The 60,948-nt window shown below is 44.4% G+C and overlaps 1 protein-coding gene across 9 annotated transcripts; it reads right to left on the bottom strand.

Moving 5' to 3' along the window:
• Positions 1-4,470: 4,470 nt before the first annotated feature.
• ZBP1 (Z-DNA binding protein 1) lies at positions 4,471-53,860 on the bottom strand. Of its 9 annotated transcripts, none has more exons than XM_033914340.1 (8): positions 53,774-53,834; positions 32,752-32,811; positions 30,189-30,374; positions 23,843-23,923; positions 16,808-16,996; positions 14,177-14,347; positions 7,152-7,374; positions 4,471-4,838 (listed from the first exon to the last, which is right to left on the bottom strand). In XM_033914340.1, the coding sequence occupies exons 2-8, from the start codon at positions 32,804-32,806 to the stop codon at positions 4,616-4,618; spliced, it is 1,128 nt and encodes a 375-aa protein (XP_033770231.1). In that variant the 5' UTR covers positions 32,807-32,811; positions 53,774-53,834; the 3' UTR covers positions 4,471-4,615. The 9 variants fall into 9 exon arrangements, with proteins under 9 accessions (XP_033770231.1, XP_033770227.1, XP_033770228.1 ...); XM_033914336.1 differs by lacking the exon at positions 53,774-53,834 and adding an exon at positions 47,937-47,989; XM_033914337.1 differs by lacking the exon at positions 53,774-53,834 and adding an exon at positions 47,937-47,989 and having other exon boundaries at positions 4,471-4,833; positions 7,156-7,374.
• Between the last annotated feature and the right edge of the window lie 7,088 nt (positions 53,861-60,948).

The raw sequence follows: 60,948 nt of genomic DNA, 5'->3' as shown, positions 1-60,948 counted from the left end.
ATAGTAGGGTTTTGGGGGGACAGCAGTTGATAAGTACCAGAATAAAAACCTTCTGTATCCTGCTTCATGTGAGAACATTCAGCTTCTGTTTGGCACCAGTGCTTGAGAACTGAGAATATCTCTATCATAAACCACACAGGTTTTGTTTTGTATTCTTCACCAGTATTGTCTTGCTTTGACTCCCTGAGAGTAATGATCTTGTACACAGACTATATTTTATTGATCCTTTCAGCTGCTGCTGGTTTCAACTCTGATTCTTCCCAATAGTTGAGTTCTGTATCTTTATACACTTGAAGCTCTACTGAGACAAGTTTGTTTTGAAATTCATGATGAGCAATTCTGTCTGCATGCACAGTGTTCCTTTTTCTTTAAAAAAAATTTTTTGCAGCATTTCAGGCCTTCTGCAAATGAGGGGCTTCCATCCCAAGAGGACTTGTCTGCATCTTCTTTATAACTAGAAGAGCTTTGCCTCAGGCATTCTGGAAGGTAACAGGGCATTTGCTCAGTACCCTTCCCTGTTTAATGCTGTGGAGTTTTAGAAGGTGCTTAAGGCAGTTTTCAGAACTCTTAGAAATCAAGCACACTGGGCCTGATTCTATAAGTTGTGCCTGCGGATGCCTAACTGAATTCTGCGTCAAATGTAATTGTTTTTAATTGGCATGGTAATTAACCCTGTCATTAAAAACTAATTAAAAAAATTAAAACAATTTAAGTTTCAAGTGAAATACAATGTGGTGCCTACCTAAAAAGTAGGAGCACAGAACAAGCATGACTTAAGCATCACTAGGAGTCTTTGTTAGGTGTCAGTAATTTAGGCCAGGAAAATATTGGCCTAATGTACTGGCACCCAGCAATGCCTAAGTCTCCTTAGATGGCACTAGGTGTGATTCTATAAAGGACACCTAACTTCTAGGTGCCGCTTGGCCTGGTTGTCAATCAACTGCCCAGCACCATTTATAGAATCAGGCCCAGTGAGTCTCTGCCCTAGCGAGCTCAACTTCTTAAGTGGAAAGGGGCACTTTTACTAAGCAATGCTAGCAAATGAGTGTGTGCTTACGCAGGTCTTAGGCGGATTGTGAAAAATTGCAAGCAGACCTTAGGAAATTGGAAGACTGGACATCTAAGTGGCAGATGAAATTTAATGTGGACAAATGAAAAAAGTGATGCACACTAGGAAGAATAACCTGAATCACAGTTACCAGATGCTAGGGTCCACCTTGGGGGTTAGAGCCCAGTAAAAGGATCTGGGTGTCAACATAGACAATACAATGAAACCTTCCACTCAATGTGCAGCCACGGCCAAAAAAGAAAACAGGATGTTAGGAATTATTAAAAAAGATGGTTAACAAGTCTAAGAATGTTATAATGCCCCTGTATCGCTCCATGGTGCGACCTCATCTGGAGTATTGCATTCAATTCTGGTCTCCTTATCTCAAGAAAGATATAGTGGCGCTAGAAAAGGTTCAAAGAAGAGTGCCCAAGATGTTAAAGGGGATGGAACTTCTCTCGTATGAGGAAAGACTAAAACAGTTAGGACTCTTCAGCTTGGAAAAAAGATGGCTGAGGGGAAATATAAGTGTACAAAATCTTGAGTGGAGTGGAATGGGTACAAGTGAATTGATTTTTCACTCCATCACAAATTACAAAGACTAGGGGGACACTCGATGAAGTTACAGGGAAATACTTTTTAAAACCAACAGGAGGACATTTTTTTCACTGAGAGAATAGTTAAGCTCTGGAATGCGTGACCAGAGGTTGTGGTAACGAGCGGATAGCGTAGCTGGTTTTAAGAGAGGTTTGGACAATTTCCTGGAAGAAAAGCCCATAGTCTGTTATTGAGAAAGACATGGGGGAAGCCACTGCTTGCCTTGGATCGGTAGCATGGAATATTGCTACTCCTTGGGTTTTGGCCAGGTACTAGTGACCTGGATTGGCCACCATGAGAACAAGCTACTGGGCTTGATGGACCATTGATCTGACCCAGTAAGGCTATTCTTATGTAGGTCGTTCCCATATGCTAAGCCCATTGCTAGTATGACTGTAAAATTTGGCCTTTAGCTCAAGATCAGAAAAAGATATAATAGAGACTGCTAGCTCATGACAGTTTAAACAAAAACTTCCTGCGAGAGCTCTTACTGCCTCCTGTTTAGGGGGCACTAAGGGCTCCCACATTACTACTATGCTAACTGGTTAGTGCATCCATAATATCAGCATACTAGCTGATTAACACATCAAGTTTCAAGTTTATTAAAAATTTGATTGAACGCAAATCAGAATTTCTAAGCGTTTTATAATTTATAATAATAATAATAAAGGGGAGACAAACTTAACAAATTACATTACATTAGTGATTTCTATTCCGTTGTTACCTTGCAGTTCAAGGCGGATTACAAAAAGGATCTATCTGGCCATTTCCAGAGGAATTATAGAATAGTTAGAGAGTAGTCAACTTGGTTCATAGGGATGAAGTAGTTCTTGTGGTATTAGGTTGTTTTAGTGAGTGGGGAGGCGTTAGGTTGGTTTCGATTGTTGGGTATCAGGGATTTTTTAAATAGTATGGCTTTTATTTCTTTTCTAAATGTTCTGTAGTCAGGGGTCGTTATCAGCAAAGTAGAGAGTTGGCGGTCTAATCTCGCTGCTTGTGTGGCCAGGAGGCCATTATACAGTTTTTTTCGTTTGACTTATCTGATAGTGGGGTATGTGAATGGAGCATGGGTTCTCCTTTGTCTGGTTGAGGTGCTTCGGATTAGACGGTTGTTTAGGTATATTGGGCTGTTTCCATTCATGGTTTTAAATAGAAGACAGTAGAACTTGAATTGTATTCTTGCTTGAATTGGTAGCCAGTGTGAGTGGAGATACGCCTTGGTGATGTGGTCATGTTTTCTCAGAGAGTAGATGAGCCTCAGGGCTGTGTTCTGAATTGTTTGCAGTTGTTTAATCATGGTCGCAGGGCAGGGTAGATAGAGACTGACAGACAGTTAGGAAGTTGGGAGAGCTACAGATTAAAAGTAAAGTGTACAAAAAGGGAAGACCACAGTAGGAAGGGGAGGCAATCATAAATATTGATCGGTTCTATGTGAGAAAATTTTGTTTTAGATTCTATACGCCTCTTGGAAAAAGTAAGTCTTTAATAATCCTTTAAATTTCGATAAATTTTTCTCCGTCCTGATATACAAAGGTAAAGAGTTCCATATTGTGGGGGCTGTAACTGCGAAAGAAGTGACCCGAAATTTCTAAGATATTTAACTTAGTTTGGGGTCCATTGACGTCTTTTGTACAATTGTTATAGTTCTTTTATCCTTCTTTTTGCTGGTATAATTCAAACATATTTGGGGGGGAAGTGTGATTCTTTGATGTAATTGTGGGGTGGGGGAGGGCTTATATTGTTGCAATGCTATAGATCAAATTTAAGTGCTTAGTTGTTATTGTTACTGATATGAATATTGTGTTGCACTTTTTGTTAGTAATGGAAAATCAATAAAGACTTATTAAAAAAAAAAAAAAGAAGTTGCTTGAAATGAGCCAATAATTTTCAATGAAGGTATATGGAGCAACATAGAAAATAATGCCAGATAAAGGGCATGTGGCCTATCCAGTCTACCTATATACATCATCTGCTATCTCTTCCTCTTCCCTAAGAGATCCCACATGCCTGTCCCATGCTTTCTTGAATTCAAATAGTCTTTGTCTCGACAACCTCCACCTATCCACCATTCTTTTTATGAAGAAGGTATTTCCTCCGCTTGCTTTTGAGTCTATCCCCTTCCAACTTTAATTTATGCACTCTTAGTCCAACGCATCCTTTCAGTTGAAAGAGATCTGCCTCCTTTGCGTTTATGCTGCAGAGATATTTCAATGTCTCAATCCACATCTCCTTTCTCATCTTTCTTCTAAAGTATTTTTATTGAGGTCTCTCTCTCTATGCTTTACGATGAAGACCACTTAAGAGTTAAGATCTGCGACTCGAAGTCCACAATAGTCAGACCTAAATATAACACATTAAAGAGTATTCAAAAAATGCCTTCTATTATCACTGCCCTAAAAAAACTAAATGAAAGAACTGAGAAAAATCCCTGAACATGGTAAAATATACATCTCGGACTACTGAAATAACTCAAACGTGAAATTCATACCCATTCTCCACCCCCCCCCCCCCCGACACAGAACACTTTTGCATGTCCTGGGTTAGCCATCTATTAACAGCTAAGTCGACCTCAGTGTAACTTGCTCTTAGCCAGAGGAACAGGATTTAAAGCACAGTATGGGATCGGTTAACGATGCTGTTTTGGTGGGAGACTCTTTGCATGTATTATCGAGATGAGAAAATGTGAGCATAGAAAGTGAATGAATCCCAAAAATTCATAGGAATATGGGGTCCATTAGACTTTTGTAAAACATCTTTAAAAATATTCTTGAACCTGCCAAATTAAAGATTCATATTCTACATACAAATCCAGAGAGAGAGAGGGAGGGAGGGAAGGGGTTGTTTATTTTGTGTTTCATGTAAAGTTCATAAGTGCTTTTAAAAAATGTTGATGTCTATTTTGTTGTACTTTCTGTAAAATGTTTTTTCACAAAATCAATAAACAGTTTAAAACCAGGATTTAAAGCACAGCTACTCCTCTGCCCCAAACAATTTTTCTGTCACAGGCTCATCTTCTGACTCACTGTCACTCTCTGCGATAGGAGTTACTGTCGATATCCGATTCATGTCTCCTATAATCACTTGGTTAAACTTTCCACAAAGGGAGGTGATTTCCAGGTCTGCCGGTGTCTGTGGGATGTTCTCGGCACAGGATCTGGCTGCAGCCTTCCCCTCTCCCGTCTTGTATTCTATACGAATTTGAAAAAACACAAAGCAAGCCCTTCAGTTTTCAGGTGTTTAAAACAAACCAAATGCTTACTCATTAATTCACACTGCCACTTGAATTTTATCAAGTGTTTTCCCTGTGCAAAACTGCATTGGTTTCCTATTGCATTTAGGATTTTCTTTTTAAATACAATTTTATTACTAGTCTTTAAAGTTATTGATAGTACCCCAATGGTTATGGCAGCTAGCTTGTGTGTTTACCAGCCATCATGAAGGGACATTTTCGAAAGGATGTCTTTAAGTCTGAGTTTGGACGTTTTGGGAAAGATGTCCAGAAATCCAGTAGAGAAAATGTCCATTCTCAAAAAAGCAAGATGTCTAGCCTATTTTTTTTAAATTACCTATGTAGACATTTTAAGAAAGGTTTGGACAATTTCCTGGAGGAAGTGTCCATAGTCTGTTATTGAGAAAGACATAGGGGAAGCCACTGCTTGCTCTGGATCGGTAGCATGGAATGTTGCTAATCTTTGGGATTCTAGAATCTTGCAACTCTTTGGGGATTCTGCATGGAATGCTGCTATTATTTGGGGTTTCAGAATCTTGCTTACTCTTCCTTGGCTTTTGGCCAGGTACTAGGGACCTGGATTGGCTACCGTGAGAATGGGCTACTGGGCTTGATGGATCACTGGTCTGACCCAGGAAGGCTATTCTTATGTGTCAATATTTACAATTGTGACTGTGACTTGGGTTGGAGTGGCACCAATTGTGACATCAAACAATGAGTGTGAGTCCAACCATTGCACAAATGGTGGAACCTGTAAGGACATGATCTGTGCCTGCCGAGAGGGCTTCAGTGGAAGGGGAATGGGCAGACCACCCCAGGTGCTGTTTTGGTGAGGCATTCCTCTCTGCCCCTTCCTAAACTCCCCTGCCGCCCGCCCGCTCCTTCCCTTGTACCTCTTTATTTATTTATTTAATTTGATGTCTATTCCGTTCTCCCGGGGGCTCAGAACGGGTTACAATTGACATTCACAAAAAATTACAGGACAAAAGCATTCCTAGAAGAGACAAGAAAGTGAGAAAAGGAGAGAGAGGAGGGAGCACGAGAAGGCAGGGAATTGGAGGTGGGAAAGAGCAGGAGGAGGAGGGGAGCAGGGAATAGGCTGATCATTGGCACTGTTTAGGTAAAGAGAATTTTCCCAGCATGAGCGGTATCACAAACTTGTCGGCTCTCTGTGACATCACTTCCGGGTCCTGCGCCTAGGAAGTGTTGTCAGAGGGGAGAGCCAACACGACAAGGGCAGCTGCTTATGTCTGAAAAATTAAAGAGGGAAGGGGAGAAGGTAAAGGGGGGTGCCCGGCAGGGGCATGGGAAGGAGCGGAGGGGGGAGGGGCGCCACTGTCCTGGGCACCACTCACCCTCACTACACCACTGATTGTAACTTCTTAGGTAACTGACCCAACCTCTTGTAATGTAATCCGACCTTGAACTGAATAGGCAAAGGCAGAATAGAAAACCTGATTAACATATAGGGCTCCTTTTACTAAACTGTGATAGCAGTTTTAGCACACGCTAGACCTTAACACCAGCACTGAGCTGGCGTTAGTTCTAGCCGCGTAGCGCGGGTTTAGCGCGCGCTAAAAACGCTATAGCAGCTTAGTAAAAGGAGCCCATAGTGTAAGTGATAGTATTCTATAATTTTACACATGCAATTCCAAGACACAGGCTTGACCCTCCCATGGGCACTATAGCATTTAGGCACTAACCCCCAAATTCTATATATGGCGCCTTAAGTTGTGCTGATAATTGACACCAATTGATGCTAGTCCGTGAATCTGAAAAGGGAGTGTTGCCATGGGGGAGGAGCATAGGCAGATAAAATTTTAAGAATGCCCATGATCTATGTACACCGTTATAGAACGTGGACGATGAGCGCACAAGTTAAGCAGAGGTGTTTAGGCCCGGTTTTCCATGGCTTAAATGGGTGCACCTACAAGTTAAGCCGTGCACTGGCTTAGCGCATTCTATAAGGCGCGCATACCTTTTATAGAATCACGCTAAGTGCCGTTCTAGTCGGTACAACATTTTTGGCCACCATATATAGAATATGGCCCTGTGTTTATAGAATAGCGTCTAACTGCAGTTACGCACGTAACTTCAAATTACTGCCAATAACACCTATTAAGGGCTACTATTGATAGTTAAGGCTAATTTATGCCTCATTTATAAAGTGAGGCATGTCACTTGCACTATTCTATAACTTGTATGCCCGAATATGCATGCCAGTCCAGAAATTTGGATGCACATCTTTATAGACCGTCAGCTTAAAATTTCTAGAAATCACCTGTTCCCCAAAAGTAAGCTGTCGAACTTGAGCTGTTGACGTTGCCATCCGTGCAGTTAACGTTCATCTCGTTGTTGTTACCGATTATGGTGTTCTGCAGGAACGAATCCTTAATACTGATGGTCTGTGGTGGTGTTTCAGGTGCAGCATCCCCAGATATTGTTCTATCACTCATTGTTGTGGCAGGGAAGCATAATGAAGCCTCTCTTTTGCCAGATTCTGAAATACGAGAATGAGATTTTTAATTTACAATTTATTAAATGGGACAAAAAACCCTCCAAAAAACAACTAACTTCTTTCTGCTTACTATGAGGCTCATAATCGAAATGTAAATACATCTATTAACCTGCCCATGTCGGCTGCCAATAAACCTATTTTTTGGATGTATCCAGGAACTTTTTAGGCCTCTGAATGCTGCTGTGCACCCAGAGCCAAAAGGGGTGTATCTGGAGGAGTGGTTAGGGTGGAATGTCAGCTGATCAAGGGCTAGATTCACTAACCTGCCTGATCGTGACCGATCCGTGTCCAATCCGGGCAGGGCTGATTGATTCTGCAAACAAGAATAATCTAATGGGGCGATCAGAGGCACACCCCCATCCACCGACACGAATCACTAGGTAGCGGATCATCTACTTTGCCTATAGATGGTTTGCGCATGTGTTTGCTGTTTTTTTGTTTTTTTTACTGGCCCTGACTCATCTGCTCTCTGCCACCCTTCCCTGTAATGAGCCCATGGGTTTAAAGAAGGTTAAAACCATAGGATCACACTGTAGGGAAGAGCAGGCGAGTCGGGGCTGAGCAGGGTGGCCAGAGCTGGAGAATTGGGGCAGAGAGCAGGGTTTTAGCACAAGTGACTGGTCCTCACCAGTCGCTAGTTTTTTAATCGGCCAGCCAGTCGGTGTGCCAGAAGAAGTTTTGTGAATCGCATCCTTCCTGCTTTGCATGCCGATTCCCCTCATTTGCATGCACGGATCGGATCGGTACACAGGTTAGTGAATCAGGTCGGAGGGAAATTGAGTCACAAAGGGCTCGCAAACTGATCGGTACACGATCGGTTTGTTTAGTGAATCTAGCCCCTAGACAGTCATCCTGCAGGGATAATTGAAGGTTTTACCAGACTTATTGGATGGAACTTATACAGTGTGAGGCAGACGATGTATAAACAGGTATAAGTGCCCAAAAGGTACCAAAGTGACCAGATAACCACTGCAAAATGTTGGCAGGCCTTGTACCAAATTATCTCATTGATCACTTCCTATTCATCGACAGAAAATTAACCCTACGCAAGTTAACCAGATGTAGTGGCAGCCTATGCCTGAATGTCCCGATAGATGATTTTCAGGAAAAACGTATTTTAGATGTACTTTTCGAGAATGGACATTTTCCCATTGCCAACTTTGGGCGACTAGAACCCTACGTCCAAATCAGACTTAGCCATATGTTTTGATTATGCTCCTCCACATGTATTTGGTAGCCCTTGGATGCAATCTACATGTCCAGCACCTGGAAAGTTGTTTCCCTCCTACAATTTTCTGGAACTTCCCTAGTAATGATCTCAGCACTAGTTCATATAGGGAAGACATTGACTGTAGGGCCCCCCTCCTACCCAATGAACTGGTGCTACTAATTATGAAAAAAATAGTATAAGTGTTGAGTAATCCTAAACACAGAAACATGATGGGGGTGGGGGTGGGGCAGTGTCAGTGGCATGTGGTGATTTTCTCAACCATTAACTTACCTTTTCATGTGCTTTCATGCTTACCATTTTTTTTTTCTTTTACAAGTTCTCTTTGCCTGGCTGATGTAGCACCCCGCTTATATTCCTCTTCCAACCTCCAATTCTATTTTTTTTTTTCTTTATTTAGTCTCAAAAAAGTTTCCTGCAGATGTTGTAACTAGGCTATAGGCTATATTATAGCATCATAAGTCTTTTATATACTGTATACACACAAATAAGTGACTGACTTAAGCTCATGCCTTTTCTATAATTGTTCAAGGTTAATTACATTCTAATGTGCAATTATTCAAAGATTGTTCTGACAATGTGGAGGAGTGGGACTGAGTAAAAAGAGGATGCCGCAGATCCCATGGGTCTCTACCGCACGGTCTTAAGAAGAAAGTTGCCATGGCATAGGGTCTGCAGGGATCCTTGTTTTAACTCCAGTGAATCTTATGGATCCCGCTCATCTTACCTCTTCCTACAGGATCTGTGATGTCTGCAGTAGTTAAAAAACAAGGATCCCTGTGGACTCCATGCCACAGCTACTTCCTTTTTGAGGCCATGTGCTTTTTGTTCCATGGGGGTCCAACTTTTAACTTCTACCCTTGCTGGTTTTTTTCTGTTTGTGGTTGGGATTGCTGATGCTGAATATTGCATGAATTTCCTGCTATCTCATCCTAGCTCTCCCTTTTGTTGTGCCCAGCTTTTCTGCACCCCAGTGCCCTAAATGCCTTCTACATGGGGGCCCCATGGATCCTGTGGAACTATAGTGCATGGCCTTATAAAGAAAGAGGCCTTGGCACGGGGTCCGCAGAAATCCTCATTTTAACTCCCATGGACCTCATGGGCTCATCTCCAAAGTAAGCATATTTTTAAGGACATGCGGTAGAGATCCCACGATATCTATTGGGTCTGCGGGATCCTCATTTTACCAAGTCTCTGGAGGTGTGGCCTAGAGGTTAGAGCAGCTGCCTCAGCACCCTGAGGTTGTAAGCTAAATTCTCACTGCAGCAACTTGTGACTGAGCAAGTCACTTACATAGAAATAGACGGCAGATAAGGGCCACGGCCCATATAGTCTGCCCACCGCAATGACCCTTCCCCACCTAACTCAGTGAATAGATCCATCGTGTCTATCCCATTTGGCCTTAAAATCAGGCACGCTGCTGGCCTCATTGACCTGAAGTGGAAGATTATTCCAGCGGTCAACCACTCTTTCAGTGAAAAAAAATTTCCTGGTGTCACTTCATTGCCCCAGGTGCGTGTCTAAAATACATGAACCGCTTTGATGACAATCACACAGAAAAAGGAGGTATAGTAAGTTCCATCACCCCCTTTAATATCCCATCTGCCAACTCACTCCCAGTGACAACCCTCAGCCAAAAGCTGTGCAATTACAAGTTGTAACTCAGAATGCAGAGGCTGCTGTATGAAGTTGGTGAAATTTCTAAACACAGCTTAATAGCCTAAAACAGTGAAATTCTGCAATGTCATGTGTATGAAGGTTTATTCAAATTAAAATTGCATGAATTTGCATCTTAGCAGTTCATTTAAGTGGCATATTAATTGTTGACTTTGTGAAAAAGGCTTTACAAGTCCATTGTTTTGCAAAAAAAAAAAAAGGAAAAGATAATTACATTTCCATTAAGTTATGTTTAGTCATTCTCCCTCCTGTATGAAATGTTTACACTGCTCTGAAATTTGTCTTAAGACAGGTATATCAAGCCCTACTAAAACCTGAAAATTGAAATGTTGAAAGGGCAGGGCAGGCTGGGGATTTAAACAAATATGCAACATCAACACTCTTCCACCATACCTGTTACTTGCCTTATGTCCCTCTCTGACCTTCATATCTGTCTGAAACACGGCCACAAGCTATCAATGGAGCAAGACAACTCTACCCTTGCTCTGCACCAAAGGACACTGTCTAAGCACTTTCTCTGCAGCATTACCAGGTGGCCAAGGAAATGGAAGACCTAATACAGTAGTCAAACCCAAGTGCTCTGGGCAACCCTTGGGATTCTGATTACCTTAATCTAATCTAATCTAATCTAAACCTTAAGTTTATATACCGCATCATCTCCATGAGAATGGAGCTCGACACGGTTTACAAGAACTTAAAATAGTGGGTAGAGAAGAAGAAAAAGGATTACATGAACTTATGTGTATGTACAGTTAGCTACTTGACCTTGTTTCTTTTGCTTTTCTTGGGCTAATAAAACTGATATTTTTTTTAAAAAAGCACTTTTCAAGTTGCAAAAATGTTACAACTTTATCAGATCTGAAGTGAGATGCAAATACTTTGTGGTGACACTGGTTGTATTCAACAGATTCTATGGCTGGGAGCCTTGACCTAATCTGACTGATCCATGAGATGTTTTGAATTCCAGCACCAAGGGATATAGAGGGCCATTTTCAATAGGATGTCTAAGTCCGACTTTGGATGTTTTGAGAAAAGCATCCAAAAATCAGGTGGAGAAAATGTCCATTTTCGAAACGGCAAGATGTCTTTATCTGTTTTTTTTTCTTCAAAAATGACCTATCTAGATGTTTTGGCTCTTAGTGCATCTATCTTTTTTGGCCATTTTCAACTACAAAAATGTCCAAATGGAAAACATCCAAAACCAAGCCATTTGGACATAGACAGGGCCACCATTTGTACTAGACTGGCCACACAGACATGCCAGCAGAGCAGTGGAGCACCTTAGGGGGTGCCAGGTACACATCTCACCAGAACCCCCTTATGTTATATGCTGCACTCTCCAAAACACCCCCAAAATCTACTGGATCTACCTGTCTATCACCCCAATAGCCCTTATAGTTGCAGATGGCACCTACATGTCAGTACAGTAGGTTTTGGTGGGCTCACACTTTCCCCAACACATGTACTAGTTAGAGTGAGATATGAGCCTGGGTCCCCTTTTCTGGACTCCACTGCACTGCCCACCAGGCTACTCCAGAGACTTACCTGCTTGCTGTTGTACTAGTCATGCAATACGTACAGTTTCATTCAGATCTTCGGGGGATGGGAGGGAGGTTAATGACCACTGTGTGTGTGGGGGGGGGGGGGGCATGCCTTCATCCCTTCAGTGGTCATCTGGTCAATTTGGGTACCTTTTTGGTCCTTATTTCTTTTTAAAACAGGTCTAGCCCCAAACTTCCAAACTGTGCCCTGGATGTTTTATAAAATATTTGATTATCGTTGCAAAACGTCCACTTGCTAAGCCTGCCCAAATCCTGCCCATAACATGCCCCCTTGTGATTTGGACACACTGTAGACAAAACACCAAGCAAAACGTTCAAATACTACTTTATGCCGTTTTTTGGACATCTTTTTGTTTTAAAAATGAGCCCCATAACCTATTTCTCTATTCTTAACATTAGTGCTGCCCGATTCACGATTCGAATCGATTCATCGCCAAAAAATCGGCCTCCTGATTCATTGACTGACCCTCCCCATTTGCCCTCTAAAGCAGGAGCAGAAGCGCTGCCTTTTGCTGGCCTGCCGCTCCTGCTTTAGAGGGCGAGTGGGGAGGGTCAGTTGGAAGTGGCTTACTCGCTGCTGTGCTCTCCATCTTCCCCCTGGCCTCCAGAATCAATCTCCTTAACTTCAGCAGCCTGCAATAAGATCGCTGGCGCTAGCGATCTTTGCAAGCTGCTGAACGGCTTCGGAGCGTCTTCTCTCTGCCGCAGTCCCGCCCCTTCTCTGACTTCAGACTTCTGACTTCTCTGACTTCAGAGAAGGGGCGGGACTGCGGCAGAGAGAAGACGCTCCAAAGCCCTTCAGCAGCTTGCAAAGATCGCTAGCGCCAGCGATCTTATTGCAGGTTGCTGAAGTTAGGGAGATTGATTCTGGAGGCCAAGGAAACAGCAGGCCTTCCGGAGGAGGGGTGCAGTCCTTCGAGGGGTGTGTGTGTGCAGCCTTCCGAGGGAGGGGGGTACAGGCCTTTAGAGGAGATAGGCAAGCAGGCCTTCAAAGGGGGGGGGGGACAGATAGGCAGACCTTCGGGGGGGATGCAGGCCTTCAAAAGGGGGGGGGACAGGCCTTCAGGGGGGGAAGCAGGCCTTCAAAGGGGGGGGGGACAGGCAGGCCTTCTGGGGGGATGCAGGCCTTCAAGGGGGGGGGACACAGGCAGGCAGGCAGGTCTTCAGGGGGGATGTAGGCCTTCGAGGGGGGTACAGGCCTTCACGGGGAGGGGGATAGACCAGGGGAGGGGGGCCCTGGTGTAGAAGTACACGGAGGGAGGGAGGGAAGGGGGGGTTCAAAGAGACGTGCATATGCCGGACTTTGGGGGGGAAGAAATAATGGGTCTGAAAATAGAGGAGAGGAAGAGAGATGATGGACAATGGGATTTAGGGAGGGAAGGAACAGAAAGGGAGAGAAGTTGGACACAAGGATGGTGTGGAGGAGGCGATAGAGATACTGGATAGGAGGGTAGTTGGGAAAAGAAAGGGAGAGATGGTGGACCCTGGGGTGGTGGGGAAGGAGAGAGAGATGCTGGATGAAAGGGTAGTTAAGAAAAGATGGATCTGTGGATGGAGACGAAAAAAAAGAAAGATGCCAGACCTCCGGGGAGGGAAGGGAAACGAAAGGGGAGGACAGAGATGGCAGATGGATGGTTAGAACGGAGAAAGAAGATCCCTGGCAAGCAAGTTATCAGACGACAGCCAGAGCCTGGGACCAACAAGATTTGAATGACTAGACAACAAAACGTAGAAAAACTAATTCTATTTTCACTTTTGTGATTACAATATGCCAGATTTGAAACGTGTATCCTGCCAGAGCTGGTGTTAGACCGCAAATGTGAGCTAGGATTTAAGAAAGAGAGGAAAAGTCTTTTTTGTTTACACCACAGCGCCAGTGTGGTTAGGAGGGGGTGAAGAGGATATAAAATAAACCCACCAGGATGTTTGAAAAAAACACCCAATTAGGCAGGAAAATCGAATCGAAAAACCAATTCAGTAGGCTGAATCGAATCGAATCGAAATTTTTTCCCCTGAATCAGGCAGCACTACTTAACATTATGAACACCATTAATAAGAAAGAAAATGTAATATAAAGTAGTTATTGGATCCAGGTAGATGCTTGTTAAATAGGAAGCAGGCTAGGGTGACATCCAGGAAAATGACAGATGAACTTTATGGGCTAAGGCCCAGAAATATCAAAGGAAAAAAAAAATAATTTAATCAAGAATTTATAATAGGTTTAACTAATGGGCAGACTGGATGGACCATTCAGGTCTTTATCTGCTGTCATTTACTATGTATAACATTTATCAACTCAACAAGGAATAGTCTGTACCTTCTGGAACAGGGTTATCTGTTGCATCGCTTTTAGATAACGTATTAATGCTATTGTGGCTTCCAATTTGAATATTCTGAGAGTCTGAAATACTGATACTGCTGGTCTGGCCCTGCATGTAGATATTTGTACTATGCTGTTGATACACATTAATATTGTTGATAGTACAACCTGCAAACAGAACATCACAGAAGAATATTATAAAAAGCACTATATAATTACATCTCAAATATGAAATTCAGGGAAGCACAGGCAATGCAAGGGTCCTACAGCTATTTGATGATCAGAAATACATCATGGGGGATGGGGGTGGAAGAAGGTTTAAATTAAAGAGCTCTGTGGATGAGAGAGGTGGTGGAGAGGAAAATGGTGATGGAATTCAAAAAAGCATGGGATAAACACAGAGGATCTCTAATTAGAAAACAACTGGCATAAATTAAGGATCTAAGGCCACTATTGGACAGACTTGTATGGCTTGTGTCCCATATATGGTGATTTGGTGTAGGATGGGCTGGGGAGGGCATCAATGGGAACTCCACTAACTTGGAACATGAGGATGTTACTGGCCAGACTTTAAGGAAGATTTCCTGCAAATAACAGGATGGTTGGATAGGCTGGAGTGAGCTTAGATGGCAACTTTAGCAGTTGGAACCTAGGACAATCCCAGGTGGACTTTAGTCTATGGCCCAGAAATATCAAAGAAGAGACAAGTTAATTTAATCAGGTATTTTTTTAATAAGAATAACTAATGGGCAGACTGGATGGACTGTTCAGGTCTTTATCTGCCATCATTTACTTTATTACTATGCTATACATAGTAACATAGTAAATGACAGCTTTGCAGGATATCTACCATAAAGTCTGGCCAGTAACATCCTCATGTTCCAAATTACGATCCCATATAAAAGCAGGCTGTGATACAGCTGGTCCAATGAGAGATACTACTATCTCGACAGCATCCCAAAAGGGGGATATAAATAATGCAGTAGAAAGACAGGATGATGCTCAAACTGCGATGCAACACGGCTTTCTGGCATTGCCTTTGACACTGCAATGCTACATAAGGTTATTGTTAAAGTAAGCCAAAGTGGTCTGATCCATGCTTTGGATTACCAGTTGGCTGGGACTACTGTAATTATATCAAGGACTGACTTCAAAAAATTCAAAAAGCTGCAGCTCATTCAGAATACAGCAGCTCGATTGATTAAAGGGAAAAAGACATTTGATCATGTAGCACCTGTCCTTATTGAATGACATTGACTTCCAATTATGGCATGGTGTTCATTTCGTTGCTGTGCTTGGTTTATAAAGTTGCTTTTAAAAAAAAAATAATAATAATTGTATGGGTGTCTCTAATTATCATTCAGACAAACCACAAAAATGCACATCTCAATGTTACGTTCTTCTCAAAAATGTCTGATTCAGCTACCTTGAGTTTCATTAAACTAACAGCTACCAGGTACAAGACATTTTGCTACGCTGGACCATTATTATGGAACTCACCTCCATCTAATCATTTGTTGTTCTGGAAAGCTTTGAAAACTTGGCTATTTGAGAACATCTATAGCCTGGATAAATATTTTTGCTCAGTGAAGTTATGAATGTACATCTGTATTTAATTATTGCTTTTTTGTATTATTGCATTGCATATTTTCCATTATCATTCTGTTTTATATATTTTTATTATCGTAAACTGTTTTACAACCATGGTTGTGTTAAGCAGTGTATAAAGTCGATAAATCAAATGCAATGAAATCAAATACTTTAAATACAGAGCTCTTGTTCTCTTCCCTCACCCGTTTCCTCTCCCCTTCCCTCAGAGCTTGTGAGTCGAGATAAGAAATCTTGTAAATTGGCATAATATGAAGGTTCCACTGCCTGCAGAACAGATGCTAACTGTGCCCAGAATTAGAGAATGACATGGGGACTGTTTCCCGTGGCTAGCCGCAGCTAACCCGCAGGAATGGTGGGGTGGGCGGGGGGGGGGGGGAAATCCAGCCCTTTGCCGCAGGTACGGGAACAAGGCTTTTCACCGATCCATGGAGCAGTAAATGGCCTTGTTCCCGCAATGGATCTGTCACAAGTTGCCTCCCTTCCCACTCCTCAAGGTCAGCAGCCCCCCCCCCTCATGAGTCCAGAATCCCCCCTATCTTTCCTATTGCAGGTCCAACAGCCCCCTTCCTCGCTCTCAATCAGAGTCAAAACCGGCAAAAAAAAAAAAAAAAGCTTGCGACTCCTCTGGATTGGCCTCTTTGCGCCTCCCATGGTGGGCCTACTAGAATCTTAAAAGTTTTGTGAAAGAAGAGGCAACATCGCACGCAGGGCTGCTCGAGGATCTTCTTCTGGCCGAGTTTCTCCTTCTGATGGGGAGGGGAGACAGGGGTTTTGTTGATCCTTGCTCTGTATTATCTGTGTTTATAAAATGACAATTGTATAGAACACTGTGTCTTTTTATACTTTAAAAAATAATATAAAAGCATTCCTATTTGAGGCTTGTGCGGATGAGATCAGATGGTTTGCAGGGACTGAGCTCGCGGGGACAGGGCAGAGACGGGGACAAATTTTTTCCCCCGTGTCATTCTCTACCTCGAAAAAGATTATTTTGTACAATTTAGATGTTTCTTAACCTACCTGCATTGTCTTTGGTTTCAGGGCTTTGCAGGGACCATAGCTTTGTTTTGTCATCATAGCAAAGGTCACCTGCGTTTTTCAGAGCATACAGAAGAGGGTTCACATCCTTTCTTGTTTTCTTCCCAATATGCCGAGCAATGATTAGAGCTCTCTGAGGACCATTGGCTAAAAGGGTCAAAATATGTTGTTCTGTAAAACAATAATAATAATAATTTTATTCTTATATATTGCCAAAGCCATAATAGTTCAAGGTGGTTTACAATAAGAGATACTGGACAATCAGTGAAGAGTACAAGTCATCAGAAATACATAATGGACAAAGATTAAAAACAATGAAACCTTAGGTTACAAATCCAAACAACTGTATTTTTACTAATTTTCTAAAAGATGAAACACGCGTAATAATATTGCCCAACCAATCATTCATTTTGCCTGCCTAAAAAGCAAGAGTTCTATCCAGAAATCTTTTAAAACGACAGACATTTACTGTTGGGTAAAGCAAACATATGAATTCTGTGTGTGGGCCTGTTAGAACAGTCCAGGAAAAAAGTGAGAAACCAAGTAGGTTGGAGACATACCTATATTGATATAAAACAAAAATAGTCAAATTTAAACAGAACTCTTCCCTCCATTGGCAACCAATGTAATTTTTGATAATAGGGACTAATATGCTCCCATTTTTTCAAACCAAAAATTAACCGAACTGTAGAATTTTGAATAACTTGAAGTCTTTTAAGGGTTTTCTTATAACCAAGTAAATTAGATTACAGTAGTCAAGAATACTTAATATAGAAGACTGAACTAGCAAGCGAAACAATACTGCATCAAAATATATTTTAATGGTTCGGAGTTTCCATAAGACTGAAAAACATTTTCTGACTAACAAATCTATATGTTCTTCCAGAGTGAGATGCCGATCCAGTGTCGCTTCCAAAATTTTTATGGAAGTCTATAGGACTTCCTGACCATTCAAAAATATCAAAGTATCTGTAATTTTGTCGTTAGGGCTCACCAGGAAAAATTTGGTTTTATCAGAATTAAGTTTCAATTTGAAATCAATCATCCACAATTCAATCTGGTTTAAAATGAAAGATAGATGATTTTTTTATCTCAGATGTCAGATCAGTAAGGGGAACAACTATGGCAATATCGTCAGCATAGATATAAAATTTCACTTTTAAGCTTTGTAGTAAATTTCCCAGTGACGCAAGGTAAATGTTAAACAAAGTGGGAGATAGAGGAGAACCATGAGGGACTCCATAAGGGTTTACCCAACAACAGGAAAGTTTATCATCACTATAGACTTGGTAGGATCTTTTTTCCCAGAAATCCCTGAAACCATTTTAAAACATTACCAGAAATTCCGATTGATTCCAAACAATCAATCAGGATCACATGATAACTAGATCAAAGGCACTACTTAAATCTAATTGCAGAACTAGTGCACTTGTACCTTGACTAAATAGACTAAGAAGAAAATCTAATAATGAGGCAATAACTGTTTCTGTACTAAAGCCTGATTGAAAGCCTGACTGAATATCCTGCAATATACTAAATTTGTCCAGATATGTTACCAAATTAACAAAGCCCTCCATCTGCTTGATAAATAGAGAAATACTTGCAATAGGTTAGTAATTTGATGTCAGAGTGATAGATTCCTTAGATTTTTTTTTATGATCAGTGTAATCAAAATCTGACCTAAATCTTCTGGAAATGTGCCACCCGATAATAGAGAGGAGATCCAATTGTACAACTTAGCTTTGAAAGTAACTGGAGCAACTTTCATAATATTTGGCAGACAGCAATCTAATATACAGTTTAAGTTTACATATTTGATGTAAAATGTACAAAATTGTTGCCAGTTGGGGGTAGTAAAGTTATACCAATGCATATCCACCCTGGGGTCCTCTATGCATTGCATTGAGCAACAGGAAAATTCAAATCATTATTTGTAGAGGTAGATAGATTAGATCTCTAGTTTTGAATTTTGTTATTAAAGAACTCAACCAAGGTATCCGCGGATGGAGAAGATTCTAAAGTTGAACATGAAAACACCTCTATACCATAAAGATTGTTAACCAATTCAAAAAGATTTCTACTATTAGTATATAGATTTCCAATTTTTTGAGCGTAAAAATTAGTACGTTTCTCTATAATTAATTTTTTATAATCTTTTAGTTTTCATCTCCAGTTCAATCTGCCTTCCATTTCTCCTGATTTTAACCACAATCTTTCCAGTAGTGCTGCCCGATTCAGAGAACAATATTTCAATTCGATTCACCCTGTTGAATCGATTTTTCGATTCGATTCACTGTAAAAGTCAATAGGTTCTCCGAGTGGGAACAACCTGATGTCTCAGCACTTGAGGAAAAGACCACGTAATAATGTTTATAAGATAAATCATATAAATGATTATACTGAAGCAGGGTGTCCTCGGCGTGAGAGGTAAGCGAGGGGAGAGAATTCTCCAGCGCTTTACACAATAAGGCACAGGTTAATCACCCTCTGCCTGCACACCATCATAGGACACCTCATGTGTGCTCAAATTATCACATTGATTAAATTAAACAGCGATATACAATTGGTCAATCACACGAGTGCAAGATCAAACAGGTTGTTCCCACTCAGAGAACCTATTGACTTTTACTGCTTTTCTGTGTGAGTAGATAATTAAGCAAATTTCTGATAGCCTACAGAAATGATTCTCAGCTTCCATCCCCAGCCCCCAAGACTAACCAGCCCCCATTCCGAATCTCAGTTTCCATCCCCAGCCCCCCTGCCTATTCTGAACTTCCATCCCCAGCCCCCAAGACTCACCAGCCCCCCTGCCGATTTCAGCTTCCATCCCCAGACCCCAAGACTCACCAGCCCCCCTGCCGATTTCAGCTTCCATCCCCAGCCCCCAAGACTCACCAGCCCCCCTGCCGATTTCAGCTTCCATCCCCAGCCTCCCTGCCGATTTCAGCTTCCATCCCCAGGCTCCAAGACTCACCAGCCCCCCTGCCTATTTCAGCTTCCATCCCCAGCCCCCAAGACTCACCAGCCCCCCTGCCAATTTCAGCTTCCATCCCCAGCCCCCTGCCAATTTCAGCTTCCATCCTCAGCCCCCCTGCCAATTTCAGCTTCCATCCCCAGGCCCCAAGACTCACCAGCCCCCCTGCCAATTTCAGCTTCCATCCCCAGGCTCCAAGACTCACCAGCCCCCATTCCGATTCATCTACTTACTGGACTGGATATTAAATCGCGGGGAAGAGAGAAGAAATGCAGGGAAAGAGCCAGCCAAAAATAGTATTTGCTGTTGCCGAGGTCTGCTGCATGAGGTCCGCTCAGTCGCCGATTGACTCTCCCACTCCTTTCATTTCTTCTGATGTAACTTCCGCAAAACCGGAAGTTACATTAGATGGGTAGAGTCTGGTGGCCGGCAGCGTGAAATATCCGAACTCGTCTTGCAGCTGAATCGGTAAGTCCGGTTTTTATCAAAAACGAACTGATTCACCTGATTTAAATCGGTGAACCGATTCAAATTGTGAATCGGGCAGCACTACTTTCCAGTTTCCGTAACTCCCGTTTCACTACTCCCAATTCTGCATCAATCCACCCATCCAAATTTTGTCTCTTTCTCCTTAATTTAATAGGTGCCATTCTATTTAATATCTGCGTACTCGTGTTAGTCCAAGTATCGACAAAAGAGGAGTCTGAATCTAGATTAATCGAGCCTCTGCTGGCTATAACTTTCTTATTCCTTTTCGTCTCTTTAGATTTAGTTTGAGATCATCTTACTTGCCAACTAAATTCAAAATTGCATAGACAATGGTCTGACCAAAGAGAATCAATCCAATTGGCTTGCTTCCAGTAAATCTTGGGGTTAACTAATTCTTTAGAAGAGAAAGTAACCAAATCTAACTGGTGGCCTTTTTGATGGGTCTTTTTTGGGGTCGGCTTAAAAAAACATAAAGAAGAGATAAACAATAATAGATCTTTAGTTTCTCCCTGTTCTACCTGCTCAAGATGAATATTCATGTCACCAATCAGTAAGTTATAAGAGCCCGCTATTGAATTAGTAAGGAGGAATTCATAGAAATCATCCTTGCCAGTAGACCATTTCCTAGGTGGAATATAGAATAGTGTGATTATTAAAACATCTTCTAACTGATTTAGTCCGTAATTTACCGGAGAGAATTTCAAGATCTACTGAAGATTTAGAATCACTCCTGCCCTGACTACACCATTAGTTCCTGGGGGCTGGAGATTATTTGGGTGATTTTTAAAGAATTTCCATTCTCTGTTAGGTACATATGTTGAAGATACAGTTTTAATCAAACTTGTAGCATGCAGAAGCTAGATTCTATGAGAAAGAAACTTGCAGTCATTGTTTTCAAGCACAAATACTGGTCAGCTTATAATGTATACATTTTTGTGTTCATTTTATGTTTTTTTGGCTGTTTTTCTTTGATATTCCATTGATAGTTTTTAATAACTTGTTTGACATTTTATTTAATGCCATTTGTATCCATTATGGATGTTTCTATGCTGTTATCTCAATTGCTCATGTAATTATATATTTGGTTTTTTAGTTCTGGACAATACTTTGCTTTCCATGGTGCTCTTCAGTATTCTTAAATGAACATACACATACATCTTTTGGATAAATATATATATTTATACCTTTAAGAAATTTGTTTTTAACATGTATATTCATCCCTGATTTTAGTCCCTATGCTTTTATGGATTTGTTATACATTTGATTTTATTAATTTATTTATATGATTTTGAGTTTAATTTGGTTTCGCATTTTATTTATGCAGTCTTGACCTTTTTTCATGTGTAATGTATTTCTTTTAGATCCATAACCACACCCCTGAGGGAGACCTCCACCAGGAGACCGAAACATGGATCATGTCGGGTCATTGATTGTAATACTCCAACATAGGACATTTTCATGTGGTTTATATATATTATGGTTTCAAGTTTATTAACACAAAATAAAAATTTGTTTACCCCAAGGTTGACGTGGTCTATCCCACTCCCCACTTGTTCTTGTTTGATTTCACGTGGGGTTTCTGTTCCCTCTCCTTTATTCTATATCAGCTTATAATGATAGCAGAGAAAAGACATTACAAAGAAATTCAGTTTATATTAGAAAATAATTTCAGAAATGTATTACTCTTGATTAACAATTTCACACAGCATATTGTTCTTACATTCAGTAACATCAATGTGGTTTTATATTCTGGATTGTACATCAGACTGGTATAGTGTCTGGTCTCCTTTATCCTATATCATGTTTGTCTTTACTCAGTTTTATAACTAAATACAAAACAAGGAACATCTCAGTGCTACTTTTTTTCTTGTTACTTGTGCATAGTTTGGGTAAGCATAAAAAACTGATAATAATGATTTTTTTTTTTTTTACATGTTCTCACAAAGTTCCTGTCTCAGAGGATATTTAACTACATCTACATAGACTCGGGAGCCTAAACATGCCAGACTTGTTGAGAATTTCTTGTTAAAATAGCCGTCTCATTTTTCATCCTGTGCTTACAGTTTCTGGGACTGGAGGGGTTTAGAAGAGGGCTGCCAACTGCAAGCTCTCACAATCCTCAGTGGGCCTCAATAGTTCACATTCACGTGACCAAAAACTTTAACGTTTCAGTTTTGGTTTTTATCACTTTCGTTTTTGGCCAAAACATATGAAAAGAAACTTGAAGACTTGAATAGAGGCCTACCAAAACAGGTTTCTTTTTTTCTGTTTTCTAGCAGAGACCTAGTACTATTTTGGTCACTTTCCTTTGCAGTTTTAAGTCTGTTTTTATATCTATAGCATGATGCAGTCTCCAAAACTGAACACAGTGACAAATTTGACCCTGTCCTCATAGGATCTATCTCCATCCTAATCAAGTCCCTGCGGGTTCTGTCCCTGTCCCATTTCTGCAAGCTCTGTCCTCATCTGCAGACAGGGATGGAACTTGTGGGGACGAGACGGGGATGGAGATAGATCCCTTGAGGATGAGGACAAATTTGTCCCTATGTCATTCTCTTCGATAGGAGCACTATCACTTCCTCTCTTCTAGAGAATGGCACAGGGATGGGTACCCATGGTTAACTATGTGGATGGGGAAAGAGCCCGTGGGAATAAGAGACAAACTGTGTCACCGTGTCATTTTCTAACTCAGACTAGCATCTATAAAAATGCTAGTATCAATATATAAAAAAGAAGTTTTATGGGAGGGGCCTTAGGCGGGCTCAAACACCTAAGGCCACTCCCCTGGTAGGGGCCTTACGCATCTGAGCCAATCAGGGCCTTAGGCCCCTTCCCCATGCATCTCAGGAAGCATCGGGAAGGGGAAGGCCCACCATTTTGGAGTGGTGGGCCTGGAGAATAGGAGGGACTGGGCATCCCTCCTACTGTCAGATATTTTTAAGGTTCAGGGGGGCTGGGGCATCCGGTGGCAGGAGGGAGTGGGCATCCCTCCTGCTGATTTATGGGGAATGGGGGGTGTTAGTTCAGGAGGTCCTTGTGGGGGGCAGGGTCACAGTCGCAGAAAAGAGTGGGCATCCCTCCTGCTGATTTTGGGGTGGTTGGCATGGCATTTTTTTTTAATGGTCACATCTGTGCTCATATTAAAAAAATGAAAAACAAGCAGACCTGTTAGGTTTTCTGGGTCAGTCCCACTGACCCGATTCTAGCATGCAAGGTTAGGACATTGATCAGATGCCTGGTTTTAATATTAATGATCTCATTTGCATGCCAGGAGAATGTAAGACCGCATGGATAACTGTACAGTGAGCCATTTTGAGCATTTGGTTTGGTAAATACGATCGGTCGCTAAACCAGTCAAACTAGTTAGACGATCAGGGACTTTAATGCATCTAGCCCACAATGCATGCTAAAGGAAAGTTACCAAGACAGAGGAGCTGAGAAGGTACAATTGGGAATGCTGCATAACAGTAATCCAGTGTTGAGGGGTTTCTGCATGAAAAGAGAGCATGTGTATATCTGAGTGGTTATACAGATAAAAGAAAGAAACTGCTTACTTAGCTCTGCGGTTTGGTCCTGGTCTAGTTTAACAAGAGAACGATTTTCATTAATTCTGTTTACTGGAACTAGTGTCTCAGCTAAAAAAAAATAAAACCAAACAAAAAGTGATACATAAACGTTATTAAAAACTGAAAAAAAACAGGATGTGATTCGCACAGCAGTTACATTCCTACATAGTAACAACTGTCCATCCAGTCTGTCCATTAGTTATACCCATTAAAAATACATGATTAATTTAGCTTGGCTCTTCTTTGATATTTCTGGGTCATAGACTGTAAAGTCCACCAGGTTCCAAATGCTGAAGTTGCCGTCCAAGCTCACTCCAGCCTATCCAACCATTCTGTTTGCAGGATATCTACCATAACATTTGGCCAGTAACAACCTCATGTTCCAAGTTAGTTGAGTTCCCGTTGATTCTCCCCTCCCCAGCCCAATCCTACATCAAATCATCACATATGGGACACAGACCGTGCATCAAGTTGGTATACAAGGTTAACACATTTTGGTTATCACACTATGCCAGAGTTTCATGTAATTTGGAAGCCTTCAGGAATGAGAATGTGACTTAAGATTAAGAATTTTTAATATTATTTATTGTCCCTTATGTATTCAGAAATGCACAGTATGAGTTAAATGGAGACCAAGCAGATAAAGATTACATAGGGATACCGTATTTCTGAAGATAGAAAAAAAGGACACATGGCTCCACCCCCAGACCCACTGCAAACACCGCCCCATACAAATTGAGGCATTTGGTCTCCCCTCCCCCCGGCTGCATGGATACCTCTCATGTGGCAGTGGTGGTCACCTGTGGGTGGGGGCCAAGTCAACAGAGGTCCTACCATGGGTACAGGTAGTCCAGGGGCAGGAGCTCCTGTTGTGAGCCACTGGAGGCTCTTTTGGCACTGGCTGGAGGTGGCAGGAATGGCTCTGGCTCTGCCTGAGCTCATGATCACCCGAGCATGCACATATGCGATGACATCACATGCATGTGTAGATGCCCTCCAGACACAGCCATGAGGGCAGAGCCAAGGCTTTTCCTGCCACCTCCAGCCTTGAGTTAGCTCAAAAAAGTTAGCTGTCAAAAGTAAAATCCTGATGGTGGCTGAAAAGATGGAATGGGAAGAGAGAATTAATTGTGAGCAATGACATACCTAGCATATTTGATACCCGGAGCTGATCATTTAACACCCCCATCCTGTACATAAAAAATATATATTTTTAGTAATAAACCACGAGTCACACAACAAGGGTGCACCTCGGAAAAAGCAGCACCTAGAAACATGACATCAGATAAAGGCTAAAAGACCCATCTAGTCTGCCCATCCACAGTAACCATTATCTCTTGAGAGATCCCACGTGCCTATCTCAGGCCCTCTTGAATTCAGACACAGTCTCTGTTTCCACTACCTCTTCCGGGAGACTGTTCCACGCATTTACTACCCTTTCCGTAAAAAAGTATTTCCTCAGATTACTCCGGAACCTATCACTTCTTAACTTCATCCTATGTTCTCTCATTGGAGAATTTCCTTTCAAATGAAAGAGACTTGACTCAGGCACATTTACATTATGTAGGTATTTAAACGCCTCTCCCGCCTTACCTCCAAAGTATACAGATTGAGATCTTTAAGTCTGTCCCTATACGCCTTATGATGAAGACCACACACCATTTTAGTAGCCTTCCTCTGGACCAACTCATCTTTTTGAAGGTGCGGCCTCCAGAATTGTACACAATATTCTAAATGAGATCTCACCAGAGTCTTATACAGAGGCATCAATACCTCCTTTTTCCTACTGGCCATACCTCTCCCTAAGCAACCTAGCATCCTTCTAGCTTTCACCATCACCTTTTCAACCTGTTTGGTCTCCTTAAGATCATAGAAAACCTCTAATTTTTGTGAAACACACTAAATCCTTAAAAGAAGGCTAAAGCACAAGACAAAAATCCAAACTGGATATAAGAACAACATTGGTTAGAACTGACAACATAAAGGTTCCCTTAAGGCAATTACTGAAAAATCAATGAGTATGCCGATAAGACTCTATTTTCGTTTAGGGCTCTTTCTAACGCTCTGAACGTAGGTGTTTAGCACCGCTAGGGACATATGCCTTTAAAGTTCCATTTATGGGGATTTAATGTTTTAACGATGTTGAATTAAAACTAAGGGATAAATTCCGGATATGACATCAGACCCAATGTCTAAATGGCTTTGAATTTGAATAGAGTATTCTATCCGGATATGACATCAGACGCCTTCATATTTAACCCTCGAAGTCGGGTAGATTTTTTGAAGACGGCGATAGATAAGTTGGGCACGTCGTGCCTCTGTACCATGGAGTCTTTCATTTGTTAGAACTGCTGCCAACATAAATAGGTATGTTTAAAATGCGTAGTCCGAATGGCTGTTATAGGTTAACAACAACAAAAAATTCTAGCTTAAGGTTTAAAAACGGAAGTAGAAAATTTAACATTCTCTTAGTTTTCGCAAGACTGATATCAATGTCATTTCTCTGAAAGTAGTTGTTATAAATTATACTTCTAAACTATTTGAACAGTTCTTTTTAGAAAAAGTCTTTGGATAAGGCTGAACTTTTATAAGTATAACCAGAAGTACCGTCATAGTGCGTTCATTAATACAAGTATTTAAAATTATTTATTACATTAACTAAGCTTTAAGTATTATTCTGTTTCATTTTATAGTGTTAATGTTGGCACTTTCCCTGATGAAGCTCTTCTAAAACTAGTAAGAGCGAAACGGAGATCTTCCGTCGTCATCAAGTCATCAAGTTAAATACTCTATGACTTATATAGTTGAATATAGGAGTACTGGCTGCTAATCGAAAGTCAGAATATCTAACAAGTTTAAAATATCTAAAATAACAAAAAAAGAATGTTTTTGATAAATAATAAAGTAAATTGGAGAATTTAAAAGGACTGATGATAGCTCACCCTATAGTTATCAGCTTGTAAGATACATCGGGCTTTTAGCTGTGAGCGCTTGAGATCCTTAAATAATTTCTCCATTAGATCCAGTTTGAATTTTTGTCTTGTGCTTTAGCCTTCTTTTAAGGATTTAGTGTGCTCCTTAAGATCATCACATACAATCACACCCAAGTCCTGTTCTTCTGTCGTGCACATAAGTTCGTCACCCGCTAAACTGTACCATTCCCTCTGGTTTTTGCAGCTCAAATGCATGACCTTGCATTTGTTAGTGTTAAATTTTAGCTGCCAAATTTCAGATCATTCTTCAAGCTTTGCCAGGTCTTTCTTCATGTTATTCATACCATCCGGCGTGTCTACTCATAGGCAGACTTCCCTCAGCCTATGACCACAGACAGAGCAAAACAGAATACAGGATAGCTAGAAATAATCAAAAGAATCCGAGTAAAGGATTTAGAGGGAACAGCTAATTTAAGAGTCTAATCTACTCAGAAACAGGGTGTTTTGTACAGACACTGCAGGAGTTGCATCAGCAGGTCTAAAGACTTTGGCTATAAGTACACCAGTCTTGGAGAAAAGGTAATAACAGAGTCAGTGAAGACTGCAAAGCCCAAAACATTAAGGTGCGCCCCCACCTGGAATACTGCGTCCAACATTAGTCACCGTACATAAAAAGGTCATAGGTCGAAAGGGTCCAGAGAAGAGCGAAAAAATGGTTAAGGAACTGGAAGAGTTGCCGTACAGTGAGAGGCTAGAGAAACTGGGTCTCTTCTCCCTTGAAAAGAGGAGACTGAGAGGGACATGATCAAAACGTTCAAGATAATGAAGGGAATAGACTTAGAGAAAGAGAGATTGTTCACCCTCTCCAAGATAGAGAGAACGAGAGGGCACTTTCTAAAGTTAAAAGGGGATAGATTCCGTACACACGTAAGGAAGTTCTTTTTCACCCAGAGAGTGGTAGAAATCTGGAATGCTCTTCCGGAGGCTGTTATAGGGGAAAGCACCCTCCAGGGATTCAAGACAAGGCTAGACAAGTTCCTGCTGAACCAGAACGTAAGCAGGTACGACTAGACTCAATTAGGGCACTGGTCTTTGACCTAAGGGCCGCCACATGAGCGGACTGCTGGGCGCGATGGACCACTGGTCTGACCCAGCAGCGGCAATTCTTATGTTCCTATGATGGTGGATTGAGACCCAAGGTATATTATCCTTGAGTTCTGTAAGATAGTACAGTTATAATTTTCATCCATTTATCAATCTGTGGTTTACTCTTGAAGATGTTTATGATGGGTTTTATTGGATTTGGGGGAATTATTTTGGCTTGATGCAATTTCAAATATACTTAGCAATGGAATGAGTGTGATCATGGCATACCGCCGTCTTCCCTCACTGCCATAAAAGCATTTGTTACAATAGCAGAACAAATGAAATTGAAAGAAAGGTTTCTGGCTTTGAAGCAGATGTGGAATGGGGAAAAGTAGGTTAAATCAATACAGGATGAAATAAGGCTGTAGAAGGCTGACAAACACTGCCTTATCAAAGAAACTTTTTAAATATAATTTGTGACACATGGCAATTCTTAAGAAGGACCTTATGCAATTAACCTATTCCTACCTTTTCAACAGATTAATATTTGCTTTCCTCAGCATTTCTTTATCTCACAGTAATCTCAGATATATAGGTATTAGGCATTCATACTCCTTTATTTGGATAGGGAATTGTTTGTGAACATTGTGGTCCCATTCACTGCATCAGTACAAAGTTAATATTTGGATGCGAGCTCTCTAAGTTTCTACCGGAGCCAATGGAGAGTTTTGTCCAAGGTCGTAAGAAGCTGCAGTGGGATTTGAATCCGGCTTCCCTGGTTCTCAGCCTGATGTTATAACCATTAGGATACGCCTTCAATTAATAGGAATGGAATTTGAAGTGTGATGAATCTGAAGTTTTCTAAGACCCAAGGATGAGCCTGGGATCTGGTTTACACATCCATCGGGACACTACAGTTTTTAGGTTTAAACAATTTTTATTGATGAGAAGCCAGATAACCAAAATAACAGTACATTCATAAAGGTACACACTGCACTACTCCGTATGATCCTGAGCTATGATATTAATTTGCATTCATGATATCTTATTCACTTTTACTTATTTTAAGCTTTGTTTTAGGCAAACTCATGATAATACTTCTTAGCTATAAATTTTAAATTTCTTTGTATGTTTAGCTTATTATGTTTTAAGATTATGTATGTTACATCTTGTTAACCATTTAGTTGTAAACGGTATAGAAATTTTTGAAATAAATAAATAAAATCATTTGAACTATACAACCCAACCATACACTCCTCCCACCCGCCACCCAATAGGAAGAAAAACAACCACATAACCCAAGATCATGGAAGGAGAAAACCAAAGATCCCACGGCTCGCCAGACCCTCCATGATCTCAAGGAATATGTACTGACTCCCCACCACCAACCTACTACACTCCGAACCCGTAACAAACAAGGAAAGAATAGTTAGATGTACAATGCTATAAACAGAAAAGTAAAAATGACCTATGTCATGATTGCATGAGCCAACATCTCTCCCCCACCTCAAATCCCCAGCAGCTTCCCTAGGTCACCCACCTACCACCACTCCAGAGGCTTGTGTTCTGATAACCTCCAGGATTACATCCCCACCCCCAAAAAAAAACCCCTAATTCATACTGTGGACATTGTAACCTGCAAGGAGAACACCATAGAAGATTATTATGGAATGCAAAATAGAATAGCACCTCAAGCATCTTACTACTCCTGCTTATCATTTCTATAATGCTACCAGACACACGCAGCGCTGTACATTAACACAGAAGAGATCGTTCCTGCTCGAGAGAGGCTACAATCTAACTGTGACAGACAAACAAGACAAAAAGGGTGAATATAGTGTATACACAATTGAAATTCAAGGGAGCACAGGAAACATAAGATTTGAGGCGATCTGGAATGCCAATTGGTTAATTCTTTTGGGCTTGGAGGGGAGTTTTCAAGACTCCAATAGCTCAAAGAGCTCTGTTGTCATGTGATCTCAAGTCAAAGCAGGCTGTGATACAACTGGTCCAATGGGAGACACCACTATCTCCTCAGCATCCCAAGAAGGGGGTTTAATGCAGTAGAAAGACAGGATGATGTACCAGCTGCAATGCAACACAGCTTGATGCAGATACTTTTGCCACTTCTCTTTGGCACTGTAATGCTACAGGCTCTTGTTCACCACCACTCACCCCCCCCCCACCTTCCAGTGCTCGTTAATGAGTTGAGATGCAGGACCTTGAGCTCTAACATAATTTGAAGACTGCACTGGAAATCAGATGTTAACTGTGCCCTGAGTAAGATTATTTTGCAAAAGATGTTTTTCACATACCTGTGTGGGCTGTCATTTCAGGTCTGTTCAGGGACCATAATTTTGTTTCGTTATTCATCGACAGGCCACTCGTAATTTTCATGTCATACAAATGGTGGTTCACTTCCTTGGTCGTCATTCCTACATGACGAGCAATGTCTCGAGCTTTCTGAGGACCCTTGCTTAGCAGTGAACAAATCTCTTGTCCTGTAAAACAAAGGGAGCGGTTCAACTTCATTCTTTTGGAAATGCCAGTTTGGTTTTCCACCCCAACAACCTTCCCCCACCCCCCACATCCCTGTTATACCTCTTTGTTAGCTCCAATGCTTCTGTTTATAGATGCCTTCCCTGCTCCCCTATGGATATTTGAATTCTTTAAGGAGAATGCTTAAGGGCTTGTAGCATAATTGTTATTCCACCAGTTCTTATCCTAATATAAGGCTAGTAATGGTGAGGTATAGTCCACTTTAAACAGATTTTATTCTTCAAAGCTGCGTTCATGGACAATAACTAGGGTTGAAACTTGATTGGTGCTACTAATCTTGAGTTTCAAACTGTGCTAATATACATTTTGAGTCTGTTGCTATGCGTTCAGTATACACATACTTCACTTCTATGAAAACTGCCCTGAAACCATACTGGTCAATTATATTTGTCTTTAATTAAGAACCAGAAATTATCTTACAAAAGAGTGATTCCTGACTTTTCCCTTGCCATTGTGGGACCGTTACAGTATTTAGCCTCGTTTAACACATGACAAAACTGGTCCACAAGAACATAAGAATTGCCGCTGCTGGGTCAGACCCGAGGTCCATCGTGCCTAGCAGTCCGCTCATGCAGCGGCCCTCTGGTCAAAGACCAGTGCCCTAACTGAGACTAGCCTTACCTGCGTACGTTCTGGTTCAGCAGGAACTTGTCTAACTTTGTCTTGAATCCCTGGAGGGTGTTTTCCCCTATGACAGACTCCGGAAGAGAGTTCCAGTTTTCTACTGGTTGAAGAAGAACTTCCTTATATTCGTACAGAATCTATCCCCTTTTAACTTTAGAGAGTGCCCTCTCGTTCTCTCTACCTTGGAGAGGGTGAACAACCTGCCTTATCTACTAAGTCTATTCCCTTCAGTATCTTGAATGTTTCGATCATGTCCCCTCTCAATCTCCTCTGTTCGATGGAGAAAAGGCCCAGTTTCTCTAATCTTTCACTGTACGGCTCTAATCTTTCACTGTACGGCAACTCTTCCAGCCCCTTAACCATCTTAGTCGCTCTTCTCTGGACCTTTACAAGTAGTACCGTGTCATTCTTCATGTATGGCGACCAGTGCTGGACACAGTACTCCAGGTGAGGGCGCAACATAGCCCTGTACAGTGGCATGATAACCTTCTCCGATCTGTTCGTGATCCCCTTTTTTATCATTCTGTTCGCCCTTTTTGCCGTCACAGCACATTGCGTGGACGGCTTCATAGACTTGTCGATCAGAACTCCCAAGTCTTTTTCCTGGGAGATCTCTCCAAGTACCGCCACGGACATCCTGTATTCGTGCAATTTATTTTAAAAAGTGTCTTTTATTCCTTGGTATTTGTGTGATTGTACAACAGGTTATTCAGAGATAAGCCCACAAGACACACCATCAGAGTTTGGTGACCAGGAAGGTTGGGCCACTCTGTGGTACAGCTGAGTCATCACAACTTGTCAAGAACTTGAAAATCTGTCCATACGGCAATTGCGGGTGTAAAGCAGTCTCCTGCCAATCAGCTGTTGGGGCTTTCTTCTTTTTTTAATGGCACTGATGTTGTGCATGTGTTACACGTGCACAATATCTGCCCCATTAAAAAAAAAAAAAGAAGAAAGCCCCCCTCTCCTGCTGACATCCCAACCCAACAAAGGACCCCGTATCAAAAAATTGGCAGAAGGGATGCAGAGGGAAGAGCCCAAGGCCCTGATTGGCTCAGATACTTAAGACCCTCCCCTGATGTCATCAGCAATGCCGCAGAGGAACGCCTGGGGGTGAGAAAGCCACAATGGGGCCTGTGCTGCCGATGATGCGGTTTGTTATAAGGTACTGTATTTCGGTCTTGCGGTTGGGGTTTGGATGGGTGGGAGAAATGAAAGGGTCAGCAGGGAGGGGGGGGGGAATAAAAAATGTTCCACGAGGGGATGGGAGGGTTCTACTGCACAAGGGAAGGGAGAGATATAGGCTTCAAGGGTTCTGCTGCACAGGGGGATGGGAAGGAGGGGCAGGGATAAAAAGATACTGCACAAGGGATGGGCGAGAGGGGAGGAAAGATGCTGAACATGTGGGGGAGAGAAAGGAAATAGGAAGAATTGGGGTGGAGTAGAAGATAGGGAGAGATAATCATTGTACATGAAAAAAATAAGACCGCCCCCAAAAATAAGACCTAGTGCCTTTTTTGGGCCCAAAACTAATATATGACAGTGTCTTATTTTCAGGGAAACATGGTAATAGGAGACTCTTAAGTTACTGGGATTTGTAACAGAGAGATCTGTCCCCTTGGGAAGGACTTCTGCATGAAAAAGAGAGCATTTGTGTAATTGAGTTACACAGATATAAGAAAAGAAAGTCCTTACTTATTGTGGTTTGGTCCTGGTCTTTAGTTTCTCTGTTTACCGGAACTAGCGCCATATCAGCTTAAAAAAATGAAGAAGACATAAACCAACTAACCAAACAAAAAGTGATACATACATGTTACATATTAAAAACTGAAATTAAAAGATATGATGAAGACATACAGCAGTTACATTGTTTCTTGTTTACTGTTGGATAAAATGTTTTGGTAGCCATGTCAAAGTTAATAAACAGAGAAACAAAACAAAAAATAAAATAAAACAAAACACAAATACACTTTTGATTAACTTACAAAGGCACTACCACCTTCTTCAGGTCTGAAAATGTTTAATCTATATTTGCTATACTGCCATCAATCCCATGGTCACAAAGGTGGTATGCAAGGTTTTAAAATGTTTTGGTTATCACACTGCACCAGAGTTCATGCAATCTGAAAGCCTTCAGAATTCACATTCATGTGAGCAGATTGCTGTATGGAACTATGTGTTTTTTTAAAACTTAAACTCCCAATACATACTTCTGTATCCTTGTTAGGCTGAGTCCCACCCCCCTTCTTCTGTGGAGAAAGCAGACTTCATTTTAGCTAGCACGTGGCCATAGGACAGCATTGTTCCCCATCTGGTTTACACCTTTGAACCTGCTACTCTACATACAGCTTGGTTGGTTAAGTTTGGAGCACAATATTATTTCACAGACTAGGTGAAATACACTCCTGGCCTTCCCTCTGGGATGTGCTAGTAGAGTGTGGATTTTCTAGAAGAAATTCCTGAACTGCGAGTTTATTTGTTTTAAGTTTGTATTAAAGAAGTTTCTTTAAGAAACTAGAGTCCAGTCTGATAACATTGTAGGCTACAGGTTCAATGAGTTTATCTGTCTGGGATCCTCTGGGAGAAGCCAGTCACAGAGAATGTCTAATATTCTTTATTACCCCCTTCCCCTGTGTATCCAGAAATGCACTTGCATCCATGGCTATTAATGTGGAGTTTCAAATCCTCAATGCTATATGTTTCTACAGCCTGAATGGGTGCTTTTGAGATTGTTTTCCCATTACTATCACACTTCTCCCTCCGTCTTCATGGTTTCAGCAATTGCGGTTTCGATTATTCACGGTTTTTAGCTCGCTGGCTCCTCCCCCCCAAATTACATCAGCTTGCATAGAGAAATCACCGATTCCAAACGTTTACAGAGACAATCGCTGATTCCCAGCACTTTCTTCACCGTGTTTTGCCTCTCCTTCAGGAACAGGCCAGGTCTCCCACCATGTTTATTCCATTTGTGCGTCACACATACCTATACAAGCTCTAGGCGACATTACAAAGGAAGGGGTTAGAAGAGGGTAAGGAGGGCAGGACTATAGAGGGCAGAAAGGAATGGAGAGAAGCATATAGATAGGGTTTCACCATATTCACAATGGTTTTTTAATAGAAAACAGCGAATAACATGAAAAAGTTTTTCAAGGTTTTTCTGTATTCGCGGGTCTGTTAATCCTCTATCACAGCGAATACGGAGGGAGAAATGTATGCTACTATAATTTATGTGAATATTGTGTTGGGTTCTTTAATTTTTATCATGATCCATATCCAGAAATATGCACCTGGGAGGCGCTTTTAACAGTACTGGCACCCCGGACCAGCCGGTAATTTTTGATCATTAAAAGCTGATGTTTTGTTCAGACAATCGCTTAGAGTGCTTGTTTAAATATTAGTGACCTCATTGTACTACATTTGCATGGCAGAGAGTCTGTTAGGAAGCTCAGAAAAGACCACAATGAGCCGTTCTGATAATCAGATGGCAAAATCCTGGCATACCAATTTATGATTTGAAAAAAATCAGATCATGTTACTCCATACTACAGATAACTCCATTGGGTGCCTTTTGAGGCCAAGGTTTGGTTTAAATTTGGGACACTTTGTTATAAAACCGTGCATGGTCAGGCACCTGGTTATTTACTAGAACAATTTACATTTATTTTAGGCGGTTTGCCACTAAGGATAACTTCATTGTTTGTGTTCCCTCCAGTACAAGGATGTCTTTACAAGAAATTTTTGCATCAAACAATTGCCTATCAGGCTGCTAGTTGGGATTCGGAACTGCGTCTTTTGTTTGCGTCTTCGATTTCATATATGCATTTCTGAAAACTATTAAAGACTTCTCTTTTTGTAAAATTCTTAGGAAAGTAAAGAAGATGATATTTCTCTTATATTTCACTGTGATGTACAGTCTCTTGATGTTGTAAGCCGCATCGATCTGGAAGGTGGTGCGTTCTAGAAATGTATTTTAATGTAATGTAATAAACCGGCTGGAACCGGTTTAGTGGCTATCGTTAAAAGCACAGTAAGTTTTGAGAATCCGGCCCTGAGTGTAGGGTAGGGGAGATGCTGAGAACCTGGTTGGGGGGGGGGGTAGAGAGGGGAACAGGAGAGGTGACAGCGCCGGCTGACTGCTTACAAGGACATGTTTCTCGCAGCAAGAGGTGCATCCTGTGGACTGTCAGCTGGCGCTGGCACCTCTCCTCCTTCTGTAACCTCTACTGGTGTAGAAATAGGCTCATGGCGGCAGCAGGAAGGCCTACAAAATTGCGCAGATATTGATGTGATGACATCACGTGTGTGCCCTCCAGCCACTGCACTGAGTTTAATGTGCCACAGCATGAAAAAGTTTGCAGGACACTGGCTTAATGTATCCAATACCCTTGAGCTGACACCATCTCTATGGCCTTTTACTCTTTGAATGGTTCATTCAGCCATCTTTGTAGAAACACTCGTAGTACTTTGTTGCTGCGGCCAGAAAATATTGTGCTGTTTCCAGACATGTTTAATTGTTTTCATTGGTCTTTTGTTTTTTTTTTTTGCAATTTCGGGAGTGCAGTCATTGACTGAAGTCTTTTAAAAGAAGGAGCACTATGTTTGTTTTGGGGTTTTTTTTTGGGGGGGAGCCATAACTCTTTCTTAAACAGTATGTGCGCCTTTCCTGATAGCATAACTAAAGTGCAATGGTTCCACATATGCACAAGAGCACTCTTTTGTAAAGAATGTCAACACAATTTTTCTAAACAGTTCTCCCTCTTTCAAAACAGTGTGCACTATTTTTGGCCAACAAAAAAAAAAAAAAAAATGAATTTTCATTTTTTTTTTTCCCCTGCTCATTTTTAAGCTTTAATGACATGGAATATCCCATATTGTTGCAAACTACAGCCCATTCCTTGCTCCAAAGTAGGTCTAGGGCAGATTTTGCCTAACACAAAAGTTTGCAAACTGGTTTGAAGAAGCATTAGATATTGTATGGGTTCACTGCACTGGATTGCGAACCTCCTAAGAAGTTCTCACACGTTCAATGATGTCCACGAATGTCTCTAATCTATCTCTTGCCTGTTCCACAGTGATCTATCGGCATACTATTCATATTTAAGAGATAGGGCTGAAGCAGAAAACAAGCCTTTTCCTGCAGGACAAGATGGGACGGGCTTTCTTTAGTTCCTTTCCTCCTGTAATAGACACTGTTGTCTGAGAGTTTCTGTGAAATGATATCCACTGTGTTTCAGAAGCACCTTCTTTCATCATATCGCAGTGTCAAATCTTGTACCTATTTGTCTGCCCCTACCCCCTGCAGGAAGATAAAGATGCTGACATTGAAATCTGCTATTTTTTTTTCCATTAAGAGACCCAGCTGGATTCATCATCTTATGTGGAATTGAAAAGATGTGCTAGACAAGGCCGCCCGTTGTCCAGTCTCACTTTTCAATTTATTTCAGCAAATGCCGCCTTAGGTAATCAGAGCATGGCCACCGATTCTGGTGTCCCAGAAGACAGGGCCTAGATAACTCACGCCTGTGAATGAATGAGGATATTCTAGTCGCATTTTAAGCATCCAGTGTTTAACTATTTGGAATTCTCTTTAGAACTGTGCCTATTAGATGCTGTTTTTAAACTCAGTCACTTCATGAATTATTATTACTGGCTTAGCAGTCCCTGTATTTTCTTCCAGTTTAGTGCCATACCCCTTTCTATGTAGGTCCAGGTATTTTTCCTCTGGGTTTGTATCCCTCATCCCTGCATGTACCTACTGTGCACTATAGTGAGATTCCAGGGCCAGAAGACAGGTACCAGGAGTCCTTTCAAAATTCTGTAATTACAGACCTTAAATCCAGCCACTAGATGTAATGTTTAAGTGATTATAACTCCCTCTTTCCAGAGATTGTGAAAGCTCCCTCTGCAGTCCTTACCCAGTCCCCACGAGCTCTGTCCCTGTTCCTGTGGACTCTGTCCTCATTTGCACAAGCCTCAAACACTTATATGATTTTTTTATTTAAATCTAAAGTATGATAAGGAACAATATTCTGTACAACTGTTTATAAATCTGTACAATATTCTGTACAACTGTTTATAAATCGCAAATAGAGCCTTCCATTTCTATCTGGTTTTGGGACAGCCTTCCCAAAGATTCAGTTGCCTGTGTTTTTACATCATCTGGGAAGATAATTAGATTGTCTTTTAGACATGGGTGTAGAAGAGAACCTCCTTGTAAATTGTAGGGAATGAACAGAAAAATAAATGTCTGTTAAATGTTAGAAATGTTCCTTGATGCCAGCAATGATGGATGAAGCTGTTGCAGTAACAGTAAGGTGTTTGAGCAGCTGGGCACATGATGGAAGGACGTTCCAGATGGCAGACAAGACACAAATGATGTCATTTAACAGTAGTTCATTGAAATTCAAAAGCAGTTTCTGCAGTTGTTGGGTTGTTTTTGTTTTTTTTAATCATTGAATTCAGTTGTCAGTTATCTAATATGTTACTATAACCCCTGCTTTCTCCTTGGCCAAGAAATCAAAAATTATTTTGCAGACAACTTCCCACCAGTACTGGAGGTCAGTGGTGGATTGGCTGGATGTTTTGCTGCAGAGCTGACAGAAAGGACACCAGGGAAGGGAGGAAGGGCCACTTCTGTCCCGGGACTTGAATATAAAGCACAGTTACTTACCGTAACAGGTGTTATCCAGGGACAGCAGGCCCAGTGGGTTAGTAGAGTGGGCAGACTTGATGGGCTATAGCCCTTTTCTGCTGTCATCTTTCTATGTTTCTATATATTCTCACATGTGGGTGACGTCATCTACGGAGCCCCAATGCGGACAGCTTTTCAAGCAAACTTGATTGAAGATTCAAGTTTGCTGTGCTGCACCACGCATGTGTGCCTCCTGCTCCACTAGAGGGTGCATCCCCTCCTCGTGGTCTCCAGTTCACATAACCAGCAAAGAAGCCAACCTCGGGGAGGAGGGCGGGTTGTGAGAATATATGCCTGCTGTCCCAGGATAACACCTGTTACGGTAAGTAACTGTGCTTTATCCCAGGACAAGCAGGCATGATATTCTCACATGTGGGTGACCTCCAAGCCAAGGAAAAAAAAAGGGACGGAGGGAAGTTGGCAATTTAAGAAAACAGATTATGCAAAACTGATTGACCAAAACAGCCATCGCTTCTGGACAGCGTATCCAGACAGTAGTGGGAGGTGAAAGTATGAACCGAAGACCACGTGGCAGCCTTGCAAATGTCCTCAATAGGCGTGGACCTGAGGAACGCTACCGAAGCTGCCATCGCTCGGACCTTATGTCCCGTTACCCGACCATGCAGCGCGAGACCAGCCTGAGCATAGCAAACAGAAATACAAGCAGCCAACCAGTTAGACAAGGTGCGCTTGGAAACTGGGCATCCCAATCGATTAGGATCAAAGGACAAAAACAATTGAGGAACCGTCCGATGAGACTGAGTGCGTTGGAGATAAAAAGCCAACGCTCTCTTACAGTCAAGAGTGTGAAGCGCCACCTCTCCAGGATGAGAGTGGGGCTTGGGAAAAAACACAGGCAAAACAATGGACTGATTGAGATGAAAATCAGACACCACCTTAGACAAGAACTTAGGATGAGTGCGGAGAACCACCTTATCATGATGAAATACAGTGAAAGGCGGGTCCGCCATCAAAGCCTGCAGCTCACTAACTCTCCAAGCAGAAGTGAGGGCAAGTAGGAAGATCACCTTCCAAGTGAGAAACTTAAAAGGACACTTATCCAGAGGCTCAAACGGAGGTTTCATAAGTTGAGCCAGAACCACATTAAGATCCCAAACCACCGGAGGAGGTTTGAGGAGGAGGATGAACATTCAAGAGACCCCTCATGAAACGAGAAACCAAGGGATGAAGCGAAAGAGACTTTCCATCCAGATGCTGATGGAAGGCGGCAATCGCACTAAGATGCACTCAAATGGAATTGGTCTTCAGGCCAGAATGAGATAAATGAAGCAAATACTCCAGAACCGAAGACACAGGGACTGACACCGGATCCTGACGGGTGAGAGGAACACCAGGACGAAAATCTAGTCCACTTCTGAGAATAGCAGAGTCTAGTCGAGACTTTCCGAGAAGCCTCCAACACCTCCCTGACCGCCTGAGATACAGGGAGAGAAGTCAGGGGGAAAGAAACCAAGCAGTCAGATGAAGAGACTGAAGATTGGGATGTAATAGCGAACCCCGACTCTGATAGCAGAGAGGGAAATACAGGGACGATCCGGGGAGTACATCCGGGAGCAGAAGAGAGGCAGTTTGTGATTGAGGGGGAGGCGAACAAATCTATCTGAGGAGTCCCCCACCTGTCGAACACCTGTCGCAAGACCTGAGAATGCAGGGACCACTCGTGCGGCTGGAGGAGGCGACTGAGCTTGTCTGCCAGACAGTTCCGCTCCTCCTGTATGTAAACCGCTCGAAGGAAGATGTTGTGGGAAATCGCCCACTCCCAGAGACGCAGAGCTTTCTGACAGAGGGACTAGGACCCTGTCCCACCCTGCTTGTTCACGTAATACATCGCCACCTGGTTGTCCGTACGGATGAGAACCACCCAGTCGTGAAGCAGATGTTGAAAGGCCACAGCGGCGAGATAGATGGCCCGAAGCTCCAGCACGTTTATGTGACAGCGACGATCCTCTGCTGACCACATCCCCTGAGTGCGGAGACCATCCAGATGAGCCCACCAAGCATACTCCGACGAGTCTGTGGTTAGGACCTTGCAGTGTGGAGGGGCGAGAAAGAGCAAACTTGTGGAAAGATTCGAAGAGTCGGCCCACCAACGGAGCGACCGTTGTAAAGAAGGAGTCACAGTAACGGGACGATTTATCGAGTCCCTGTCCTGACGCCATTGAGAGGCCAATGTCCACTGCGGAATCCGCAGATGTAGACGGGCGAACGGTGTGACATGGATGGTAGAGGCCATATAGCCCAGAAGCGTCATCATGTGGCGTGCTGAGACCGAGGGCAGCCCCAAAATTTGTCGACTCAGATTTACCAACGCCTCCAGACGCGGAGGAGGAAGGAAGGAATGGAGGCGAACTGTGTCCAGCACGGCCCCGATGAACTGTAGGGACTGAGAGGGGCACAGCTGGGACTTCGGAAAGTTTACCTCGAACCCCAGACTCTGAAGGTAAATAGTCTGTTGGGTCGCTGAGATAACCCCCTCCCTGGACGGAGCCTTGATCAACCAGTCGTCCAGGTAGGGGAATACCTGAAGACCCTGAGAACGCAAGGCAGCCGCGACCACCACGAGACACTTCATGAAGACCCGAGGCCAAAGGGGAGAACCCGATATTGCAGATGGAGGTCCCCCACCTGAAAGCGCAGGAACCTGCGACAAGCGGGATGCACCGGAACATGCGTGTAGGCCTCCTTCAGATCGAGGGAGCAGAGCCAATCGCCCTCGTCGAGCAAAGGGTAAAGAATCGGAAGGGAAAGCATTCAAAACTTTTCCCGCACCAGAAACTTGTTTAGGCGTCTCAAGTTCAGAATCGGGCGCAGGTTTCCCGTCTTCTTCGGTACCAAGAAGTAACGGGAGTAAAAACCCCGCCCCCGTTGACTGGGGGGACCACCTCCACCGCCCGCAGGCGAAGGAGGTCTCGAGCCTCCGAGAGAAGGAGGGACAACTGCGCCCGATTGGGAGGACACGCACTTGGAGGGCTGTCAGGAGGAATCTCCCGAAAGTTGAGTGAGTACCCTGATGAGATCACGCCAAGGACCCAGGCGTCTGACGTGATGGCCTCCCAACGAGGATAAAAGGCTCGCAGACGGCCCCCGATGGGAAGAAGGCCTGACGGTAGCACGGAGGGGGCCAGCCCCCGTCTGCGTATCCCGTCAAAAAGACAGGGATGGCTTGGCAGGCGCAGGCGGCTGGGATTTTGGTAACGCCCTAGGATGAGCCTGCTGACGCCGAGGTGGAGGCCTAGAAAAAGCCGGGGTGGATTTTTGAGGGTAACGGCGAGGCAGGCCCCGGAAAGGTCGAGAGGCGGGCGGCTTAGGCTTCGGACGAACGAGAGAAGCAAACAATCGCTCATGTTCAAGTTTCAAGTTCAAGTTTAATAGGTTTTTGATTAATCGCTTAATTATACTTCTAAGCGATGTACAGTTTAAAATTACATTTGTTGGGTGACAATACAATAAATAAACATACTTAAAAAAAAATACAAAATTACAATCAATTTAACATACTCATAACATTAGGTAAGGAGGAATGAAATACAAATCTTTAAAATAAAGAGAAAACATTAAGGGAGAAATACAGAAGGTTAACAAAATAACAAAATATAATAAGATAAAATTTAATAAGGTTGTAGGATATTAAAATTAGTTTTCAAAGGCATCCTTGAAAAGAAATGTTTTTAAATTACTTTTAAATTTTCCAAATTCCTGTTCTTCCCTTAAAAATATTGGAAGGGCATTCCAAGTCTGTGGTGCAGTAACCGAAAAAATAAATTGTCGTCTTGTATTTATAATTTTCAACGAAAGAATAGTCAATAGGTTTTGTTCATTAGATCTTAAAATTCTCTTTACAGAATATGGAATTAATAATTTAAATAAGAAAGCAGGAGTCTTATTATAGAGGGTTTTGAAGGTAATTATACAAAGCTTATACGTAATTCTATGAATAACTGGAAGCCAGTGTACATTTTTAAGAAGTGGTGTTACATGGTCAAACTTTCTAGATTTAGTTATAAGCTTAATTGAGGTATTTTGTATGATTTGAAGACGTTTTATTTCGTTTAACGCAATTCCTTTGAAAAGAGAATTGCAATAGTCGATTTTAGAAATTACCAAAGAGTGAATGAGAATATTAAGTGATTTGGAACATAGAAATTTAGAAATAGATCGAATTTTACATAGTCTGTAAAAGGTAGTTTTCATAATATTACTAATATGATCATGAAAATTTAGTTTATTATCAAAAATCACCCCTAAAATTTTAATATTATTAACTGATTGCAGGGGGACATTTTGAATAGAAATTGGAGTAACAAGAAGAAAACTATCTTTCCATGGAAAGAGCATAACATTAGTTTTTTTAATGTTAAGAGCCAATCTGTTTGTATCCAGCCAGTGATAAATTTGGTCAAGTTTTTCATTAATCGCTAAGATTTCAGAAGTATCATTATTGTTTAATGGATGCAATAGCTGGATATCATCAGCATAGGCAAAAACTTGAAAGCCTACAGATTGGCATAAAGTCATTAGTGGTGCAAGAAAGATATTGAAAAGTAAAGGCGAAAGAATAGATCCTTGAAGGACCCCATGTGCAGTCTGTGCAGGTTTAGAAGAGGATTCATTAAAAAGAACAGTAGAGGTACGATCAGTGAAATATGATGTAAACCAAGAGAGAACTTGATCTGTAACACCAATAGATTGAAGTCTACCAAGAAGAAGTTGATGATCAATCGTATCGAATGCTGCTGAAAGGTCAATAGAAATTAACAGCACCGATTGATGATGATCTAAGAAATATTGGATAGAAGTGGTCATGCCAATCAGTGAGTGTTCAGTGCTATGGTGCTGTCTGAAACCAGTTTGGTTAGGATGTAATACATTAGTTTTTTCTACGAACTCTGAAATTTGATTGAAAACAACTTTTTCTGTCAATTTTGCCAAAAATGGAATATTTGATATAGGTCTATAGTTGGATGGATCTTCATAGCCAATGTTTTTATCTTTGATAATGGGACGAATGTACGATTTTTTCCAGGCCATGTTCCGACAAGCGCTTCGTAGCCGCTTCAATAGTGTCATCAAATAGTTCCTTACCGACACAAGGGAGGTTTGCTAACCGATCCTGGAGGTTAGGGTCCATATCGACCAGACGCAACCACGCCAGCCGGCGCATGGCCACAGCAAAGGCAGCGACCCTGGAGGAAAGCTCGAAGCCGTCATAAGCTGCATGGAATAGGTGGAGACGGAGGCTCGCAAAATCCTCCAGGAGGAGGCCAAACGCCCCTCGGCGAGAGGCCGGCAAATCCGCCGTGAAAGCACCCAACAGCCCAATAAGATGTTTAAGATATGATGAAAAGGTGAACGTGTAGTTCAGCACTCTAGAGGCCATCATAGAGTTTTGATACAAACGGCGGCCGAACTTGTCAAGGGTCCTGCCCTCGCGACCCGGAGGGACCGCTGCGGAGACCCGAGAGGGGTGAGCCTTTTTCAGGGAAGACTCCACCAGCAAAGACTGGTGGGATAACTGTGGCTGCTCGAACCCCGGGCAGGGTACCGTCCAGTACTTGGACTCCATTTTAGAGGGAAAGCAGTCACCATATAAGGAGTCTCGAGGTTCCTAATAAAGGTCTGCCGGAGCACAGGGTTCAACGGCAGCCGGAAGGACTCTCGGGGCGGAGAGGGCATATCTAGCTCTGCCAGGTACTCCTTTGAATACCGCGAGTCCGATTGGAGGTCCAAGTCAAGGGCGCGCCCCATGTCCTGGACGAACCTCGTAAAAGAAGGACGGGACGTTCCCGTAGCCCCTTGCGGGGACGGGGAACGAGACCTCCGTCTCGCCGAAAAGGAAGGAGAAGCCTCCCTTGAGTAGCGAGGCTCCCGCTCAAAGCTTCGGTCTGACACCGGAGAAACGCTCGGAAAGCGCTCCGGGGTCGAGGACCTGCGTCGCCTTGAGGAGCTCCTTGGGGACGCCGCCGGGGTAAGGGGCACCGACCGATGCCGGGTCGGAGACCTCTCCCCGAACTCCCTCGGTGAAAGCCTGGAGCCTCGGACCGGAGCTCCGGACCGAGGGGGAGTCAGCAAAAGCCGAGGGTTAGCGAGGGACAGCTCAGTAACCCGTAGCGGTCCTCCGGAATGAGTCGTGGGGGAGTGGCCTCGTAACGGAGGCGAACTCCGGGCCTTTTTAGACAGTCGGCGGCCTGAGGTATTGAGGGGCTTTGATCGAGGTTTCACCCCGCGAAGCTCCGCAAGGGACGAACACCTCGAGCGCCTCGGCGAGGAATCAGTAGAAAGAAGAGAGGCGGCGAGAACGATGCGTCTTGCCCCGAGGGGCCTCGACGCGGGGCTCAGGCTGGTCCGGCGCACGCGCGGTCGGGGCCGGATGAAGGTGAGCCAGAGCAACGGACAGCTTCGTCGAGATCATCGCCCGGAGCATGTCCTGAAACACCGGCACAGACAGCATCAAGGGCATGTCCGACGCCGCAGTGCACTCCACCGAGAGCGATCTCGACTTAGAGCATTCCCGAGTGATGGAGGCACGGCCCGAGGACTTCGCCGGGACCGCGGGCAAGGAACTCCCCCCATGCCCGGTCGTCGTTCCCGAGGCTAGCTTCTTCGATGGTACGGAACCTAAGGAAGGAAGAGGGGACTTACCCGGAGCCGAAGACTTCTGAGAACTCGAGGCCTTCGGAGTCGAGTCCCGGGGCGGGGCCGAGGAACTCGAGGCCGAGGTCAAGGCCGGGGCCGAGGGTTGGTCAGCGGCAAAGAGATCCGCCATGCGGGCCCTATGTCGACGGAGCACCCGGTGTTGAAAAGTCGCGCACCGGGGGCAAGTCTCGGTCGGATGGTCGGCCCCTAGACAAAGGATGCACCAGCGATGCGGGTCAGTGATGGAAAGCAAATGCTCACACCGGGTGCACTTTTTAAAGCCGGTCAAAGGCCATGACATAGAAAAAATAAACAGGCCGCGGCCCACGACAACCCTGAGACCTCCGGGTCGCCCAACGAAGACAACTTCGCGACGAGCAGGAAAAAAAAATCAACTAAGTACGCGCACAGCGACTTCCTAGGAGAAAAAATAAGAAAATTGCGGTGCTAGAAGGCACTTTGGGGCAGAGCCTACAAATACAAGACTTCTTGGCTCCGCGGAAAAAAACGAACTGGAGACCACGAGGAGGGGATGCGCCCTCTAGTGGAGCAGGAGGCACACATGCGTGGTGCAGCACAGCAAACTTGAATCTTCAATCAAGTTTGCTTGAAAAGCTGTCCGCGTCGGGGCTCCATAGATGACGTCACCCACATGTGAGAATATCATGCCTGCTTGTCCTGGGATAAACCTTTTTTCCTCCTTTTTTTAGGGTGGGGAGGGGGGTTACCTCAGTTTCTATTCAAATATATACAGTACTATAAAATTTGTTTTTTGTACAGCTTCCCTTTTCAGAAGCTATTTAACAATTTTAACAGCTCAAATTAAGTTAGGCAGTAGAGTGCATTATGTTTGCAAAGTATTTAATGCACTGGCCTGCAACAGTGTGAATTTACAAACCGATTAAGAATTCCTTATAGGTTATATAATGCATCTTTCAACCCCCTCTCCCTCCCTGTGACAGATCACAGTTGACCCCTCCCTCTCTCCTCCAGGCGTTATGTAATTAGTGAACAGCCCCTACTCAAAGTGCAGCTCAGCCATATCCAGGTCCTAATATACCGTATTTAAACACCAAAGAGACAGTGGCGACAGGGGCATCCGGCAGCGCCACACCCCTACCCCAACCCCTCCAATCTTCACCGGCCACAAGCAGCCTCTTACCCTCGGCTTGTGACCGCCTCATCCTTCCTAATGACTTCTTGGTCCCCTGGAACAGAAAGTGATGTCAGAGGGAGGGAAGAGGCCAGCGCCAGCAGCTGGTAAGAAATACTGCTCACGGCTGGTGAAAATTTGACGAGGGGAAGGAGAAGAGGTGCTGGTGCCACTCCCCCCTCTTACTATGCCAGTCCCAAGAGTTTCCAAAAGGTGTGGGTAATTGCTTCCTCATGAATTTCCAGCCTGTTCTATCTTTATTCCTTTCGTTTTGTTATATTTCTTATACATTATCTCAAACAGCGGACTAACAGAGCTATCACAGCATTTCAACCCTGCTGTAAAATCTACTAGCAAGGCTAATTCGTTTCTGAACCGCATCTGCTCAGCAGGAACATTAGCTCAAAAAGGCAAATGGACAAATGATGCCAATTAAAACATCCCACAAATAGGGGCAATAAGGTTAAATCATTCAAAAATCATGGTTGGCTCCCTGAAGCAGGAACGAAACATGGCACGTTGGAACCTGCAAGCTATAAGATAAGTTTGTTCCTGCTTCTGTTAAGTCTAGGTGTTATTTGGAGACTGATGTGACAATCTGCCACAACGTCAATGTTTCATTTTGGATACATAGATCTTTCTAACATGTTCCTCTGTACTCTTCATTTCAGGTTGACTATGCTCATCACCCCAATGTGTTTGCCAGAGGCTAGAAGAGCAGCTCAGCACACCAGCTTGCACCTGGGCAAAGAGTTAATAATAATAATAACAGTTTATATACCGCAGAACCGTGAAGTTCTATGAGAATGATATATGTACCCTTTGTTTTGTTACTCTAGTATCCTTCACTTGTCTGTTATAACTATACCTGAATTACACCTGACTAGCTCTTCTGATGAATAAAAGGAATGTTCACAATCCTAACACGTTTCACACTTTTATTTTTCTCTTCCCTCAAATGAGCTCTAAACAGGTGCTGAAGATTTTATCACAACTTTATGTAATAGGCCTGGAGCAGTGGAGGATTACAAGTGATTTGAACCCACACCATCAGCACGTTAAGGCTGTCGCTCTAACCACTACGCCACAGTGAGATAGATCTAACTAGTGTGCCACCCCATATTTAAATTATAAGCGCGCAAGTTTAGCCCAAGTGGTACATGACTACAAATTTATACATTTGAAGTCCTTTTCAATTCTCTTTTGAATATGCAATGATTGGGCTGTGATGCAGTAGTGTGAGGGGGGGGAGGGGTAAAACGCGGACCTCACAGACCTGACGGATCTAAACCCACACGTCCTTAAAAATCTGAGGTCCATGCCACTTGTAGTTAGTTTCTGGTTCTGACAATTTAGCGCTGACGAATCCGTCTCAGCATAGGGAGGGAAAAGTATTAGGATCCGTCAGCACTACAATGTCATTAAGGACTGTCAGAGCCAGAAACTAACTACAAGTGGCACAGACCTCAGATTTTTAAGGACGTGCGGGTTTAGATCCGTCAGGTCCGCGTTTTACCCCTTCCCGTGTCGGGGTTCTCCCCAGTTATTGCCTCCATGATTCTGAGCATAAAATTTACCAACAGTTTACGTATCATTGATTCAATACATTTATAAATACTATTAAGAGTGATTTTCTTTCTGCAGCTAATTAAAACATCCCTGCAATGTCAGTCCCGGGACTTCCTGCAGCCAAGTAACACGATCACTGCCTCAGAGCTCCTAAATGTGACAAGCAAAGTTTTAGCACTAAAATGTCCCGAGGACAAGACAGTGACATAAAGTCATAAGGTACCTTTATGGAAAGGGGCCTCTGCCATCACCCGCCGGCCCTCTCCCAATGAAAGAAATGGGCTGTCAGATTTCGGGCGTGAAGCGATTTGCACGGCGAAAATAGAAAATGAAACCGCAGCCCTTATTGACTACTTCACGTGTTACGAACCGAAACTAGCAATGAGTGACATGGCGTTTAGGGCGCTGAGCCAAAGGCTTCATTTGGAGAACGAACCCGTGCAGCGGCTAGCCAGGGTAGGAAGCGCCCCCTCCCTTCCCCCCCATCCCCCCTCGGCCGGCCTTGGCTTTCCCCGGGAAAGCACGTCCTGGTCCCGCAACCAGGAAGTGATTTCAGAGGGGAAGCTAAACTAGGCTAAGGCGCCCCGCCCCCCTCCTTTTCCAGTCGCTAATTACCGACAGCCCAGGAACTGCCGGCACTTGAGCATTAAAAAAAAAAAAAAAACGCAAAACCGGGACCCCCTGACACCATGCCTCCCCTTCCGAGCTCCCCGATAACTACCACCACCCCAAAACAAAATCCGGGTGTCGGGGTCCCCCCCCCCAGCTCAAAGACTCTCCCACCACCCCAAAACAAAAAGCACAGTTACTTACAGTAACAGGTGTTATCCAGGGACAGCAGGCATATATTCTCACACATGGGTGACGTCATCTACGGAGCCCCAGCGCGGACAGCTTTTCAAGCAAACTTGCTAGAAGTTTCAAGTTTGCACACTGCACCACGCATGTGCTAGCCTTCTTGCCCACTAGAGGGCGCATCTCCACCTCGTGGTCCTCAGTTCCATATCAAGCAAAGAAAAGCCATCCCCGGGGAGGTGGGCGGGTTGTGAGAATATATGCCTGCTGTCCCTGGATAACACCTGTTACGGTAAGTAACTGTGCTTTATCCCAGGACAAGCAGGCATGATATTCTCGCACATGGGTGACCTCCAAGCCAACCAGTGAACGTATGAACCGAAGACCAGGTGGCAGCTTTACATATGTCCTCCATAGGAGTAGAACGGAGGAAAGCAACCGAAGCTGCCATCGCCCGGACCTTATGCCCCGTGACTCGACCCGAGAGCGGGAGACCAGCCTGAGCGTAGCAAAAAGAGATACAAGCAGCTAACCAGTTGGACAAGGTACGCTTGGAAACCGGATGTCCTACCCGATTAGGATCAAAGGACAAAAACAATTGAGGAACCTTCCGATGAGACTTAGTACGTTGGAGATAAAAAGCCAACGCCCTCTTACAGTCAAGCGTGTGAAGCGCCGTCTCACCAGGATGAGAATGGGGCTTCGGAAAAAATACCGGAAGAACAATGGACTGATTGAGGTGGAAATCAGAGACAACCTTAGGCAAAAATTTGGGATGGGTGCGAAGAACCACCTTGTCATGATGAAACACAGTGAAAGGAGGATCCGCAACCAAAGCCTGTAGCTCGCTAATCCGACGAGCGGGACGTGAGCGCAATCAAAAAGACTACTTTCCAAGTAAGAAACTTAAGAAGAGATTTGTCGATAGGCTCAAAAGGTGGTTTCATCAGTTGAGCCAAGACCACATTAAGATCCCATACCACAGGAGGAGGCTTGAGAGGAGGATGAACATTCACAAGACCCCTCATGAAACGAGAAACCAGAGGATGCAGAGAGAGGGAACGACCCTCGAGATGGTGATGGAATGCGGCAATGGCACTAAGATGCACTCGAATGGAAGTCGTCTTCAGACCAGAATTCGACAGATGCAACAGATATTCCAGCACCGAAGACACAGGCACCGAACTCGGGTCCAGGTGGTTCGAGGAGCACCAGGATGAAAATCTGGTCCACTTCTGGGAATAACAAAGCCTAGTCGAGACCTTCCGAGAGGCCTCCAAAATTTCCCGTACTGACTGAGAAACAGGAACTGAAGTCAAGGGGAAAGGAACCAAGCCGTCAGATGTAAAGACTGAAGATTGGGATGTAACAGCGAACCCCGACTCTGAGACAGCAGAGAGGGAAAGACAGGCAGAAGCAGAGGCTCCCTGACACTGAGTTGAAGAAGCAGGGAGAACCAGTGCTGTCTTGGCCAACGAGGCGCAATGAGAATCATAGTAGCTTTGGTCGATTTTAGATGAACCAGCGTTCTCAAAATCAGAGGAAAAGGAGGGAACGCATAAAGGAACCTCCCCTCCCAGTCGAGAAGAAATGCATCGGCCTCGAGACGGTCCCGGGAGTACACCCGAGAACAGTAGAGGGGTAGTTTGTGAGTCTCGGGTGAAGCAAACAGATCCACCTGAGGAGTCCCCCAGCGGTCGAAGACTTCGCGTAGAACCCGGGAGTTCAGCGACCACTCGTGCGGCTGGAGAAGACGACTGAGTTTGTCTGCCAGACAATTCAGCTCCCCCTGAATGTAAACCGCCCGCAAGAAGATGTTCTGAGAGACGGCCCATGTCCAAAGGCGCAGGGCTTCCTGGCACAGAGGCCAAGAGCCCGTCCCCCCCTGCTTATTCACGTAATACATGGCCACCTGGTTGTCTGTTCGAACGAGAACCACTTGATCGCGCAGGAGGTGACCGAAGGTCCGAGCAGCCAGATAAATGGCACGAAGCTCCAACACGTTGATGTGACAGCGACGATCTGCAGCCGACCATAGGCCCTGCTTTCGCAGACCGTCTAGATGAGCCCCCCACGCATACTCCGAAGAGTCCGTCGTCAGGACCTTGCGATGCGGAGGGACGCGAAAGAGCAAACCCCCGGACAGATTGGTAGAGTTGGTCCACCAACGGAGCGAGCGTCTGAAAGACGGAGTCACAGTCAAGCGTCGAGATACTGGGTCGCGGTCCTGACGCCATTGCGAGGCCAAGGTCCACTGAGGTATCCTCAGATGCAACCGGGCAAATGGGGTCACTTGGACCGTCGATGCCATGTGCCCCAAAAGCACCATCATACGTTGAGCCGACACTCCCTGCAGTAGCGAAACCTGCCGGCCCAAGCGGAGCAGTGCCTCCAGACGTGGAGAAGGGAGGAAGGCACGGAGGAGAACAGTGTCCAGCACGGCTCCTATAAACTGGAGGGATTGAGTCGGGCGCAAGTGAGACTTGGGAAAGTTCACCTCGAACCCTAGACCCTGAAGAAGCGTGATAGTCTGTTGGGTCGCTGAAATAACTCCTTCCCTTGTCGGGGCCTTGATCAGCCAATCGTCCAGATAGGGAAAGACCTGCAACCCCCGAGAGCGCAGAGCAGCCGCGACCACCACCATACATTTCGTGAACACCCGAGGGGACGAAGCCAGACCGAAGGGTAGTACACGGTACTGCAGGTGCAACTCCCCGACCTGAAATCTTAAAAACTTCCGAAAGTCGGGATGCACCGGAACATGGGTGTACGCTTCCTTCAAATCCAGGGAGCACATCCAGTCCCCCTCGTCCAATAGAGGATACAGAATCGGAAGCGATAACATACGGAACTTCTCCCTGACCAGGAACTTGTTGAGCTTCCGGAGGTCCAAAATGGGGCGCAAGTCCCCGGTCTTCTTTGGGACCAAAAAGTAACGGGAATAAAATCCCCGGCCCTGCTGATCGAGAGGCACCAATTCCACCGCCCGGAGGCTCAACAAGGCCCTGGCTTCTTCTATGAGAAGGGCCAACTGGCTCCGATTGGACGGGCACGCCCCGGGAGGCATGTCTGTAGGCTGCCTGGAGAAGTTTAACGAATAGCCCTCTGAGACGGTCCGGAGCACCCATGCGTCTGACGTAATCTCTGACCAAGCTCTGGCAAAAGCCGTGAGCCGACCCCCGATGGGGAGGGGGTTGGGCGACCTCGCGGCGGGGGCCAGCCCCCAGCCGCTCATCCCGTCAAAAGGACGGCGCTGGCTTGGATGCCCCCTGCGCAGCGGGCTTGGAGGGCCCCCCCCTACCCTGTTGGGTTGGACGTCGGGGTGGAGGTCTTGAAAAGGCCGGTGTTGATTTTTGAGGATACCGCCTAGGAGGCTGTCTAAATGGCCTCTGAGGTGACGGCTTAGGCTTCGGGCGAACCAGAGACGCCAAAGAGCGCTCTTGGTCAGAAAGCCGCTTGGTAGCCGCCTCTAAGGAGTCGTCGAATAACTCCGACCCGACGCAGGGTAGATTGGCCAATCGCTCCTGCAGGTTGGGGTCCATCTCGAGGGTCCGCAGCCACGCCAACCGGCGCATGGCTACCGCACAAGCCGATACCCTCGAGGCAAGCTCAAATGCGTCATATACCGCATGAAAGAGATAGAAGCGGAGTTGGGACAGGTTCGACGCAAAAGTGGCAAACCTATCCCTGTGCGAATCCGGGATCACCCCCTGAAAGTCTGGCAGATCCTTCACCATTGATCTGAGGTAGGAAGAATAGGCGAAAGCATAGTTGAGGACCCTCGTGGCCATCTGGGAATTAGCATATAGACGACGGCCGAATTTATCGAGGGTCCGACCTTCTCTCCCAGGAGGGACCGCCGCAGAGACCCTAGAAGGCTGCGAACGCTTAAGAGCCGACTCCACTAGGAGCGACTGATGGGAGAGCTGCCCCTTGTCAAACCCCTTAGGGGGAAGTGTCCGGTATTTGGATTCCATCTTGGTGGGCACTACCGCAACTGTAAGAGGGGTCTCAAGGTTCCGCAGCAAGGTCTGAAGGAGGACCTTGTTCAGCGGCAGGCGGGGGGATTCCCGCTGAGGGGCAGGAGAATCCTGTTCCTCCAAAAATTCTTTGGTATAGTGCGACCCCGCCAACAGGTCCACCCCCAGAGCCTTCGCCATGTCATGGACAAATTTAGAAAAAGAAGATGTCCGTGCGGGCGGAGAGGGTGACCGAGACTTCTCAACGGAGCCGAAGGGAGAGGCCTGGCGAGAATACTCGATCCCCACACCGGATCCCGAACCCCACGAGGCACGATCCCTTGACCTCGAAGGGGTTGGGGACACAGCCCTCCGAAGAGACCCCCTGGGGGAACCCCCCGGAGTACGGGGTACGGAGGCCCGTCCCTTCCGCCCCGGCGAGGAGGCACGGGAACTCTCCCGGATCGGGGACCGCAAGAGATCGGGGTTGTCGAGGCGGAGTTCCTCGACCCGCAAAGCCCCGCCCTCGGGCGTCGTCGAGCGATGACTCCTCCGAGGCGAGGCCCGAGACCGCTTGGCCTTTTTTAGGCGGTGCTTCGCCCTAGGCTTGCTCGAGGGCGACGAACCCCGGGAAGACCTCGGGGACGAGGACGAGGAGATCCGGCGTACCCGGCGCTGCTTGTCTCGGGACCGCACACTGACCTCAGGCTGTCTCACCGAGGTCGGATCCGAGGGAAGCGTCGAGGTCGAGGCCGAGGGAGCTTCGGCCGCTGAAAGGCCGGTGCCCGAGGCCGAGGTCGCCAACTGCGGGGCCGCGGAGACCGAAGGCGTCGAGGCCGAAGCTTGCTGCAGGGTCTCAATGGCCCCGGAGAGCTCCGAGGAAATCAAAGCTCGAATCAATTCCTGGAATGCCGGGATCGTGAGACCCGGAGGCAACACCTGGGGGCGCTCCGCAGAGGGCGACCTCAGTCTCGAGTATTCCCTCGGGGCTAACCCTTTAGACACCTTGGACTGGGCAGAGGTCGACGGTCCCGCCGACGAAGAGCCCGAGGATGGCTTCCTGGTCGATGAAACTGAGGAAGGAAGCGGAGACTTACCCGGGGCTTGCTTCTGCGAGGCAACCGGCTTCGAGGTAGCCGAGGGGTCCGATGCCGAGGTTGAGGCTGAGGTCGAGGCCGGGGCCGAAGCCGAGGCCGAGCTCGAGGCCTTCCCCGTCGGGGTCTCGACGGCAAAGAGATCCGCCATACGGGCCTTGCGACGAGTAAGGGCCCGTTTCTGGAAGGTGGCACACTTAGGGCACGATGCTGTCGGGTGATGGGGCCCCAAGCACCTTAAGCAGCACCTGTGAGGGTCAGTGATCGACAAAAGTCTATCACACCTACCACACTTCTTAAATCCCGTTACGGGCCGGGACATGGGCCCAAAACAAGGCCGGGAACAAACGAGGTTCCTCGGCCACGGCTACCGGGAGCCCCCGGAGCGAACGGAAGAATTAAATTTTTTTTTTTTTTTTTTTTTGAAAAAAGGGAGAAAACAAAGAAAGAAAACACAGATAACGCAGCGACCGTGTCGAAATTTCGCACACAGCCGCGGCGACAGAAGGCAAATCCGAGCACAATTATCCACAGGGCTTCTGGCTCCGCGGATGAAATTGAACTGAGGACCACGAGGTGGAGATGCGCCCTCTAGTGGGCAAGAAGGCTAGCACATGCGTGGTGCAGTGTGCAAACTTGAAACTTCTAGCAAGTTTGCTTGAAAAGCTGTCCGCACTGGGGCTCCGTAGATGACGTCACCCATGTGTGAGAATATCATGCCTGCTTGTCCTGGGATAATCCGGGTGTCGGTGTCCCCCCCCCCAGCTCAAAGACCCTCCCTCCCCTTTTTCGTACCCCGTACCTTTTATCGAAAATCAACACTGTTCTTGTTTAAAAATCAATAAAGAATTATTTAAAAAAAAAAGAAAATCAAGCACGAAGGCTACCTACTCCCGTCTTCCCTGAAGGGCCGTCTTTTCAAAAATGGCAGCCCTTCTGCATCCCGGAGCATCCTGGGATGCACTGGGAGGGGCCTAAGGTTTTGATTGGCTCACTCAGGTGCATAAAGTCCCTCCTCTGGGAAGGGTCTTAGATGCATGAGCCAATCTGGGCCTTAGGCTCCTCCCAGTGCATCGCACTGATTGATTTAGGTGATAAAACCCTTTCCCATAGGAGGAATCTTAGGCGCCTGAGCCAATCAGGTTCTTAGGGCGGTCCTAGTGCATCCCAGGATGCACCAAGGAGGAGGAAAAGCCACCATTTTGAAAAGGTAGCCCTTCAGGCTGTGGGGGGAGTAGGTATTCCTCTTTCCTGATTGTGGACAAAAAGTACAGCCTGGCCCCGCATTACCCGCTGATGTGAAATCGTAAAGTTCTAACATATCCTCCTACTTTTCTGCTTTTGTTCATTATCTTGTGTTTAGTTATAACATTCTGGTGTTGACCATAATCACCAAATCTGCCACAATCATGAGTCCAGTTTATATAGCAAAATATTTCTGGCAAGTTTATAGAAACTGAACAGGTGGGCACAGTATATGCTTATTTCTACCCTCGGGTCAATTTTCAGTATTCTTAATTCTCCTCTTTTCTCTCTCATATAACAAATACTGTACATTTTCAAGCTACAGGTAGTCCAAAATGCCTAGAACAAGCCCTGTTGGATGTGGGAGGGGTCTGCAAAGTGATGGACTGAACACCCAGACATGCCACCTAAATAGTGGGGTATCTTACAGGGCACTGCTGTGAACTTCACAAAAAGGGTGCCATGTCTTCATCTCACTACAGCTCCCTTATAGATAATGGTGAGCCCCCCTAGCTACCTCTAAAATCCCCTAGACCCACCTATTTACCATCCCAATAGCCCTTATGGCTGCAGGAGCCATTTATATGCCATGAGTCCCTAACCCACCCCCAACACGACTTAAGCTGCCTCTGTGCTGGACGACTAGGCTTTCCTATGCCAGGTGGCCAGGTGATGATGGTCTGGAAGCTGAATTTTAAAGGTGTGATTAATATTTTTATGGGGGTGGGGGGGTCGGTGATCACTGGGGTAGTGTGTGAGGGTATGTTTTATGTGTTTGCAGTGCTTATCTGGTGACTTTAGGTGGGTTTGGGTTTTTGTGACTTAGACTTAGACCAAAAATTCACTCAAGTCCCAAACGCCCAAAACAAGACCTTTTGGGTGTGGGAGGGACCAGTCCTTCGCCTAAAACCAGGTACTTGAATGACCTGTCTTTTTGATCGTCCAAGGGCTCCTTTTATGAAGCCGCGCTAGTGGTTTAACGTGCGTAGTAGCACGCGTTAAACCGCCGACCGCGCTAGCCGCTAACGCCTGCCTTGAGCAGGTGGTAGTTTTTTGGCCAGCGCGGGGGTTAGCGCGTGATTAAAAGTCGCGCATGCTAACCCTGCTTGCGCAACTTGATAAAAGAAGCCCCAAGTGCTGATGTAGGCAGGTTTTTAGACGTATTTTCTTTTCGATTATGAGCCCCATAGTGTTCATGGGGGAGATGCACCGGCATGTCAAACAATTATGTGCTCTTGCCTAGATTCAGCAAATGGCACCCACATTTGGGCTACACAGAACAGTTAAAAAAAAACTCTCCTATAAAAGGATAGAAGAAAAAGACTTATCATTCCAAATCTGAATCCCTTATGCAAAACATCTGCAGTTCAAGAAAATGTCAATATAAACCGTACGGGCAAAATAAGCACTTATCTTAAAGTCAAGATTTTCAGTCGAGTTGATGAAATTTCACAATCAATCCAACGTAGCTTATTTTCAGCAGTCCATATCCAGCCAGAGAGGAAAATCAATTCCCGACAAGGGCCCCTTGTTTTGTGGCTTCCTGCTGCTTCAGGAGAAAAACGATCTGTTGTGACTGCGTTTTTCTCCTTGTCTGGTGGCATCACGACCACAAAAACCTGAAAACGGAACTAAAAATAAGGGCGTCTGATGTCATCATGATGACGGCCTTAAAAGAAAGTTAATATATTTCAATCTTTTATTGTATGTAGCCGAATGAGACAGCCTCTTTTTTTGTAAGACCACAAATTTTGTGACTAATAAAAAAATGTGAATTAACTTTGGGGTCCTTTTATCAAGCTGAGGTAGGGGTTTAATGCGCGTAATACCGCACGTTAAACCATCTGCCACGCTAGCCGCTAACGCATGCATTGAGCAGGCGTTACTTTTTTAGCCGGCCAAGGGGGTTAGGGCGTGATGAAATGTCCGACGCGCTAACCCCGCTAGCGCGGCTTGATAAAAGGAGCCCTTTCTGAAAGATGTCTCCGTTGAATTGTATGTACTATGGACGATTTTTACAGGCTATGGCCACCATGGTAAACTACTATTAGTTGACTAGTTCAACATTGTCTCCTTGTTAACCCTATTTCTAAATCAAAATTGAAGGGACAGATCGCTTAAACGGAATTTAAAATGAAGGCTTCTGGCATCATCATGACTACTACCTTCAAAGAAAGAGCATGTATTTCAAAGTTTCAAGGGCTGCACACATAACTCGACAGCAGGGATTAGATTGCAGAATAAATGTCATTTTTACGTGCTGAAGAGCCATATTTAATTATGTGCATTCAATGGTGTAGTAAGGGGGAGTAGGGGGTGCAGACTGCCCCGGGCACGTCTTGGTAGGGGTGCTGGCACCTCTCTGCCTCCCGCTCCTTCCCCCCCCCACCGTAGTGTGCGCCTTCACCCCCCCCCCCCCAGGTATCTCTAGCTCTTTGCCAGGGCAAGCAGCAACTCTAGCTTGCTGCTCACACTGGCCTCGCTCTCTCTCTGACATCACTTCCTGGTCCCGCGAAGTCAGAGAGTGAGCCGAGGCTGGCGCGGGCAACAAGTTGGAGATGCTGCTTGTGCCAGGGAAGTTAAAGAGTTATGGGGAAAGGGAAGGGCGCTTGTGCAGCAGGGGTAGGCGGGAGAAGAAGAGTGTGCAGGGGGGAGGGGGGTGGGAGCACCACCGCCCTGGGTGCTACTGTGTGTATTTATGCCTACTTAAAGCGGTTATGCCTAAATTTTGGTGTGTAAATGCCGACTTACGCTAGTATTCTATAATGAATCTGGCTTCCCAGCGCACTGCCTTTTTGTGCACTTTAGTGAATTATCTCCCATATGCAAACAACATTAACAACATGTGTTTTGAAACAAAACAAAAGTGTTCTGGCTGCTTATCTCTACCATCATTCCCTCTGAATGAATGCAGGGTGGTCATTAGTGATAAACAACAGAGGGCGCGCTCCCGTGTACTTGTGAGTTTTCGGTGTGAACCCGCAAGTCCTTTTAAAATGCAGTTTAGCAGACTAAAGGTGTGTTCACGGTAGTCCAGATTGTTCAGTGTCTGTGATGGATTCATCCCAGTGAGGGACTCCGAGTGCCATCCAAAACCTACCGCCCTGCGCTGAGACTTTGATTCACTGCTGTTAGCACCAATCAATTCCTCCCCTCCACGTCAACATATCGAGCCTGAGCTGCATGAAGATGTTTTTTTATGAGTGTCTGACTGAGATGTAGCAGCCGTGGGAGTTATTTAACTTAAATATTGATATGTTTACAACCTCAGCTGACATTTCTAATTGACCCTGATTAATAACCTAGAGGGTAGCCTCAAATGGTGAACCCAAGTGACTTTGTTTTAATTTTAAAGGTAGAAATGCCCATGTTAGTTCGCATATGCAGACTTTTGAGTGAATTTTACTGAGGAGTTTCATCCATTTTTCTGTGTGAGAAGTCTCTTTAGGTAAGCTGCTATGTCATATTTTATTTTCTTGGAGCTGTAGGTTTCTCTTGCTTCTTGAGGCTTCCAGCTCAGAATCAGGGCTTGGATATGACAGCAAGAGGCTTCATTTGCAACTACCCAGATGTCCGTACCCTGTTTTTCCTAGTGGTTAGTGCAGCAGCCTGGGGAACTGGGTTCAATTCTCATTCCAGCTCTTTGTAGGATTATCAGATGTCCAGAAAAACCCGGACATGTCCTCTTTTTAGAGGACTATCCAAGCTCCCAGATGGTCTTTCCAAAACCCAGCATTTGGGGTGGGGGGCAGAGCTGTTCTTTAGGAAGAGAATGGGGCATTCGGAAAAATTGGAAGGGGATAGATTCAAAACAAATGCTAGGAAGTTTTTCTTTACTCAGCGTGTGGTGGACACCTGGAATGCGCTTCCAGAGGAAGTAATAGGACAGAGTACGGTACTGGAGTTCAAGAAAGGATTGGACAATTTCCTGCTGAAGAAAGGGATAGAGGGGTATAGATAAGGGGCTACTGCGCAGGTCCTGGACCTATTGGGCCGCCGCGTGAGCGGACTGCTGGGCACGATGGACCTCGGGTCTGACTCAGTGGAGGCATTGCTTATGTTCTTATGTTTTAATGATTTATTAAAGATAGGTCAGTAGGCATCTCAATTAACTACAATCAAGCAGGTACTCAACTCATCACAAGACAGAAGAATAAAAAAAAAAGAATACATCAACAGAATTACTTTCAATGGTACCATTTTCACATTGAACTGAATGCTAGAATGTAAAAGTGATAACTTATTTGTAATGATTTCTTACATTTTGTGATTATTTTGATTCTCAATATATTTGAATATTACATAATAAAATTAAATATTATAATTAACTTTTTTTTTTTTTTAACATTATTAGTTTATTTCCTCCTGCTGTTTTAGAAACTGCAGGACAAGGTTAGTTTGTTTTATTTGTATTCCTCCTCTGTTTAGGGTTTTACAGGGCAAATTTACAACCTTATTCTTGTCTTATCAATATAGCTCTTCTACTGACCCTAACTAATTAAAAATAAACAAATAATTAGGGAACCCTAAACTGAATCCACCCTTTCGCAAAATTATTTAAACGCTCTCAGTCTTTAAAACAAAGGGCTAGATTCACAAAGCAAACCAATTGTGTACCGATCGGTTTGCGACCCATTTGTGACCTAATTTTACTCCGGCCCGATTCACTTACCTCTCTGCCGATCCGATTCCAATCTGTGCATGCAAATGAGGGGAATGGCATGCAAAGTAGGCAGGGACGCGATTCACAAAATATGACTCGATTACAGCCTTCATCAGGCAACTGCACTGGCTACCCATCCTATCACAAATAACCTTCAAAACTTCATGCATCATTCACTGTATACTTTACGGAAACACCACGGCTCCTCTCATCCAGCTCTTCTCCAAGGCATGGTCTACTTCCCGCAGAACCCTCAACAGAATACTTATAAATCATCCTTCCATAAAAAATCTGCAATACAAACATGTTTTCCACTCCATTCTCACCTTTCTAGGCGTAAAGACTTGGAATGACCTTACTGAAATGACCAGGATGGAACCTAACCACACCATATTCCAAAAGAAACTGAAAACTCATCACCTGTATCCTCTCCTTCCCCCTCCACCCCTCTCCACCGCTTCTCTTCTCCTACCCCTCCTCCTTCCTTGCCCTCCTCTTTAAGTCACCTTGAGCCTACCTACGTATGAGCGACGCAGAAATAAAAGATTAGATTAGAAGAACCAAGTCCCCCTATTTCTGAAACATCAGCTACTGAACATGTTCAAATAGTCTCCCCAACCTTCTAGATGAATACACTAGAATAACTCATGCATGTCTTTTCAGCTCAGCACCTTCTGCATCTTAACACCTCCTTGTGAGTGTCCTCAGATCCAGGGCCAACTTGGCAGGAGTCTCCCTCTGGTACGCTTCATTGGTTGGTGCCTGGTGTCTCCATCTGGGGAAGAAAGGTGTTAGTGGGTGGAAGTCATGGCAGCCATTTTCACCATTGAAAGAGCATAGGCATGGGTAGTAACAGTGTTTAGTGTAGCTGGGTTTAAAAAAGGTTTGGATCAGTTCCTGAAGGGAAAGTCCACAGTGTGCTATTAAGACAGATGTGGGGGAAGCCACTGCTTGCCCTGGATTGGCAGCATGGAATGTTGCTACTATTTGGTTTCTGCCAGGTATTTGTGACCTGGATTGGCCACTTTAGAAACAGGATACTGGGCTAGATGGACCATTGGCTATCTTGGAGGCAGAATATGCAAAGCTTTCTCATTCATTATGGATATCCTGAAAACCTGACTGCTGGGGAGCTCCCAGGGCAGGTTTAGGAACCGGAGATTATTTTTCACTTTCCTTCTATTTTCAAAACCCCCTTTCTTTAAGAGGGGGTTGGGATGTCATGCATTTTGAGATTCTTTGCAAAGATTTTTCCTGAACAGATGAGGACCATGTGCCTGAAGAGTCCTCTTTGGGTCCTGAAACAAAGTGGCACAAATAGCAGTCTCAGCACTGATCCATGATATACTCAAGACTTGAAGGTTTTATTTGCAACTTTGTAAATGAGCAGAGACCACTAGATGGTGCCAATTCTCTTTTGTGGATTTTATTATCTTTCAAGTAACACATTATCTAACTTTATACCATGCTCTGTAAGTTCAATTTAGAAAAAAAGATTACATAACTAGCCCCAGAAGCGGCTGCCTGCCAATATTTCTGGGTCCTTAAAGCGCAATGGGATGGAGAGAAGGGCTGCACTGTGTTAAAAATGCATTTAAAGCCTTGTGCCTTGATACATTTCTAGTAGAGTTGAGCAGCCAGAAAGTATCGTTTAGTTTCAAGTTTATTAGGTTTTTATATACTGCCTGTCAAGATTATCTAAGTGGCTTTTTATAATCAAGCATTTTCCCTATCTGTGCCAGTGGGCTCACAATCTATCTAATGTACCTGGGGCTATGGAGGACTGAATGACTTGCCCAGGGTCACAAGTAGCAGCATGGGATTTGAACCCACAACCCCAGGGTGATGAGGCTATAGCTCCAACCACTGTGCCACACATTTGTCGTTTTGTCAAGTGCGTGCTTTGTGGAAAGACAAAACAACAAAATCCAAATAGCGGCAAAAAAATGACAAAAAGATTGTGGAACTGACGCTTATTAGTTTGTGGTTAAATAAGCGTCAAAATAATTTAAAAATAATCCACAAAGAGTGTATACTGTCACAAGTGATCCACAAGGCTTACTACATCG

The sequence above is a fragment of the Geotrypetes seraphini genome, chromosome 11 (genome assembly GCF_902459505.1).
Source record: "Geotrypetes seraphini chromosome 11, aGeoSer1.1, whole genome shotgun sequence".
Classification (NCBI taxonomy): domain Eukaryota; kingdom Metazoa; phylum Chordata; class Amphibia; order Gymnophiona; family Dermophiidae; genus Geotrypetes; species Geotrypetes seraphini.
The sequence above is the reverse complement of the archived record's forward strand: the minus strand, read 5'-3'. Positions and strand labels throughout refer to the sequence as shown.

Coding starts and splice junctions, on each gene's coding strand:
- ZBP1 (XM_033914336.1), bottom strand. CDS start 47,982: ATGTGTGAGAATATATGCCTGCTGTCCCTGGATAACACCTGTTACT. Junction 32,812..47,936: donor CCTGGATAACACCTGTTACT/GTAAGTAACTGT, acceptor CATTTTTTTAAG/CTGATATGGCGCTAGTTCCG. Junction 4,839..7,151: donor TACTTTTGGGGAACAGGTGA/TTTCTAGAAATT, acceptor TTTTCAAATTCG/TATAGAATACAAGACGGGAG.